At 35.6% G+C, this 72,089-nt stretch overlaps 3 protein-coding genes across 3 annotated transcripts; 1 reads left to right on the forward strand and 2 right to left on the reverse strand.

Annotated features, from left to right (window-relative positions):
- Positions 1-26,595: 26,595 nt before the first annotated feature.
- On the reverse strand, positions 26,596-27,897 carry LOC145116274 (uncharacterized). Its single transcript, XM_079052629.1, has 3 exons — positions 27,717-27,897; positions 27,505-27,623; positions 26,596-26,781 (listed from the first exon to the last, which is right to left on the reverse strand). The coding sequence occupies exons 1-3, from the start codon at positions 27,854-27,856 to the stop codon at positions 26,762-26,764; spliced, it is 279 nt and encodes a 92-aa protein (XP_078908755.1). The 5' UTR covers positions 27,857-27,897; the 3' UTR covers positions 26,596-26,761.
- A 2,887-nt stretch (positions 27,898-30,784) lies between these two features.
- Positions 30,785-33,383, forward strand: LOC145115537 (NADH dehydrogenase [ubiquinone] iron-sulfur protein 8, mitochondrial-like). The gene is made up of 8 exons (XM_079051831.1): positions 30,785-30,941; positions 31,425-31,521; positions 31,955-32,008; positions 32,099-32,190; positions 32,268-32,381; positions 32,719-32,786; positions 32,853-32,964; positions 33,054-33,383. The coding sequence occupies exons 1-8, from the start codon at positions 30,888-30,890 to the stop codon at positions 33,147-33,149; spliced, it is 687 nt and encodes a 228-aa protein (XP_078907957.1). The 5' UTR covers positions 30,785-30,887; the 3' UTR covers positions 33,150-33,383.
- Positions 33,384-34,473: 1,090 nt separating this feature from the next.
- Positions 34,474-37,580, reverse strand: LOC145110942 (putative LRR receptor-like serine/threonine-protein kinase At2g16250). The gene is made up of 3 exons (XM_079047256.1): positions 35,618-37,580; positions 35,374-35,502; positions 34,474-35,275 (listed from the first exon to the last, which is right to left on the reverse strand). The coding sequence occupies exons 1-3, from the start codon at positions 37,309-37,311 to the stop codon at positions 34,657-34,659; spliced, it is 2,442 nt and encodes an 813-aa protein (XP_078903382.1). The 5' UTR covers positions 37,312-37,580; the 3' UTR covers positions 34,474-34,656.
- Positions 37,581-72,089: the final 34,509 nt, after the last annotated feature.

The following is a 72,089-nucleotide window of genomic DNA, read 5'->3' on the forward strand; positions in this document are numbered from 1 at the left end:
GTTCTTTATATATACGAAATCTTTGTCACATATATTATAACTTTGGTTAAGATTATTTATCCTAAATAATAATTTTATCACAAAGTCATTTTTAACGCTTATCATACATTAATTGACTAGCCCAAATATGTGTGTGTTACACCGATACCTTCTAGTTTTCGGCTACTTTAGCGAGGCGCCAGAGTGTTTGAGATATAGAGCTTTCGGGTCAGAGTTCTCTCCGCATAATTCCCAGTTTTCGCTAAAAGCTCTATAAGTTAAGCTACACTTATTTTATTCAAAGTGTAACTTTTAATAATAGTCATAGTCGTTATTATGAACTGTAATTAAGATTTATCAGTGATTCCAAGTCATTATATTGATTGATCTACTTACGGGAGTGATGTCTAGGATGTATTTAGTGAGGTGTTTAAAGTGATATTTCCAAACAATATACTTTGTATACCAAACGGACCCTACCTCTGATATGATATGTGTGACAACCCGTAAATTTCTATATTATAAAGTCAATCCAATCTATCAAAAGTCAGACTTGTTTCTATTACCTTTTAGCCTTGTAAAGGGTCATTTTAATGAGTTCTAAGCCTAGTACACTTAAGGATTGGATGTTGAGAAGTGTCAGCTTAGGATTAGAGGAATGCAATCGAACCAGAAAACCCATCAAAGAGTGTTCACGGCCGTGAACCCAAGTGTGGCCTTGAACCCCTCTTAGGCCGTGAACCCTTAGTATATATATGAGTTTTTGCCATTTTTCCTTCACTTCTTCTTCTCTTGGCCGCAAAGAACCCCTTTCTCATTCAAGTATCATATATCAAGAAAACCATTTTCACTCTTTTCACCCTCGTTCCTTTGTATCTCCTTAGAATACAACTTAGGATCTTCAAGCACTTGCCAAAACACCTAGATCTTCAAGTGTTATTCACATTTGGCCCGTGAATCTTCAAGTTTGGGCCGTGAACCCTTCATGTGTTCATCATTGGGTCGTGAACCACTCAAGTGGGCCGTGAACCACTCAAGTGGGCCGTAAACCACTCAAGTGGGCCGTGAACACCCATCCATTTGGGTCGTGAACTCCATTGGGTCGTGAACTATCCATCCTTTGCGTCGTGAACACCCCTTCAACCTCCTAACTTGCTTCTAGCACTCTTTTGGTGAGTTATTCTTGCATCCTAGGTTGTTTCCCAATCTCCTTTGTAGTTAGATTCACTAATTACATGCCTATATGTATCAATATATGTCATTTAGGACTCGTTTGTGCCTCAGGACTTCATTCGTGGAACTTATCATCCTTATTCGAACCTTCAGTTGAATCACCCACATAAGGTGAGTTCATACCCCTATAATCAATCTTTTAAATGTTTTTAAATGTTTTTAAATGCTTTTAAAGGGGGGGAATACAAGTTAAACACAATGATATTGTGTTAAGATTTACCTGTGATAACCATCACATTTAAGGATTGCTTATGCTTTGTAAATAATCAAATCAATTCAAAAACTCTTTTAAATGATGTTAGATTATTGTTTATAAAACTCCGTTGTTTTAAAGTACATGCATAACTCAGTAGATAATCGAGTCTTTTCTACAAATCAGGGACAGTTCAAAACAAACATACTAGTGAACTATAATAGGTATAGTTTAAGGGTTCAGTTCATACTATAACAAGAACAGAAAGGAACATACTATAACAAGAACAGAAAGGAACATACTATAACAAGAACAGAAAGGAACATACATACTTTTACAAGAACAAGATAACATTAATGTGAAACCACCACTTCACGGCATAGCGATATACTTGTTATGTCGCGTTTTGTAACCAGAGTCTCCTGGAAGGAGAGCGGGCATTGTGTGTATAGATCTATACGGGACTGACAATCCCACATCCCAACTGTTAGCTACAGTCCGACAGACAAGCCAAGGGGTGACAAATGTCACATCAGTTTCGACGCCAGCAGGTCGTCGTGTTAAATACTAGTCAATCAGTATGGTTATAACCACATCACATTTTAACCTTAATTAACAAATTGGTTTTAAGGTAGTTAGTGCTTCAGTAGTTACTTTATACAACATTATTGTACACTTTCATTTTCCCATTACATTCATATAGTGATATTCTCACATAAAAGGTAATGCAAACTATTTTCTAGTAAAGATAGTCATAAACTTGGGAAAACATACATTATTACAAAAGTCAAACAAACAGAACAGTCGGGTCTTGGTACATTCAGTTAGAAGGGGGCCTATAATGCTAACTTTATGATTCCTCGATGGATACATTAAGGATATATATTAATCAGATCCGACAGACAGTAGGATGTGTGCTTTCCGCTTTATTTCCTATTCCTTGTTTGGTTGTGGGCTTAGAGCAGATTCACACAGTCTACTCTCTATTCGATCTTAGCTATATATATATATATATATATATATATATATATATATATATATATCCTGTATACACCTAGAAATCATAGGGAATAACAGGTATGGGTCAGGTCATAGCATACAAATTCATTATACCGCTTTCTAGTACAAAACATACTTTTCAAATAGAACATTAAGCAGGTGAAACTGGAAACTTATCTGTAAAAGGTTTAATTCACATTGATTAAACAAGTATAACTTAAAGGACCTTTAGTGGTTAATTCTATAATACCTTAGTTTATACATAAGGGTTATATATAATTAATATCCGATAGGCAGTTGGATGTGTACTTTCCGCCTTACTTCCTGTTCCTTGTTTGGTTGTGGGCTTAGGGCAGATTCACCCATTTAACTGTCCGTTCAATATTAGATTATATATAGCTAGTATAAACTAAGTGATTATAGAAGGAACTATTGTGGTTACCATTTTTACTAAAGGAAATATATGATTTTCTTAAAGAATGTTTTCATCAAATATAAAGAACTATTACAGTTAACTCCGTAAGTACCAAATGAATACGCCATGGTTATATACAGTGAAGATCTAACAAACAATAGGATGTGTGACTTCCGCCTCATTTTCTGTTCCTTGTTTGGTTATGGGCTTAGGGCAGGTACGCGCACTAGGATTCATAAGACAACAACAAGTTTAAAACATACCAAGTTCATTACATTAAAATACTATAGGAGTATTTTAGGCACTATAAATAACTTATGTGAAAATTTAAAAGACCCTCTCGGTAGGTCTATAATTCTGGAATGTATACTCCCAAGGTTTTATATAATTGAGATTTTATAGACTTAGAATTTGTGATCTATGCTCTACTCCCTGTTCCTTGTTTGGTTGTGGTTTTAGTGTAGGATCACTTATTCGAAGGTCTATTTAATCTTAAATTATATACAACTTGTATACACTGCGAAATTATAGGAGGACCTGGTAAGGATCACCCCATAATGTTTCACTTAATCTCATAGATTCTCTAGACACTTCCATTCTCGCACGACAAACCCAGATAGATGTAACCGCTCCATCATAGCAGTCAGCAGAGGAGCCAAAGAGAAAAAAAAAGAGATTCAAGAGGAGTTTTCCAAGGAGGGATCAGCTGAAGAAACCAAAACGTTCTAAGCGTCACACTAATAAATAATAACCTTAATTAACTTAGTGAGCTAGTGAATACACTACTCACACTATGTGTTAGGATTATTTCTTTTTCGTTCAGCCAGTAACAGATATTCAATTCACAGAAATTCATTCGAGGATAGCCACCTCTGATTCATAAAGTTCATTTTATGTAGACTCCCTTTATGAATTGTTTCCAGAACCCTATGAAAGTCAGAACTAGATACATTCAGAACTAGGATAACTTTTTCATTCAGCTTTCGGCTTATAACCACTGCTATAGACTTATTTTTGTCTCATCTTTGTATTCTTTTTAGCAAAAGATGCCTCGCGGTAGACCTGTAAGGCGCGTGGCCAATAGCACAACAGAGAATCCACCACCACAATTCGATCCTGCTGCTCTCCAAGCAGCGATAACGGCCGCAGTAATAGCTGCTATAACTCACATTCGCGCAAGTAGTACCCGTGGATCTGGTAGCGGTACCCACTTAACTAACCTCGGAAATACCCACGGACACCCACGAGAGTGTTCTTATAAGGACTTCATGAACTGCAAACCCAAATCCTTTAATGGAAATGGGGGAGTCATTGCTCTGATGTGATGGTTCGAGAAAACAGATTCGGTCTTCGAAATCTGTCTGTGCCCAGAAGGGAGCAAAGTGAAGTTTGCTACCTGCACCTTCTCCGACAGAGCCCTAACATGGTGGAATAGTCATGTTAAGTCACTGACCCTATCAGTGGCTAACTCGATAGGTTGGGAGAACCTAAAAGAGATGATGTTGGAAGAATACTGCCCAAGAGGCGAAGTTCAAAAGCTGGAACAAGAGCTATGGGAGCATACCATGGTCGGCTCAGACATAGTGACCTACACTGACAGGTTTAGCGACCTGGCAGTACTATTCCCCGGGATGGTTACCCCAGAGATTAAGAGGATAGAAAAGTACATCTGGGGCTTATCTACCCCGATTCAGGGGAATGTACTGTCTTCTAATCCAACAACCTTCGATAGCGCCAAACGCTTGGCCCAACGACTTATTGACCATGGAGTCCGCCATGGCATGGTGGTCCCCGTACCCCAGTCATCAGAGGGAGGGGATATAAACGAAAGTCGGGGAAAAAGAGGAAGGAGCGAACAACACATGAACCCCCGCAAGAGCAACAAATGGTTACTGTATACGCCGCTACAACACCTGCCACTCCAGCATCTGTCAGTCGATATGCTGGAACTCTCCCTAAGTGTGGTAAGTGTAACTATCACCATACCGGAGCTTGTCGGGAGATGCAGTGCATGAATTGCCGCAGGAAGGGGCACACCACCCGTTTCTGCAGGGCGCCGGCACAACCGATCTCCCAAATCCCCGGAGTTGAAGTAAACCAGGCCTGCTATGGCTATAGTGAGACTGGGCACTACAAGAGGGACTTCCCGATAACGAAGAACTCGGGCGCGGATGGACGAATTCTGATGATCACTGCAGGAGAAACTGCCCCGGAATCACCAGCAAACAGCAGTACGTCTTCAAAATAAAAAATTACTTCAAAAATTTAAGTTTATATTAATATTAATATTAAAACATGTGGAAAATTTAAAAGTAACTATAAATTATTAACTCGTCTGATCAACTCACAACATTCGTTAGAGAACTAAAGATCCGTACAGGTGAGCTATGATGGCTTAGTATGTACATCAGGGTTGTGCATAGCTAAGATTTTGCAGACTAAGAGTGAGTGATTCCGCCTCATTTCCTGTTTATTGTTTGGTTGTGGATTTAGGGCAGAGTCACTCAGTCGACCGTCTTATTCATCTTAATTATACATAACTTGTATATGCCAGGCGATCATAGAGGTACCAAGGAGGATCATAATATAGAGTATCGACACTAGTTATCAAAGCACTTTCACTGCTAGTACTCGCTCATCGCGGTACGATTTATGGCAGTGGTAATTTCAAATCGGCCTAACATTTGTTTCTATAAAGAGTCCGTCGCCATCATTCGTCATGGATTGGCGTGGTCCTCACCATACTAAGTTCATGTGTTTCGAAAACCCAACGCATTAACCGACAAATTAATGAAACCCTCGTCATTCGTAACGACAACCCGACCTAGACCTCATTATTGTCTCTTGTCTTCTAAACCCCGAAGTACTCATGCGAGGAGTACATTGCCCTCCGAAACCTTGTCACCGTATACTCAGCAAACCTTCCCGAATTACCACTCGTCTAACAGATCAAGTTCAAGCACAGAGGCTAAGGACGAATACAACCCACCTATCACTATTAAGTGTATACGCGAGGGTGGTATATAATTATGATTATGCGGATTTAGTATGTGTGTTTCCGCCCTATCTCCTGTTCCTTGTTTGGTTGTGGACCTGGGGCACAGTCGCACATCCGACTGTCTTACTAATCTTAATTATATACAACTTGTATACACGAGGTACTGATGGATGGACCAGGTATGAATCCTATCATGAACTCCAGGGCGACGTTGCCCAAGTCTACGAGGGGGTATTCTACCATTCATAGGAGCACGACCCCAGGAGTACTGCTAAGAAAGTTAATTTCGGGACGAAATTCCATCTAACGGGGAGATGATGTGACAACCCGTAAATTTCTATCTTGTAAAGTCAATCCAATCGATCAAAAGTCAGACTTGTTTCTATTACCTTTTAGCCTTGTAAATGGTCATTTTAATGAGTTCTAAGCCTAGTACACTTAAGGATTAGATTTTGAGAAGTGTTAGCTTAGGATTAGAGGAATGCAATCGAACCAGAAAACCCATCAAAGAGTGTTCACGACCGTGAACCCAAGTGTGGCCGTGAACCCCTCTTAGGTCGTGAACCCTTAGCATATATATATATATATATATATATATATATATATATATATATATATATATATATATATATATGAGTTTTTGCCATTTTCCTTCACTTCTTCTTCTCTTGGCCGCAAACAACCCCTTTCTCTCTCAAGTATCATATATCAAGAACACCATTTTCACTCTTTTCACCCTCTTTCCTTTGTATCTCCTTAGAATACAACTTAGGATCTTCAAGCACTTGCCAAAACACCTAGATCTTCAAGTGTTCTTCACATTTGGGCCATGAATCTTCAAGTTTGGGCTGTGAACCCTTCATGTGTTCATCATTGGGCCGTGAACCACTCAAGTGGGCCGTAAACCACTCAAGTGGGTCGTAAACCACTCAAGTGGGACGTAAACCACTCAAGTGGGCCGTAAACCACTCAAGTGGGTCGTGAACACCCATCCATTTAGGTCGTGAACTATCCTTCCTTTAGGCCGTGAACACCCCTTCAACCTCCTAACTTGCTTCTAGCACTCTTTTGGTGAGTTATTCTTGCATCCTAGGTTGTTTCCCAATCTCCTTTGTAGTTAGATTCACTAATTACATGCCCATATGTATCAATATATGTCATTTAGGACTCGTTTGTGCCTCGGGACTTCATTCGTGGAACTTATCATCCTTATTCGAACCTTCAGTTGAATCACCCACATAAGGTGAGTTCATACCCCTATAATCAATCTTTTAAATGTTTTTAAATGCTTTTAAAGGGGGGGAATACAAGTTAAACACAATGATATTCTGTTAAGATTTACCTGTGATAACCATCACATTTAAGGATTGCTTATGCTTTGTAAGTGATCAAATCAATTCAAAAACTCTTTTAAATGATGTTAGATTATTGTTTATAAAACTCCGTTGTTTTAAAGTACATGCATAACTCAGTAGATAATTGATTCTTTTCTACAAATCAAGGACAGTTCAAAACAAACATACTAGTAAACTATAATAGGTATAGTTTAAGGGTTCAGTTCATACTATAACAAGAACAAAAAGGAACATACTATAACAAGATCAGAAAGGAACATACTATAACAAGAACAGAAAGGAACATACTATAACAAGAACAGAAAGGAACATACATACTTTTACAAGAACAAGATAACATTAATGTGAAACCACCACTTCACGGCATAGCAATATACTTCTTATGTCGCGTTTTGTAACCAGGGTCTCCTGGAAGGAGAGCGGGCATTGTGTGTATAGATCTATACGGGACTGACAATCCCACATCCCAAATGTTAGCTACAGTCCGACAGACAAGCCAAGGGGTGACAAATGTCACATCAGTTTCGACGCCAGCAGGTCGTCGTGTTAAATACTAGTCAATCAGTATGGTTATAACCACATCACATTTTAACCTTAATTAACAAATTAGTTTTAAGGTAGTTAGTGCTTCAGTAGTTACTTTATACAACATTACTGTACACTTCCATTTTCCCATTACATTCATATAGTGATATTCTCACATAAAAGGTAATGCAAACTATTTTCTAGTAAAGATAGTCATAAACTTGGGAAAACATACATTATTACAAAATACAAACAAACAGAACAGTCGGGTCTTGGTACATTCAGTTAGAAGGGCGCATATAATGCTAACTTTATGATTCCTCGGTGGATACATTAGGGATATATATTAATCGGATCCGACAGACAGTAGGATGTGTGCTTTCCGCTTCATTTCCTATTCCTTGTTTTGTTGCGGGCTTAGAGCAGATTCACACAGTCTACTCTCTATTCGATCATATATATATATATATATATATATATATATATATATATATATATATATATATATACTGTATACACCTAGAAATCATAGGGAATAACAGGTATGGGTCAGGTCATAGCATACAAATTCATTATACCGCTTTCTAGTACAAAACATACTTTTCGGATAGAACATTAAGCAGGTGAAACTAGAAACTTATCTGTAAAAGGTTTAATTCGCATAAATTAAACTAGTATAACTTAAAGGACCTTTAGTGGTTAATTATATAATACCTTAGTTTATACATAAGGGTTATATATAATTAATATCCGATAGGCAGTTGGATGTGTGCTTTCCGCCTTACTTCATGTTCCTTGTTTGGTTGTGGGCTTAGGGCAGATTCACCCATTTAACTGTCCGTTCGATATTAAATTATATATAGCTAGTATAAACTAAGTGATTATAAAAGGAACTATTGTGGTTACCATTTTTACTAAAGGAAATATATGATTTTCTCAAAGAATGTTTTCATCAAATATAAAGAACTATTACAGTTAACTCCGTAAGTACCAAATGAATACGCCAGGGTTATATACAGTGAAGATCTAACAAACAATGGGATGTGTGACTTCCGCCTCATTTCTTGTTCCTTGTTTAGTTGTGGGCTTAGGGCAGATCCACACAATCGATTGCCTGTTTACTCTGGATTGTATATAACTTGTATCCATTTAGTACTAATAGAAGGAATTGTAGAGTCATTTTTACTTATCATTCATCACATTAGAAAATATAGGATTTTCTGGAGGAACATGCGAACTTTTCTAAAGAACTTACAGTTTACTTTTCATAACTAAAATACTTATGAACTCACTAGCTTAAATGCTGATCTACTCTTTCAAAATAACTTGTATTCTCAGGAAACTAGTAGGCAGGTACGCGCACTGGGATTCAGAAGATGGAGTATAGTAGCTCCATGTCTTGTTTTGTTATTTACTTTTGGAGTCAATCTTTTGTGAATCATTTACATTGTAAACACTTTAATATTAATGCAATGGTTGTTTGCTACTTTGATTACTTTGATGCATGTGTTGTGATACTACATATGACGTCCTCCACCCTTGAACGTTTCCGCCGTTCCGGTTTGGGGGTGTGACAATATGTTCTGGTTGTTCCTTACTTGATAGATTTTAATGTAGACATTGGGATTATTGAGGAATCTAGACTATCATTAGTCGCCAAAAATATAAAACTACGACTTAGTAATGTGAACCTAGGTCACGTCAGAGGAAAAAAATAAAGTACCAAAGTGAAGTTCTGCCCAAATTTTGAGGCGTCCACTTTTATCAGGTGAGTACATAGTTACTTTCAACTTACACATATATATCAAATATTTAATTTGCTTAGATCCCCTATGTGCTTATTATCTATGTTTCTTATATTCATGCTAAATGAGATCATGATTTTACTCGCAATAAATTATATATGTATTTTATTATACTTATATTGTGTCAGGTAAAAATGATAAAGAGAGATAAAGAGATGAGATAATAGTGAGAGACCATACCAGAGATAAAATAATGGTGAGTGTAACGTCCATAGATCCGGGCTAGTCAATTTAGAGATAATAGAGGTCGAAAATGACTTTTCGACAAAAGATTATTTAGAATAAATAATCTTAACCAAGTTGTAGAATATGTCTCAAGGGTTCCGTACATATAAAGAACGCCGAAATCCGAGTTATAACGAAGAAGTTATGGCTCGTCGAAGTTTTTCGGCAAAACCGACACGGCACCGGGAGACGTAAATAGTGAATTTACAATAGAGGACTTTTTAGCCTTAGTGATCTAAACAAAAGTTGTAGTATATGTTAAACCGATAACATCCATAAAAAGAACGCCCAAATCTGACTTCGTATGAGGAAGTTGTGAATTTTCTAAGATTTGGCATAGCAGTGCACGGCCCGAAACTCGAATTTTAGTTCGAGCGGTTTTTGGCTTACGCAACCTAAATGAGAGTTGAAGATCTCATTAACAGGAACTCAACGGTAAAAAGACAGACGAAAACGGAGTCCGTATGAAGGAGTTACGAATTCTTCGCGGTCATTTAACAGTCTAAACTCCTCTTACTGTTAAATTTAAGATCGGTCGAGAATTAGCCGACGGAGTCTAAATGAAAGTTGTAGATCTTGATTTTACCTACGCGTGGAAAAAAATAACGTCGAAAACGGAGCTCGTATGCGAGAGTTATGAGTTTTCTAAGTCAGGAGGCTGATACGCGAGTTTGGGTGACGTGGCACCACCAGAAAGAGGACACGTGGCACCACCAGAAGGCTGCCACATGCATCAACTCGGCGAGTTTGTGTCAATACTCGGCGAGTCCATCAGATATTTTCACTATAAATAGAGGTGTCGGGTCTTGCCATTTCTTCACACCTCCCAAACTCACTTTCTCTCTCTAGCCTCCCAAACCCCCCTCCCCCCCTAAAGCCTAGGTAAACCCCCTAGCACCCGAAGGAAGCCCCGAGGCTCCCGGAGTCCTGAGAAAAGAGCCTTTCGGCTTGGGAACGCTGCTCCAGCGAAGCCCAGTTTTTGCGAAAAACCCGCTATAAGTGAGCTATGCCTACCGTATCTTTAGTATAGCTTATGTTTTAATATAGTAACATTATTAGGACCTTAAAATAATTATTTGGGCTATTATTATGAGTTATATAGTGTTGTTTAACACTTATATAATAATACTAATAGCTAGACTATTAATTAGTCTCGGTGAATATTGAGCTAAACCCTAGTGGTAATGATACTAGGTTTTGTCGAGAGAAATTGTTTTAAGAAGTAACGAAGCGCTGTCCGAATTCAGAATCACCACCTTATCAGGTGAGTGCATAGTTACTTTCATCTTACACATAGATATGAAGTATTTTATATAAACTACGTGCTATGTGTGCATATTATCTGTATATTTGCTATCTATGCTGGATGAACGATTTTATACAAGTTTTATAGGATTTAAACTGTATATGTATTTATATCTACATAATATGTTGGGTAAAACATAGGTAGATGAAATATGAGTTGGATGATGAGTTGAGAGGTGATATAGACCATAAGATGAGGGTGAGAGGTGGACGATGTGAGAAGCCTTTTTCCCAAACGATGGCCCCGTCATTCAGCAGAGTATGGATGACAACCACAGACTATTCTAGACAGTCCAGTGGAACACTAGCAGGCTCGCAACCTGTAGGTGTTGTGAACGATGTATTCACCCGGTGTACTCTAAACCCTGGCGATCATGCAGACTTGGTGCCTAAACCTTGGCGATCATGCAGACTTGGTGCCAAAACCCTGGCGACTATGCGGACTTAGTGCCTGTTGTATAAACCCTGGCGACTATGCAGACTTAGTGCCTAACCCGTGGTGACGATGGACTTCGTGCCGATTCCTTAGGATGATCCTTAGGAATGAATGAACGAGGAGTAATTGATTCTTAAGGTAGATTCTTAAGAGTAAAGAAGATAATGGGGATGAGTAATTGGGTTGATTGTTTGATGTTTAACATAATAATTATATTATTGTGGGTTGAAAACCCTATGTACTCACCAGGTTTCCCAACCTGACCCACTCAAGCTTATTTGTATCACAGGTGTCGATATGAAGTTACTTTACACTGAGGGATTTAAAAGAGATGTAGATCACTAGTGTAAATGAATGTAAGTTTTGTTTATGCTTATGTTTCTGTATTAACGATGACATCCCAAATGTTTTAAAATGGAGAAAAATACATTTCTTCGGAAATGCTTTGATAACGTATTTATCATGTTTTTTCTGAGAACAAATTCCGCAACATTTTTATTAAAAGTGGTACTCTGATTTTTATAAAGCATAAACAAAATCGGTCTTTTCTGGCCGTGAAAATGGGGATGTCACAGTGAGAGACCATGTCAGAGATAAAATAATGGTGAGAGACCATACCAGAGATAATATAATGGTGAGAGACGATAACCAACTGAGAACTGTCATCTAGGAGAATATTGATGGCGACCATAGACTATTCTAGACAATCCAGCGGAACACTAACAGACTCGCAATCTGTAGTTGTTAATGAATCATACTATCCGTGAGTATGGGTTGTGTGTTCATTCGAGTACTTTATCCCCCTCATGGTTGCCTTACAAACATGCATTGCTAAGGAATCCCCAAAGCAATGTCTTCGTCTTCTCGTTGTTACAGAGATCTTTTAGGATAGGACCCTTGAGATTATTAGTTTAGGATCAAAGAGTGAGAATAACATGAATGTTTAATTGGGATTAAATATGTTTGGTGTGTTAAAATATACTTAAAACAATATAATAATAATATTGTGGAGTGAAAACCCTATGACTCGGTTTCTTTGTATTACATGTAGCGGTACGAATGTACAATCCACTGAGAGATTCTCATATATTAATCCTCAAAGCATGTAATCCCTAATTCGGTTCCCCTAATGGCCCACTCCTTCTCGACACCACCACCACCATCGGTAACAACAACGATGGTGAAGATGAAAAATCAACAAAACTACTGTTGGAAAAGGTCTCATCATCATTATGTATAAATGCTGAGGTTTTTAATTTTTTTGGTAAATCGTAGAGTTAATTGATATATAGGTGAGATTATATATACAAAAGTATAACTTTTGCATAAATAAGAATGAAATTGTACGAGATTACCAAAATGCTAGTATGCTACAAGCCTACAATAGCCGTTGAAAGTCAAAGAACACATATGCGAACAATTAGAAGAGGACATAGCATAATCGGACCTTATGTGGCATAGAAACCGGATAAAAATTAGCAAGTAATATTCAAGTTGATGCCCTTATAATACCAAAAGATTAGATGATGAACCTGTTAAACCAATTCATGTTAATTTATAGGGTTACAGTGATATTAATCATTTTCTTTATTGTCTTATTTTTTACTTTATAGTCGCTGTAATTAAAAATCTCATCACTTTCAACACATTTGTGAATCTTAGTATTATATAAAATATTGGCAAATTGCAAGTAGTAATTTCTAATTGTCAATCAATATATAAACTGGATACGTACTTCAAAATTAACGTCTGATGACCCAGTGTATAAGTACAGTGTCAAATATGCAATTAGTTACAAGGAATCGATCTTTTTTATTTTAAGTAACTATATCATTTATTTGATTATAGATTTAAAACTTATATTTTTATATATTTCTTTCAAAAGAAGATATTTTTGCAAATTAAAAGAAAAAATCTGAAATAACATGTAACTTATGTAATTACTGTCGCTATTCATAAAACATGAATCAGCAAGAAGGGTCCACCGTTAACACTACGTGGTAACATGTGGGTGGCACACAATGAAATTTTTGGTTTTGCCATTAACAGCTGGTTCCAAAGTAGACAACTGGATATATATAAAACATAAAGTATGAAATTATTTTGATTTTGATGGATGTATATGATACACTTGTAGGATTGTTATGCATCTCAATAACATGTGATTGTAATTTCTTACATGATTATTTCAAATTTCTAATTGTTGCAATGCAAGTTTATTTTATTTTATTTATGTATAATCATGTATACCAGTATACGTATACCATAGTCTTAGGTCCCGTTTGATAGTTTCTGTCTGTGAAAGTGCTGTCTGGTAAAGTGCTGTCTGGGAAAGTTTTCTGACTGGGAAAGAAATCATGCTGTTTGATTGTACATCTGATTGACTGTTCTGAATGATGAAAAAACGTAATAATTCAATAAAAAATAAATTTTAAAAAAGTTATTTTAAAAAATTAATAATCCAATAAAGAAAGAAAGAGGCGGGGTTTGGTGTATAATTGTCTTTCCAGCCCATTCAGCCAGAAAGATATGATTTTGGGGCTTTCTGGGAAAGACATATCTTACCGGGAAAGACCCATTCTTTTGTGCAAATCAAACAGTCTTTCCGGTCCATTCAGCCAAAAAGATCTGTTTGGACCTGGAAAGATGCGTATCAAACGGGACCTTAGTTTAGTCACGTTGTTAACAGAAATTTGAATTAACTGAGTTATCTACATAGACACAACGGTAAATGGTAAAATGGACATCAAATTACGCTGCAATCCTATTTTAGATAGCAAAACTAAAAGTGTGTTTGGTTAAAATTTTCTATTTTTTCATGAAAAATTTCAAATATATATATATATATATATATATATATATATATATATATATATATATATATATATATATATAAAGGAAGGATCATTTGAAAACCTATAGTTTCCCGAGAACCCGAGAACTAAAAGTGGAGCGTTAGATCAAATTTTTTAATGGCCAGATCAAAGATGGCAATTTTGTAATTATCATTAATTTCAATGGTATCTTAGGCTTTTTAAAAATAATCTCAGGGGCATATTAGGCAATAACAATTATTATTCCTAATTACTAAATTAACTGATTTAAAAACTATCTCAATATATCTCATTATTCCCCACGTCTCTCTCTCTCTCTCTCTCTCTCTCTCTCTCTCACACACACACACACAAACACACACAGACACCTGCACAACCATCGCAATTTCCTCCATCGTCGACATCCATAGCCGATTATGAAGTTTTCGATCTTTTTTCCCGAAGATTCGATGATATATGACGATTAACAGAACTTGATTTTTGTAAATCGAAGATTGCTTTGCTAGATCTGGTTTATCTGATCCCGAACTTTCATTCCCGAAGAGTCAATGATATATGATGATATATACGGTTTTTTCATTATTATAATTTTATCAAAGCTGTAGAAAGATAAGATCGTGATTTTGCTCTGAAGATCACCCACTGTAGATAGACAAAGAGAAAGATCGAGAGAGATACAAGTTTTCATGTGTTAACAGGAGCAATTTGTGTGAACTCTAATCTCCTCTCAAAAAACCTAAAACATGTATGCATCTTTCTTCCTTTTTGTCGCCATTTTCCTATTTATTTTGGTACTTCCTTTCATTTTTTGCATCGATCGAGCTTCGATCTGATTGCTTTTTTGTTCTATATTGAACCGTTGTTGATCTTTTAAATTTGATTTGATGTATAGTTGCTTCCCACTTGTCAAACTATGAGATTAGGTTAGTTTTTTTCATGTTTGTGCTTGTTTCGTGTTAAAATGAGCTGTGTATTTAGAGATTTTTTTCTGTAACTTGGTTTGGTGGAACTGAAACAATCGTGATTAGAAAGATTAGTTTTTTTGTGTTTCAATTGAAGGGGGGTTTGGATGCAGTTATGGTGGAATTGGATGGTAAAGATGAGGAGTTGCTTCGATCCAGGCAAAAAGTCTTGAAGTTAGACACTAAATTAAGGGATTTGGAGAAGACTGTGAAGGAGAATCATGAAACTATAATTGTTCTCAAAGAGGAGAAAAGGGAAGCAATCAGGCGCTGATTTTCTCACAAAATCGCTTTCCGATCTCCTCGCTAGAAACCACAGACCGGTTTAGTTTGATGTTAACCTTGATTGGACCAGGTTAGTCCTTGGAATTTGAATCCCAACCAGTTTCTTCATCGAAACTAGACACCGGTTTTTTCTGGTAACAGAATAACCGGACCGGATTTAGTTCATGTATACATACATATATGATGTTTATAAACATGTTACTATGATCGATTTCCTGTTGATTTGTGCATATCCAATTGATTGTTGATTTATTGATTTACAAATATGTTACTATGATCGATTATATGAATTGTGAATTTTTGTAGTTGTAGATTAAAATAATCCTTAATTGTTGCACTGTTCATTGCTTACCTGTTCGGTAGGGACAAACAAACTCTATCGCGAAATTACTGCCAACAATTTTTCTCAATGTTTAGATTTCTAGGTACTGGACTTTTCTCTAACTTTTAATTCCGAGAATTCATTAGTTTTGTGGATTTCATCACCAATGCGGCAATGCCTTGATTTAATTTTCTAAAATTTTCATTGAAATAAGTCATCTTAAGACAATTGACATATTATGCATATGATATATTTGTTAATTTTTGAGTTTTTATGAACAGGTAACTGAAAATGATGTTGTTGATGTGTTTGATTGTTATAACTGTTAGTTTTCTTTCTGTCATTCTTATGACAATTGACATATTATGCATATGATATATTTGTTAATTTTTGAGTTTTTTGCAGAACATTTTTGCAGATAATCTTGTTGAGACAAAAGATGACTTCCTCAAAACATTTTCCACTGAGAGTAATTATATCAAGTATGACCCAAAACATTTTCCTCAAAAAATTGCATCTTGTTACATGTTTTTCTCTGTTGATTCTTGATGGTTTTTCATTTACAGATCGATCTCAGAGGGAAAAACAATTCAGCAAATTGTCCCATCTTCATATAACAATGAATCAAATGGGACTTTGAATGCAGATTGTTCTGAGCTTGAGGTGAATTTTACTCTTTATCTTTTTTTTTTCCATTCTGGAAGTTTTGTTGGTTTAAATGGTTTATTCTTTTTTATCAGGTTGTTCGTGTTGAGGGCACATCTATGGTCCTTCTGTATTGTAGATTGGTACCACTTGTTCTTCTTGTTGATGGTAATATTTTTACCAGTAAGCAATAATTCACAATCTACATATACATTTTCTTAACAACTTGAAAATGACTATAAGTGTGTAGTGATTGACATGTAAATCACATATGAATTACATGTGATTCACATGTAAATCACATGTAATTCACATATAAATCATATGTGATTCACATGTAAATCACAATTACACGTGATTCACATGTAATTCACATATGAATCACATGTGATTCACATGTAATTCACATTAAAATCACATGTGATTCACATGTAAATCGCAATTATACGTGATTCGCATGTAAATCACATGTAATTCACATGAAAATCACAAGTTGGTCACATATGAATTACATATGATTCACATGTCAATCACAATTACACGTGATTCACATGTAAATCACATGTAATTCACATATGATTCACATTTGAATCACATGTGATTCACATATGATTCACATGTGATTTATATGTGAATCGCATGTGATTTAGATATGATGTCATATATAAATGTGATTCATATGTGAATCGCATGTGATTCATATGTTAATCACATGAAAATCACATATGTATTTTTGTGAGTGTTTTTGCATCAATCATTTTTTTTATTTTTTTTTGTAGATTTGGAAGAAATTTTGGTGAATATTGAAGAGGTGAAAAATGATAAATTAAAGAAAATAAGGAAATACTGACACGAAGTCATGAAAACACTTTGAAATTTGTAGCATTTTTTATTTTTTATATATTTTTTTTGTATCGAATGAAATACTTGTACTATTATGTTTATAGATTAATTAATAAAAATGAGATTTTTATGATTTAATTACGAATATTATAGTATAAGAAATATGCATATATGCATTTGAAAAAATATGTATATATGCACCTAAGACTTTGATTTTTATTGTTAAAAAACAAGAGTATTTTTCTTTAAATATTCTAGTACCTTTTTTTTAAGTTTATTGATTTTTAAAAATTTACTTTTTTAAAAAAATACAATTTTTTTTAAACGTAGTTTTTTTAAAAAAATTTGCAGTTTTTTTAAAAAAAATTGCAGTTCTTTTAAAAAAGTTGCAGTTTTCTTTTAAAAAGATTGCAGTTTTTTTGAAAAAATTATAGTTTTTTTTGAAAAAATTGCAGTTTTTTTGAAAAAAAAAAATGCAGTTTTTGTGAAAAATAATGCATTTTTTTTAAGAAAATTGCTGTTTTTTTATTTAAAAATGCAGTTTTTTAAAAAAAATTACAATTTTTTTTTGAAAAAAATGTAGTTTTCTTTAAAAAAAATTACATTTTTTTGAAAAAAAATGCAATTTTTTTTTTAAAATTGTAGTTTTTTTTCAAAAATTCATGTTTTTTATAAAAAACTAAAAAATCTGCACTTTAAAAAAAACGAAAAATAATATTTTTAAAAAAAATCTGAAAATTTGATTTATTATGTAAATTTTTAGACATTTATATTAATACATTCAATAACATAAAAAATTAAACATTAAATGAGACTGGTAAGATGACGATCATGTCCTTAATGAATTAATTTTGATCAACGCTCCACTTTTAGTTCTCGGGTTATCGGGAAACTTTGAGTTCTCAACCGATCTCAACCCTATATATATATATATATATATATATATATATATATATATATATATATATATATATATATATATATATATATATAGGGTTGAAATCGGTTGACAACTCAAAGTTTCCCGATAACCGGAGAACTAAAAGTGGAGCGTTGATCAAAATTAATCTATATATATATATATATATATATATATATATATATATATATATATATATAGTTAGGTTCATGTGTAGTTTATATCTATTGTGTGAATGTATTACTGATTCTCAGCCAATCAATATATAGGGGTTTTATAGCAAATTTGTAATTAATGAATTGATTACCAAAACTATAAACCTATAATTATGTAAAGAAACCCAAAAAAACTCAAACCCTTATTTATTTTTTAGTGTGTGTACCAAATTCAGTTATTGTCTCTTTTGCTGGTTGCTCGAAACCGCTACTTCAAGTGTCGCCCTCTTCCATCGCTTGCCCGCCCTCCTACGTGAGTGCCTCCCATTGGAAATCTGATGATGCCGATATTCTCCTCTGTTTTTTGATTTTTTGTTCAACAGAGCAATCTCTAATGGTTATCTCGAGATCAATCCTGAGCCCCTACGATACCTCCACCTCTATCGATCGTAGTTGTCTCTTCCACCACCACCGACTACCATAAACAATTATTCTTATTTCCTCACATCGCCACCGCTAGTAAAAATGGGATCGACACCTTCTAAGCGTTGCCTCCTATAGAATTTAAGCGATTGTCGCCAGATTTATAATTTTTTTTACATTCCAATCTTTTATCTAGAAGCGATGATCGGATTTCTGCATTTCGTTTATCTTCATCTCCAATCGCTCCGGTTAATCTGATTTCAACAATTTGCACCGGTAACCTACATGAAACGCATAGACCAGACCATACCTAGAGGGTTGTTCTTCTCATTTTTTCTGCAAAAATAGCACAACACAATGTATTTGCTTCTCTTGTGGTTACCTTGACGAGATTTTTTTGAAACATTTCATGTAGGTTTCGTTTATCTTACAACATATTATGCCCTAAATTTCTTTGAAGAACATCGACTTGCCATTGGATGATATAAAAATTATAAAGATGCTAAATTATGTTTGGTGGTTTTTGATGGTTTTCCCCTAGATGGATTTGATTGGTTGCTTTGCCATTGGTAGGTTTTGGATTTGGTGGTGCTTTTGCTCTTGTTTGATTGGATCGACTTTGTGTTGGACTTTCTTACCCCTATTCTGTGTCGGTTGGTCTAACGGTGCCATTAGGAGTTTACTGCCACTGATGTTCCATTCTTAGTCCATTGATATCTTTGGTTCAAATGCACCCTACTTGTTTTTCTAATTGTTGTTCCACACTTCTTACTGTTTTGCTTTTGTTTGTTGTGGCACTTCTAGTTTTTCAATCTTTCTAGTTTTGTGTTGTTGGTTAGGTTAGTTGTTATTTTGTTGTTTCTTTCTAGTTTGTGATTGTATTGTTCTTTGTTCCTCTCTTGGATGGCTCTTTTTTTTATTACTATATAATGCTTTGTTGTTAAAAAAATATGATTTGTTTTAACTATTCACTTTCTTTTTCTCCTAATACTTGTGCAATTTTGATTCTTCTGTTGACATTTTTGATATTTTACAGGTAGCCTTCCAAGGACCAAAGAAGTTATTGGTTTGGTTGCAACAAACGGATACTCGAAGTCAACAACCCTCAAAGTTTTGGCTAGAGAATTGAAACCAATAAATGACTTTGGGTAGTTATTGCAATTTTTGTTTGCTTTCTCTAATATATGGCTGATAAATGTTCTTGTTTATGATAGTTTATAATATTTTCAAATATTTTTTTCTTATTTTACTTTATTTTCACAAATAATGTTCCTGTTTTTTTTTTGCCAATCTTAGCTGCAGACATGCTGTATCTTTTGTATTAATTTCTACACCATCGAAAGGAGAGAACAAGCTATTCATGTTAAAATGCATCAAAGACCAAATGTTATTGTTTATGATAGTTATTGCATCAATAAATGACTTTGGGTAGTTATTGCAATTTTTGTTTGCTTTCTCTAATATATGGCTGATAAATGTTCTTATTTATGATAGTTTATAATATTTTCAAATATTTTTTTTCTTATTTTACTTTATTTTCACAAATAATGTTTCTTTGTTTTTTTCTTTTTTGCCAATCTTAGCTGCAGGCATGCTGTATCTTTTGAATTAATTTCTACACCATCAAAAGGAAAACAAGCTATTCCTCTTAAAATGCAACGACCAAAGAATAATGTGGGTTGGACTTTTGTGAATTGTTGGATTTCAACAAAAAAAAAATTGTTTATCATTCTTATAGAATGTAGTATCAGGAACACGTGTCCCTATGTAATACTATTACCCTTACGGAATGAACAATGCATCAAAGACCAAAGAATAATGCAGGTTGGATTTTGTGAATTGTTGGATTTCAACAAAAAGTTGTTTATCATTCTTATAGAATTTAATATCAAGAACACATGTCCCTATGCAATACTATTATTCTTATAGAATCAACAATGTTATTCTTTAAGAACACATGTCTGTATGTAACTCATATGTATTATTCTTTAAGAGTGTATACTACTTTTTAAAAAATGTTATATTATTTTCAAGAATGTCAGTTATTTTCATCATTTTGTTTATAGACAAATATTTGTTTTTGTAGTACCTATTAATAGTATAATTTTTTTTTTTGCTAAATGAGATATTAAAATACACATTCCTAAAGAATGAGTATTTCAAAAGAATTCTATTCGAAATGAATTCTATTGTATTGTTTCTTTTGCTAAATATGATATTTCTTTTGTTATATTAACGTATTTTTAAAGAATTTTATATGTAAAAATTTTCCAACATGAAGAATTTTATACCATATTCTTAAAGAATTTAAGAACACCAATAAAAAAATTAAAAATCAAGACGGATGGAAATATTCAGGTTAATTAAAGTATTAATTAAAATATGCATCTTTCATATTTTGTTGTTAAACCAATTTAACTATTCTACCGTTACAAGTTGTTTCAAAGTTAAAAACAATCAATTTTTTATATTAATTATCATCATGTCATCATCATCTCAATCACTAGTTCTTTTAATCTAATGGACACAAATTGGTCATACATTCACATTATATTTGTGATTCATATTTAATCCTAACCCTCTCTCTCTCTCTCTCTATATATATATATATATATATATATATATATATATAATCCTAACCCTCTCTCTCTCTCTCTCTCTCTCTATATATATATATATATATATATATATATATATATATATATAGTTTCAATTAATAAAACTTAGTTATCAACCTACAACGAATGAAAAGGCAAACGGGCAACACTTTGTGCAACTAAGCTTTTTGTATGGTAAACCAAATGGAAATGAAAATTTTAAAAACGCGTTTGATTTATTCAGTTTTCAAAAAAATTTCAAGAAAATGAAAGTTTTTTGTTTTCTAAATTGTATGTAAATTAAAAAATGGATTATACAGTTTTCAAAAGTTTTCGTAAATTACAAAGATGAAAAATGAAAACTACATCAGTTCCAACCAAACGCGTTTTCCAAACATTTCATTGAAAACCGAAAATGAAAATGAAAACTCTGATTTTTGAAAATATTTTCTTGGAATGAAAATAATTTTCCACTACCAAATGTACCCTATTTAAGAGTTTCACAACATTACTATGCATGATCCGTTAGACTCTATTTAGGAGCTTCACAACATTTGGCGCAAGAAAATCAAATGTGAAAGGTATAAATATGTATTGATTTTTCATTCATGTTTTGTCATTATGCATGAGACGGTTTTTAAAGCAGTCTACCGCACAGTGAAAACTCAACTCCCTAAGTCCACGAGAGGGGAAACCCTGTAAGATTCACACATGCGTGTTTCCCTTCTACTTGTCCAAAAACCAAAACAACAGTTGATCTACCTTCCAACGAGTCAATCAAAAAGTTCATATGTGCTCTTTCTTGATAGAAACTCTAACACACGGAAACATATCAAATAGAACATCCTTAACTAGATTGTGTCTGTATTTGAAACCCGAAAGCTCTCTATAATGTACTGCATGTTCCCCAAAAAATTTCAAGCATGTCTTGCGACAAACATGACATATCTCGTCAACTAAAAATAATGGGATCATAAGGATACAGATACTTAAGGATAACACGGTACTCCACTAGTAACATATATTAGCCAAGACCATCAATAGAAATAGTGTGTGAACTTCTTGACACTTTGATTTAATATTACAATACCGTACAATTAGTGATTAACAACCAACAAAAATACAGCAGGCATCCTTACACATTTGTAGACATACTCCGTTGCATTTTGGTTGCTGTATTTTAAAAATGGTTTAATACGTTTGTATTATGATGATTTTTAACCAATTTATTTTAGAAATACTCTAGTATTAATTTATTATATCTAAATAGTGACGGGAAGATTGAAGAAATTAAAAATTTTTGTTACTTAAATTGACGTAAAACAAAGACGAGAACAGTAGATGTTTAAGAAAAAATTCAAGGGAAGAATGTTATTAAAATTCAAGGTGTCCATAAACATTAGATTCATCATTTCTTTAATTCTTTTATAGGAGGGATCTAAAATTGACAAGTTTTTGTCAAATCTTACAAAATTAGAATTGATGGAAAAATACCAATATTAATATTAACATGCTAATAAATCACGGGAATTTTGGAAATCACGAGATATTACAGTGGAAAACGATAATATTAATAAGAAGGTGCGAAAATTGGGGCAAATTAAGATCTAAAGTTCTAAACAATGGAATTTTTTATTTATTATTTTTATTTATTTATTTTTTTTATTTTTTTTTAAAGAAGATAGTTTAATACATATCGAAGGAAGGCAAACGGGCAAAGAGTCGTTGGAATTGTATCATTAATCAATAAATTGAATGTTTAAGTCCATTTTAAGAATATGACCAACAATTCATGGTACTGCTATACGGTTGATGCTTTGCTTTTAATAAAGGAAAAATGAAAAAGTTATTACTAAATCACCAATATTTGCCTTATAATAGAGAAAAAACAATATACAAAAAGCAGTTCACTCTCCATATTACAAATAATATAAAACAGAAACAAAAAAATATAATTACAACGGAGCAATTACATAAATTTATGGTTTGTTAGACACTAGTACACTACTCGGTGAGGCCGTGAGGGTTAATAATGTTTTGAGAGTTGAGAACATGATCCCCATCCACCATTCGGTTTATGGAGAGAATTTTCATTTTCAAGAATTTCTTTTTCTTTTTACAAGCTTAAACAAATATAAACTAAAATTATTTTCCCTATTTTCCAACCACATATATGGTGCATTGTAATCATTTTCCTTACAAATGTAAATTTTTCTAACTTATTTAAGAATTAGATTTTAAATAATATATTACAGATATGCTTGAAAAAAAAAACGTAACGGGTAGATAATCGGTCAAAATGGTAGTCTTGGTGACAGTGGGAACAATTAAAAAAACACTAAAAATTATATGTATATTTTTATTTAAGTTTATTCTAAAGGTATATAGTATGTACCATTATTAAACGTCTAAATATCATATTTATCCGGCTTAAACTCTAAATATTATATATGCCCTTCTTAATGTTTTAAAATATCGGATTTGCCCGAATCTATTTTTTTAAAAGTTTTTATTATTTAAAAATCTTTTTTTATATTTTATAATCAATAAAAAAAAAAAAAAAACCAATTAGACCAAAATACCTTTACTTCCTTACAGACAATTATACACTTACCTTTTCAAAATCACAGGAATTGTTTAAGCCGACGAGGTTTTCTGGGCCATTTTCCTCACTATCGACGGTTTCTCCTCACGATTGTTGGTCTATCCTCAGGATCGCCGGTGTGTCCCCACGATCGTCGACGTGTGGCTTCGTTTCTGCAATTGAGATCAAGCACCAGGTATTTATCCCTTTCTCTACGTCTTTTTTTTTTTTGCCATATTTCTTGTGCAATTGGCTACAAACATCAATTTTATGGTTTTCTTTGTGAACTAGTATGCAATACGCATACACCAGAGCTTACACCAACATTGTGTTCATCTATTTAGTTTAACATTGTGCTCATTTAATTAGTTTAATATGTTAATTTTCATTGTTATTTCTTACATTTAATCCATAAAAATTGTGAATTATAAGTTGGTGTACAATGTTGCAGGTAGTTTGTGGTGGTTGATGATAGTGGGAAAGAAGAGGTTGTTGAGTCTGGAAGAAAAGTGGCTTGTGTTGTTCTTCAAGTTCTTTTCCAAGAACAAGTTAGAGCATTACAAAAGTTTCCATTATGGTTACTTTTTTTATTAATGATATCAAATTCCTCAATAGAAAAACTATTTAACCACACAAGAAAAGGGTCGTGAATAGCTAGAGTCTAGTAAAGTAGATGGGCTACCTCCATTGGAAGCCATCACAAACAGAAGACCTGCAGAATTTTAGAGGAAAGACTTTTGATTTCTTTTATATGCTCTTATTTGGTGCCGCTGTTTTGACCAATGTTGTACTTATTGGAGGGATGATACCATATGTGTCATAATCTTTTGCCAAGATATTTTTCTTGAGCAATTCACTGACTTGTTTATGAAATGTATTTTTATTGTTTAAGTAACTTTTGTATTATGATGAATAAAAACAATTCATGATGTTTACTGTGAATTACGCAATTTCTCCTTTTTATGCAATCAATTGTGTGTTTATATTTAAATTAATGCACATTGGCTCATTAGTTGTAATCACACTTTCAATGTTTAATTGACAAAGAAAGCCAACAAATTATTTGTGGGTTGTAGCCGATTCCACATTCAATCTGATAACCCATTCTGAAAAAAATTGAAGCGATCAATACTTCTAATCACAAATTGAATATTCCATTAACTAATAAAAACATAAATCTACAGGTTGATGTCGTTGATGATGTTCATCGATTGCAACAGACTTGGTGGGAATAAGGAAGCAAAAAAACGCAGTTATGTTCATGTGTGTTAATCCTATAGCCGAAGTCGCAATTAGCATGTCCCTGGAATACATAATACTTATGATTTAGAAGAAAGGGCATTTTGGTCTAATTGGTTGTTCTTTATTTTTAATGATTATAAAATATAAAAAAGGATTTTTAAATAATAAAAATTACTTAAAAAATAGATTTGGGCAAATCCGATATTTTAAAACATTAAGAAGTGCATATATGATATTTAGAGTTTAAGCTGGACAAATATGATATTTAGAGGTTTAAGCCGGACAAATATGATATTTAGAGGTTTAAGAAGGGTATATACGATATTCTCCCTACAATTTATTATAGATAAATTACAAAAACAGCCATATCTCATGGCTATTTAACTTTAAAACCAATATTTTTCCACGGCTAACAAAATAACTAGAGATGTAGTACAACAAAAACCATGGATCCGGGTAAAAACCATGGATCCGGATCAGTTCTAAAAATCGGATTTATTAAAATGGATTCAGTTTGATCCTTATCCGTTCGGATTTAGATCACATTAAAAAAAAAAAAAAAAAAGTGTGGCAGTGTTCTAATCTGGTTTCCTACGTTTTTTTTCTGGGGGAAAAAACAAGCTTTGAACATTAATCCTGAAAAAAAGGAACTTGTTTAAAACAGGTCTGGATGTTTGAACTTATATGAGCGACCCATTTACAAATCCGAATCAGTTCTAAAAATCTCTTGCTATTTGTATTTTATGTTTTAACCAAAGATCTATATATCTACAATGACCGAATCCGAATGGTACAGATGTTTGCCTGGATAAAATGATGCATTCATATACTATGTTTCTTTTATTAAAAATGGACAAACCGTATGAATAAGACTAAATGACCATTTTAATGTACATTTAGTAAAACAACTTCACAATATTCATTAATTTTAACATGGGAAGAGAAAAACATGGCAAATAGAGAAAAGCCCCTCAGTGTCTCAATACATAAAAACCAAATTTTTTGGCTTAACTGATTAAGTCATTTTGTCTGGTGTAAGTAAAAAAGAAACAACTATGTATAGTCGTCAAGATTTAGTGCTTAACCATATAAACTCATTAAGTAAAAAAAAAATGCTCCAAAGAAAGCTTTAGGTTACGTTTGTTACACAAGAGGGCATTCACGTCTTTTGCATAAATAAAATATGGATCGTGCCAGGTCCCACCTTTTTAGTTGGGACTAAAAATTTACAGTTTTTGTCTTATTAACATCGGTGAGTCTCAGTCCAACACACAAAACATAGTACAACTTGTTATGTGCTGTGTAACAAATGGGCCTTCAAAAACATCAAGGTGATTCATAAACATTTGTTCATTTTAGTTGTTTTAGCCTTTAGGAAACACATGATGAGATTATGCAATGAATGTTTTGTGATGCCACCAAAATTCTTAAATCAATAACAAGCAGTAGAAAAATCGTGATCCAATGTGGTTGAAGCTGTTGTCACCGAGGGAGTCCAAAGTCTAGAGAAAAGCCAGAAAAAAAAAGATGGAATTAATTGCTACTCTTTAGTATAAGTTCAAGAAATCAAAGAGATCAACCACAAAACAAGCAATACGTTTAATAGATTTTTGGATCTCGTTACATTTTTTTTACCCATAATAGCAATGTGCTTTGCATTTCTTTTACCCATAAATTGACAATAACAATATGTGATGTGAAACTTGAAAATTGTACTTTATTGTTAACCTATTTACATTTCTTTACACATAACAGTTGCATACTTACCATTCCTTACCCATAATAGCATTGTACTTACATTTCTTTACCAATAATAGTAAATTGCATCATGATACTTGTAATTATTTTACAAATTTCAGGTTAATCCGTTAATTATTGCTTTTATTGGTAAAAATATAAGTATGTTGTTATTATGTGTAAAAAATATATATGTTGTTATGGGTAAAAAGTAAAATAGATGGTCGAGTAAAGTATGTTGCTATGGCTGCTAAATTTACTTATCTTAGACCCCTAGATCTAATATGGAATTTCCAAACCCACAAGAAGCAATAGTCATCAAGCAGGAAGCTCATAGATAATGCATTCAATTTCTAGCTGCTCTTATGATTTTTTGCCTGAATATTGGATAGTTCATTGTTCATAGCAAACAAGCGATTGTTGATCCGCAATAACACGAGTTTAAATTATAATGCAAAACGTAAAGAATTCAATTAAAGATGACATACCTTGAGAAAGCCAGCTCCAGCAGGTGGAATCAACAGCAATATTTGACCTAAGACGAGCAGATGCAATTGCACTGTGAAGAGGCAGCATCGACTCAACAGTTCCCAATGCCGCAACAATCCTGAAGAAGACGGAAAATCAAAACGATTATAGTCAAATTCAAATCGCTATCAATGGAAGTTCAACTGGTTGTATGTGTTATTGAAGTATTAACCTTGAAGCTGCGCGAGGGACGGTTCTTGTTGATGAATGGAATGGAGAAACGGGTACGGATTTGGGGGTTAGGGTTCTCGAAATCAGATTTGATCTAGCTGCAATTGTTCTCGCACCAGAGACGATCGCTGATGAAGCCATCTTTTCACTTAATCCACTGTTGTATAAACCCTAACTCTGGACCCTTGTAGGTATGGGTGAGCATTTGGACCAGATCGGACCGGACCAGACCGGACCGGCTTTTGGACCGGACCGGCTCTTGGACCGGACCGGTTATGGAGAATTTTGTGGACCATGGACCGGACCGGATGAGTCGTGTCCGGGTCCGGGTTTTCCGGTTTTTGGACCCGTTTAAACCGGTACAACTTTAATGACATAGAGTATAAGTAATCTACATTGATGTATAATATTATAACTTGCAAAATTAATACGATTCCGTTTCATGCATAACTAATCTAGATTGATGTATAATATTATAACTTGCAATTTGCAAAAATTAATTTTCCAAACAAAAGCAACTAAATATTGGAAAAAACCGAAGGTCAATCTGATTTAAAACGAATGAGTTATGGGTGTTTAAAAAATGTCACAGATTACAAAATCTTACTGAAAAGCTGAATTTTTTCAGCTTTGATAGCTCTATTTTGAAGGATTGTAACTCAGTGAATATAATACCAAAATAAACAAAATTATAGTCTAAATTCATCTACAAACTGTAAACTAAATGTTGGAAAAAACCGCAGGTCAATCCGACTTAAAACGAATTAGTTATGGGTGTTTAAAAAACGTCACAGATTACAAAATCTTGCTGAAAAGCTGAATTTTTTCAGCTTTGATAGCTCTAATTTGAAGGATTATAACTCAGTGAATACAATACCAAAATAAACAAAATTATAGTCTAAATTCATCTACAAACTGTAAACTAAATGTTGGAAAAAAACGCAGGTCAATCCAACTTAAAACGAATCAGTTATGGGTGTTTAAAAAACGTTACAGATTACAAAATCTTGCTGAAAAGCTGAATTTTTTCAGCTTTGATAGCTCTACTTTGAAGGATTGTAACTCAGTGAATATATAATACCAAAATAAACAAAATTATAGTCTAAATTCATCTACAAATTGTAAACTAAATGTTGGAAAAAACCGCATGTCAATCCGACTTAAAACGAATGAGTTATGGGTGTTTAAAAAACGTCACAGAAATCTTAAACATGTCCAACCTGTTCTAAACCCGGTAAAAACCGGACCGAACCGGGAAAAAAACCAGACCGGACCGGATAGAAATCTTAGAACCGAGAACCGGCCTGGGGGTCCAAAAAAACGGTCCGGTCCGGTCCACCGGTCCAAATGCTCACCCCTACTTGTAACCCCTACTTGTAGGAGTGGTGGAGGCATACCGCTTGTATTGGAAGCAATTTTTGTTGTACTTTCTTGTTTGGGATATGATCGGATTACATTAATTAGAGGATGCGGTATGTGTACAAGAAACGACATTATGGTTGACGTGTAGGGGCTCAACGGCGTCTTAACAAAATGAGCACCGCCCCTCTTTTTCGTTGTATCTCGTTGTGTTGCTTCTTGTTGTCATCGTGACTGGATGAAACGAGAAAAAAGACGCCTCCGTTTGGTTTGAAACATTAGACCGTTTGATAACGGTCAAAATAAAATAATTTTTTTTTCTATAAATACAACATATTAACCCATTTTTTACACCTTTCTCTTCATCTCTTTATATTTTATACAATCTTATACTTTCTACAACAAAAAAAAAGGATCAAAACCCAAACACCCCTCAATCAAATTAAGAAGACGTATTTTGGTTAATTAGGATTAGCAATAAAATGTTATGGTTTTAGGTTTAATTTAAATGTTATTTTGGTCAACTACGACTAAAAAAAATGTTATCTTTTAAAATTAATGTTTTTTATCGTAATCTTAATTTTAGTTTTTAAAAATTATGTCTTTTTTTTAGTTTTTTATAATATTATGTTTTATAAAAATATATTTGTTTTATTAATTAAAAAAGCATGAAAAAGAAAAAAATCAAAAAGAAATATATGACATGGAAAATATTGGTGTTAAATTTAAAGAATTTAACACAAATCTTGTAGATTTTTTTTTTTAATATTCAAAGAATTTTTTTTATTCCAAATGTTACACTTCAAAATGTTTAGTTTCATCGTTTTTCAATAGAATATCTATTTTTATAAACTAATATCGTATATAGTTTAAATTACTATGTTTGTTTAACTTTTTGTTAAATTTAAGTAAAAAAAACGATTTTTTTCATCGAAATTCCGGAATTGTTCATATTGTAGAGTTTTTTTTTTTTAATATTCAAAGAATTTTTTTTATTCCAAATGTTACACTTCAAAATGTTTAGTGTCATCGTTTTTCAATAGAATATCTATTTTTATAAACTAATATCGTATATAGTTTAAATTATTATGTTTGTTTAACTTTTTGTTAAATTTAAGTAAAAAAAACGATTTTTTTCATCGAAATTTCGGAATTGTTCTTGAAATTCTGGAGTTTTTTTTTCTTTTTTTTTTTTCCTGAAATCCAAAATTTTAGTTTAGAATCTGAAATGTTGGTCCAGAATCCGGAATGTTGGTTTGGAGTCAGTCAAAAAAATGCATTTTTTTTTTCTTTTGTCTGCAATGTTTATTCCAAACCAAATTGTTATTTTTGCTAAAAAAAAATTGTTAGTTTCTTAAAAACACATTAAACAATGGTTAGATTACTTATTTTCCTTTGTTTAAAAGCTTATATCAGGATGTAACAATTAATCCTTGATAGAAGACAAGATGTCTAACTATTTCAATCCAATATCACACAATCTTCTAGATTACTAGATATTCACAAGTTTTTTAATCATTAAACATCTCATTCAAAATAGCAAGATTTTTTTTAAGCAATGTTTAACCTACACTCAAATTACTCTTAATTCCAAATATCTACTAACCGTAAACCAAATATTAAAGTATTAATAGTTAATTCATCATTCATGTGTCCAAAAAACTGTGAGAATTATAATACTGTTTTTGTTTAGACCGTTTTTCCGGTAGTCATATTAAAACCGGTATTTAGCGTTGTTATTGGGGAGAGAAAAAGACCGGCCTTTTGGCAAGCAAGAAACGCGAAGCTCGTCTTCCTGAATAAGCTCAGAGAAATGGCAGCCATTTTAGCTCGCAAGTCTATGTCCGCTATTCGCTATCGCCATCTCGTAAGCTCACCTGCTCTCTTCCCCTCGAGTGTAATTAAGCAATCTGTCAGAACATCACTTGAGATCAAGTAATCTGAATATGTTAGGGTTTCATGGTCATTGTACATAATGGAGAATGTATCATTAAATCGATGCCATTCAGAATGATCCGAAAATGTTGGATCATGGATGGTTTTAGTGTGATATGAAATTGATTAGAAGGTCAAATACTTATATCCAAAGGAATGCATATGGTTTTTCTATAAATCGAATCCATATGCTACATATATTTCCTTCTGTGACCTAATTGGATGTTGTAGACATGTGCGTATTGGTAGTATGGGCTTATGGCTGAGGTATTTGTGAAAAAAAGAAGAAGGAATTTTTGACTTTAGAAGTCAATTCTGCAAATTTTTAACTTTAAGATTCATATAGATTCTAAAACCTGACAAGAACAATTCGATAACTTTCTAAACAATCTCATGATGATTCCATTTATGCCAGGCTGCAGTGGGACAAACCTTGCAGGTTCCTAATATCCATGGGACAATTTTTGGTGCACGTTCCTTTGCAACCAAACATTCATTTTCCACTAAGAAAGGCAAGCTTTCAAGTTTCTCTCTTATATGGTCATGTTCACATTGTATAAATCATGTGTTCAAGCATTATGTCATGTTCATGAGCACAAAACATAACTCCTCAAATATTTTTAAATATCAGTTATCCACACAACACTTAAATGTGAAAAAAAGAAACAGGGCCTTATTGATCATTTCTTTTTCGTGTATATAGTTCATTCCATGTTTAAATATCTTTATAAGCCTCCATTGATGTAAGAAAAACTCATCTCAAAAAGAACTAAAAGTCCTCCTTACAATCACTGATCATGACATTGATTATGCATCAACTATAGATCCCTCATGTATATGATTGACTTCTAATATCTAATCCTTTTCATCCTTTAAATATATTTCAATTTTTTTTTCACATATCCAAATTAGACTTCACTTGACTTTCTTCATGCCCGATCACAGATGATGAAGAAAGAGAGAAGCTTGCAAGAGAGATCTCAAAAGACTGGAGTTCTGGTGAAACTTTTGTCATTTTATGATCTTTTAATCCATATTATATTACAATCAAATAATTAATACACAAATCTTCTTATTTATCACATACAGTTTTTGAGCGAAGCATTAATATATTATTTCTAACTGAACTGGTTCGAGGGCTGTCTCTGACACTCAAATACTTCTTCGAACCAAAAGTGACTGTAAGTATTTCATATCATTTATCCAAAAAAAGATATACAAATTCCTTAAATATAATACAATTTCAAATTTCATACAGATCAATTATCCATTTGAAAAGGGTCCTTTAAGTCCTCGTTTTCGAGGAGAGCATGCCCTTAGACGCTATCCAACTGGAGAGGAACGTTGTATTGCCTGTAAACTTTGTGAAGCTGTAAGGTTCACTTTCATTACCATAGGAGTCTATTGTATTTATATTGAGTAAGTTACATTTCTGATCCCTGAATATAGCTGATTTTTTTTAGTTTTGGTCTTAAAAAAGTTTTCTCTTGTGATTTTGGTCCTTATTGAGGTTTTTGTAACGTTTTTGGCTCCTATTCCAAGGAACAGGGACCAAAAATGTTACAAGAACCTCAAATAAGGACCAAAATTGCATGAGAACTTTTTGGGACCAAAGTTGCAAAAATCAGCTATATTTAGGGACCAAAAATGTAATATCTTCATTTATATATGTTTGTTTCTGCATCTGATGATTGCACAATGTGTATCAGATATGTCCAGCTCAAGCTATCACTATTGAAGCTGAGGAACGAGAGGATGGCAGCCGTAGAACAACTAGGTGTGTGTGTGTGTGTGTGTGTAAATATGTATGTATATGTATGTATGTAATGGTTTGGGGTGACAGGTATGACATTGACATGACAAAGTGCATATATTGTGGATTTTGCCAAGAAGCATGCCCTGTTGATGCAATTGTAGAAGGGCCCAACTTTGAGTTTGCTACTGAGACTCATGAGGTTAGTGGAAACCGAGTAGACTACTACTCTATTTATATTAATATTTGTTTTGACAAAATGAGATTCACGTGTTTTTTTTGTTTTTGTAGGAACTGCTTTATGACAAGGAGAAGTTGCTTGAAAATGGCGACAGGTGGGAAACTGAGATTGCTGAGAATCTTAGATCTGAGAGCCTCTATCGCTAAATCAGTTTCCTGTTGTCATATTTTCTCCCTCAACGCATACAGTGAGCATGTGATGAATAAAGTTAGATGCTCTTCTGGCCATTCTCGGGTTTTCTTGATTTATTGTGTCGCGACCCTTTTGCCCCTAAGTATAAATAGGTGTTGGTTGTATTGGTTTTACCACACCCTTGAAAACGCTTTTGTAATCTCTCAATATCGGTTATTTTTTGCAATCCCGTTAATTTGTATTGTTTAGTTCTCTTCTCAAATCTCTGGATACATTCACAGTCTATTCTCAAATTTGTCCGGTATACTTGTGATATTTCATATTTCCATACTCTTGATTATTCAATTTTTTTCGTATTTAAAAGAGTGACATCTATTGTAAATGTATCACACTCTTCCGCAACCAATGTAACCAAGAAATTTGGTAATTTCTTAAAAGAACAAAGAATACTGCATTGGTATTGACCCGAGTCAGAGCAACAATGGTCTTGCAATGGGTTGTTTGGACATATAGGGCCGAATTGGTATGTAAATGGATGACAAAGTGTATCTAAGAAAGCTTGTTATTCGACCACTTTGACAAGTCATGTTTAACGAAGCTAATCCAAACAACCCTTGAGCTGTGTTGTTGTCATATAAGTCGTTCTACCCTTAAAATAAATGCAATTAAAATGTAGAACATTTTGTGGAGTTGTCTCCCGTTATGAACTCAACTGTAAATGCTAGCAGCGTAGAAGTTTTAGTTGAAAACATAGCCTAAATAAAATAAATAAATAAATCTACCTATAATTTTATAAGATTAGTCGACTGTTATTCAACCAAATATGGTTCAAACAATATTACAATATATGACCTTACAAGGGCTTGAACATGATCTACCGACGACTGTAATGACGATAGAATTAAACTTTATACTAATACTTTACATGTAAATGAAGCTAGTAAACAGCTAAAACCTAATAGCAAATTAAGAAATTATATTGGAACTATTTTTTAGCACATTTGCCCGGACAAATTTAGAAATTTATGTATTTTGCATTGACGAAATCAAAAAATGAACTATAATTTCTTATTGTAGCTGTCATAAATGGATATTCTAATAATATTTTGTTGCATTTTATTGTTTGAATTTTTTGTTCAATTTACTCTTCAAGCGAAACTATATCTTGTGCAAATGCTTACAAATTTCTAAATTATTTTATTAAAATATAGATTGTCTAATAATATTATTTTCATATGTTCATCCTACTTTTCAGTTTTCATATATTTCATTATGCGGGTCACTAATAAAAAGATCGTGTGGTTAGAAGTTATGTAATTCAGCTTCTAATTTGACATCATTTACCATATTCATTTCACAATTCACAATTCACAGTTACAACTTACAAACCAAAACTTTCAAACTTTTTGCTCAAAAACCCATCATCTACGTTCTACAACTACAATTATCTCTATTATCTCTATACATCATCAGACCCACCATATGTAAAAGTAAAACATCATCCCTTTAATCCATCAAATCCTACGAATTTTCATTATCAAAAAATGAAGATAAATTCATTCCATTTCCATTCCAGTCCTCATTCACTATCTCTTCATCTTCCACATCCAACGGTTCTGGGAACACATCCTTTGAGTTTGAGTGCCTTCTAATCGACAAACACCGACCCCGCCGGGACCCACTTCCCCTGCCTCCTTCACCACCTCCCGCCACATCACCCGATCTAAACCGCCAGCTGGCATTCCCATTCACAGAACGCCTACACGAATCCACTCTAACTCTACCTAACCTCTTCTGTTCTTCCACTACAATTTTCAAAGGATTTTCCAAAGCTTTCAGTACAAATCTCATAACAGGTCTTCTAGAAGGTTTCGGATGAAGACAAGATTTAGCAATAACAGCCATAACCCATACTTCTTTTAGCAAATCCTCATCTACTATCAATGTTGGATCCATTATGTTTGTCACAAGTTCTTTATTGTATACACTGATATATGGAATCATATGTTTCAATAAGTTTTTTGTGATTGAATCACTTGATGCACTAATTCCGATTTTGCCCGTTACAAGCTCCATCAATACCTTTCCAAAACAGTAAACATCGTATGCACATGTCGCCCTTACACCTTCTTCAGATGTCCTAAACAAATGCAAGAAAAAAAATTTCTGTTAAAAGTTAAAACCCTCCATTTTTTTTATCATTAAAATCAAAGTATGTTTAATTAGAAATTTACTTACTTATGTAATGGTAGAAATCTTGTGATCCTGTTTGAATGGCTATTGTCTTCTTGGATACAAGCCTTGCTTAAGCTTCCTAATCGCACTTCATATTTATCATCAAGGAGTATACTGCTAGCTTGAATGTCTCTTCAAGTAACAAAAATAAATAAAGTTAGGAATTAATGTTAAAAAAGGTATGGAATGCAAATAAAGATAAGATTCACAATTTAGAAAATTACTAAAGGAAGGATCTTTAGAATACCTGTGAACAAGGGGTGGAACACATTCATGATGCAGATAAGAAAGAATTTCAGCAGCTCCAATTGCAATTTTTAACCTTGTAATCCAATCCAATGACTTTAATCTATCATTATCCAGACTATTTTTCATGTACAAAGAACTTGACAAATCCCCTTTTGGCATATATTTGTAAACTATAAACTTTTCCTTATCTTTCTCCAAACAATGTCCCAATAGAGGAACTAATCGTGGATGAGAAACCTTACTAAAGAAATCCAACTCCACCATACAACTCTTCTTTCCAGAATGCACATCAAATCTTTTAACAATTATATTCACCCCATTCTCCAAAATACCCTTGAAAATGTCACAACAATGCCCAGTTTTTATAAGATTTGCATCATTAAACTCACTAGTGGCCAAAAGAATCTTCTCATAAGCAATCACTTCTCCAACTCCCGACAGATTCAAACCACAAGAATTTACCGAAACGCCCCCCGAACCATTTCCTATTTGATTCATTTTCCTTTTCTTCCAGCATAGAATCATGGGAATCATGAAAATCACAAAGGGTATAATGAGACCAATACAACCCAATATAATTGCTGATATAAGCTTTTTGTGGTTGGGTTTATGGTCATGTATGGGATTATGGGGTAATGTGCCATTTGGAAGTCCAAAGTTATGGAAGGGTAATCCCGTCATAGAATAAAAAGCTGCACATTCTTTCAGAGTCCTTTGACTTGACCAATTACGAAAGCAGTTTTTATCTAAAGAAGCAATATCACGTGCATAATATGGTATTCTTCCTTGCAAGTAATTGTAACATAGATCGATGTAACTAACCCTACTAAGTATAGATGTCAATATCCCATAAAACATATTATGAGAGAGATTGAAAACTGCCACGGTGACATTAGGGTTCAAGCTACCATTTGGTAGAGATCCCATAAATTTATTATCAGATGCATCAAGAAAAGTCAAACCAGGTAGTGAACATAATGCATCTGGAAGATCACCTGTGAAGTTGTTGTTGCGAATCATCATTCTCTTTAAATTCTTCAAATTTCCAAATTCTGAGGGAACAGTCCCAGAAAGCGAATTTGAACTCAGATCAATGACAATCAAACTAGCAAGATTACTGAGTTGAGTGGGGATTGAACCAGTAAGTGAGTTTCTGGATAGATCAAGAACTGAAAGCTGTGATAACAGACTCAAAGTAGATGGAATTGTACCATTAAGAGTGTTACTAGATAAATACAATTCACTAAGATTAGACAAATTGCCGATACTGGAAGGAATAGCACCAGAGATTTCACAAGAACTAAGATCAAGAAACTTAAGGGTTTGAAGATGAAGCCCTAACCAATTCGGTATTGAACCTGGAAGTGAGAATCCTGAGGCATTAAACGAAATCAATTTGGTGAAATTGGCAAGAGCATCAACTGAAAATTTAGGGTTTCGACTTCCAAGTGGGGTTCTCTTAAACCCTGAAATGTTGATCCCAACAACATGACCACCTTGACATAGAAGACCGATCCAAGTTAAGCATGGGTCGGGTTTTATAGGCCATTCTATGGCTCTTAAACCTAATGATGCTCTGAGTTGGAGCAGAGCAGCCCGTTCTGCGGTTGAATTCAGCGGGAGAGACTGGTGTTGCTGTTGAAATGTACTTCGAAAGAACAAGAAGAACAGTAGAAGCAAATTACACTTCATGATTATGATCTCAACTGAACAAGCAATTGTTTGTTCATGCACATTAACCTTTTTCTTGAATGCAATACACGCATAAACGGTAAAATTGAGTAGCGAAATTAGCGATTCTCCATGATTATACTCCCAAACACATTGCTGTTACCTTGAATTATTCCCAAACACATTGCTCTTACCTTGAATTATTCGAAATACGATTTGAATCTTCGATTCTGCTGGGAAGATTGGAAGAACCAACAATCGCTGTTTCTATGGTCGACAAAAATGAAAGTTTCACACTCGGAGTTTTAGCGAAGAGAGAAAAGAAAAATGAAAGTTTTACGCTTCCGAGTTTGGGTTATTTCCATGATCCTATATTTTGACTTTTTTTTTTTTTTAGACCTAAAACTTTTTTCTTTTCCGAAAAAGATCCAACTTTTACTTGTTACTTGTTATTTTAGACACCAAAAAGGAAATTAAGTATTTTTATTTCATAAAAGACCCTACATTTTATACTTTTTTCCAGTTTAGACCTAAAATGTTTTTTTATTTCAAGACTAGTTGTATAAAAAACATGATTATATCCTTTTAGTTTAAATATAAACATCGATTTAAACAATGTAATTATTATGCATACATTTATTTATGATTGGACAATTCTTTGTCCACGTATATTTATAAAACAAAAAAAAATGTAGTTGTAAAAGTTATTTCTTCACTACACCAAGTTCATGTAGCTTAATTTCGTCAAGCATAAAAAACATAATTATATTTTTTTAGTTTAAATAATAGACAACGATTTAACTTTTGCATCTTTTGGAATCATATTGATTTACGCATGAAACATTTTTTTAAACCATTACACATACAATAAAATTGTATAGTATAATTTTTTTTCACGAGTGTAATATAAATAATAACAAAGTGTTTTGTCTACATTTGATAAAATTTACAGTTTCTAGCTCCAAAACCTTTTTTTATATTATTGGTTTAATTAGTTTTTCGATTTCAGTTACATAAAACAATTACCAAAAGCTAGGAGTTGAATACATAGACATGTGAAGTCAAATTTCCTAACAGCACAAAAGAGATTTTGTATAATTTTAAGATCATAAATTCAATAGCCAATTGAATACCAAACACCTTCAAGTTTTTTTAAATTAAAATGAAATCCTAAATTTTATTTTGGTAATTATTATGATTATACTTAAGAATCAATAACCGCGATATACAAACACTATGTATTGATCTAAACACCATGTATACATAAGATAGATTAATAAAATGAGGTAGTAGCATAGTAGGCCAACTATTCAATTTTCTTTTTTCTACAAAAATTTCATAGTTTTCTCATTTTTGCTCATTCGCCACATTCCAACCATTAATAATAATGTCAACCATCGTATTTGGATATTTAAGTGTACGATATCATTTTTGTTATTTGTATTTTCAACTTATGCTCAAATGGTTTCATTCCCATAATATAGTTTTATGTATTTATATGTGATGTTAACATTTTTTAAAAATGTATTAACTTGAATCTGATATATCTAAACAAAACTATTACGAATGTTTAGGATTAATATTTTTATGTATGTATTTGATATAATTATAACATATTATTCAATAATGGGCTAATGCTACAAAATATTCTATGGCTTTGGTTTAGGAGTATGTTAGTGAGTGTGTTTATTAACTGTTCTAAAAAAATTCGACCAAAAAAAATAATATAGAAAAGTGAGTGAGGGAAATATGTCCAAACTCACGAAATAAGTATAATAGACAAACTAAAAAATTTATTTTGTATACAGTTTAATAAATTACATGGTATTTTTTTCTACAAATAAAAAAAGTTATTATTATGCTAAAAGATTCTTCCTATCCATGTATTATCCATGTTACCAAAAAATATTAAATTAACATCAAACTGTTAATTAGCGGTAATAATAACATTTTTTATAAACAATATATCAAGTTTAATGATATAATATATATCCAAGATAAAGTTTAATTATATCTTTTAGAAAAAAAATAAAATTTTGCAATTTTTCTAGGTTATATTCGCTCAAAAGATAATAGATTAGATAACATTTTTTAGTTTATACATGTATATTTTCATTTTCGGTGTAGTCAAGAAGTACCTTATATATTTGATTTTGAAGATTATAACCAATTTTAAAGTTGAATTCATTTTGGAAAAAAAAAACATTTTAGGTCTAAAATGGAAAAAACTACAAAATATAGGGTCTTTTATGAAACAAAAATACCTAATTTACCTATTGGTGACCTGCTAGGGTCTGAAATAACAAGTAACAAGTAAAAGTTGGGTCTTTTTCGGAAAAGAAAAAAATTCTAGGTCTAAAAAAAAAAAAACCAAAATATAAGGTCTTTTATGGAAATAACCCCCGAGTTTTACAAAAGAGAGAAAACAAAGAAAAAGAAATTCACTAGAAAACAAAATTCTTTTCTCAAATTTGTCTTCAACTCCTTCCAAAATTCAAAGGAAAGTTAATTTTTCTTTGGGAATACATTTTTTTTTCTTTAAATTCTTCCAAATTTGAAAGAAAGTTAGGAATGAAAACGATTATTATATTTTCTTCCATTTTATTTCTTTAATGAAACTTGGGAACATTAATTTTTTTTTACTTTCTTCTCACTTCCACTAATTTCCTTTTCTTTCCTTTTTTAAGTTGAACTCGAGAATAGGATGCCAAGTGAAGAAAAAACAAAATGAGAGAGAGAGAGAGAGAGAGAGAGATTTTGCTGAGAAAAAACAATTTTAAAAAACTTGGCTAACAAAAAAAAATTATACAAACTATTTAGATGACATTCAGGTCGATGAGCGTCTGAATTATGTTGAGAGGCCCGTGGCCATTCTGGAGAGGAAAATAAAGGTTCTACGGAACAAGGAGATACCTTTGATAAAGGTATATTGGGAGCACTGAAGAGGGTCCGAGTGGACGTGGGAGCCGGAGGCAGAAATGTGGGAGCACTATCTGGAGTTGTTCACCGCGGCAGACTTCGAGGACGAAGTCTACTTCGAGTGGGGGAGAATCGTAACGCCCCGATTCTCAGGTATTGATTTTGTTATAAGATTTTATTGATTTCAAGGTCTACTCGACGAGTTGGTTGCCTTGACTCGTCGAGTAGAAGCGGGTTGGTCCACGTGTTTAAGTGACCCACTCACCGAGTCCAAGAAGGGACTCGACGAGTAGGAGTTGGAGGATGAAACCCTAATTTCCGGGGTTTTGCACCCTATTTAAAGGATCGTTGGCCTCCTCAGCCTCCCCTTACAGCCTCTTGATATTCCATAAACCCTAATTCGTGTGAGTGTGCTCCATTTGTGTTTTAAGCTTTGGAAGAGGGTTTTGGTGAGAAAAGCTTGGAGAACAAGTGAATATAAGCAAGGAATGTGTGGGAATCAGAGATCTACCTCAGTTGGCATCCCTTGGAAGGTATTAAGCCATTATCTTAACCTCATTTCATTCTAGATCTCTTTTGGGTGGATTTTAGGGCTTTTCTAGCATATTAAGAAGCCTTTATTGTGTTTGAGCTAAGATCTGAAGTTGCAACTTCAGATCTGGACTCTCTTGGGTCTCTAAGTCCATAAAGCTTCCAGCTTTTGCAATAATGAGACTCTCCTAAGGTGTAAAACTCCATTGCAAGCTTGGATTTGTCATTTAGAGTCTCTAGAGCCTTGCATGCACGTAAAGTTTGCAACTTTACGTGATAAACATGCCTTGGGGATTTGGATCTGCAATATGGAACCTTAGCATGGCTTAAAAAGCATTTGTTTGGATGAAGGACTGAAGGGACTCGACGAGTTGCATGGTCCACTCGGCGAGTTCGATGAGGACTGTCGTAGACTCGGCGAGTCAGTAGAGTGACTCGGCGAGTCAGCTAGGGTTTTCCCAACCATTGGACACGTGTGAACTTGGCGAGTTGCAAGGGTAACTCGACGAGTTGGCCAAGGAGTTCACGGCCACCAACATTAGGAACTCGACGAGTCACTCAAGTGACTCGGCGAGTCGACGAGTCACTCAAGTGACTCGGCGAGTCGACGAGTTATACAAGGAACTCGGCGAGTGGGTGGTTGTACTCGACGAGTTCATGTCAACATGGACTGTTGACTTTGATAGTTGACTTTGACTTTGACCAAGGGTTGACTATTGGACTTCTGGGGCATTTTAGGAATTTATGAACATGGTTGGGTGGCAAATATAGGTGGTGGAGTTTGAGGCGGTGATCAGAGATTTGAGCTTATCCTTCGAGTCGACAGTTGCGAGTTGAGTTACCTCACTATACTAAGGGGTCTAAGGCACCAATGCCAGCCCATTGGATATGATTTCCTAGTAGTTGGTAGTATGTTGAGTATGAGTTAGTGTTGCATGATAGTTGTTACGCCAGTTAGGTAGATCTGTAGGACTACATGTAGTATCATGTGATTATCTGTATGTGCATTGGTTGTGTTATATGTCGACATATTGTGTGAGATGGGTTGAGGTGATACTGCTCCGTGCGGTAACCAACAAACCCGAGAGCATTCCAGATACGAGCTGAGGGAGACTCGTACTGTGGGCTCGGTGGCAATCCAGATGTGAGCTATAGGCCTGAAAGGCAATCCAGAATCACATTGTGGGCCCAAGGGGGGAAATCCAGCCTGTAAAGTTGTGGACCCAGTATATGTTGTTATTCGTATATATGTTATGTGCAGTGTATCGGTATTTTGGGGGAACTCACTAAGATTTCGGGCTTACAGTGTTAGTTTATTGTTTCATGTACATCAGGGGATCGCGACAAGGCGAAGGCATGATCGTACAGCTCCTCATGTTTTGTTTATGTTTCTGGGAAAACTCTGATATAGACTATTTGAAAACGAATCTGTAATAACTGTTGGTTTTAAATGTTTTGAAAAGTTTTAAATTGGCTTGAATTTTATGGGTGTTACACATGAATATAGTGAGAAGACTCACCTCGGACAGCTGAAACCCACGGATACTCTCTGACTGCAGATCTGCTAAAAATCCCCGTGCTATCAAACGAATAACACCCAATTAGCCATTGGGTTCCAAACCTAATCCAATAATCAATATATGGGTTAAAAAGACTATTTTACTCCTCACCTCTTCTGGTCCAAGACTAAGTCCCAAAATAACAGTCTTATAGGCCCACAAACTAATAATCATCCAAAGCCCACTTATGGCCCAATTTTCCAAATTGGGCCCAAACCCTTACTTGGGCCTTACCCTAAAGCCCACTACTTATCCCTAATCCAAAAAACACATTCTCAGATGGCCGAACAAATCCCCAAGCAACCAAGCCCAAACCGAAGCCCAAATACACAAAACCCACTCAGACCGAGTACGCGGGGCGTACAGGCACGTACGCATAACGTACTCACTTGGAGGCTTGTACGCTGCACGTACCTGCTTGTACGCCCAACGTACTCACCTTATTAAGCCCAAATCCGATTTTCACTTATTCCATTAAGACAAAGCTTTCCAGACCACAGATCTGACCTCCTTAGGGGAAAAGTTGAGGTTCATTCTTCGTTAAGGCTTGTGATATCTGTTATTTTGGGTTTGACATCAGTAAGGGTGGGCGGTCATCAAAGCGAGGTGACTTCCCCAGACATTTTGGGATTCTAGGAGTTCATTCAGTATCGTTTAGTTCGGTAAAGGAGATAGTAAGGAATGATTTTGAGGACGATATCTAATTTAAGTGGGGGAGAGTTGTAAAACCCTGTTCGGGATTATTTTGTGATTCAGGGTCGTGGGCCGGAAGTCGATTTTTTAAAGGCTTCGGGCCTTAAGTAGACGATGTTTAAACCTTTTGGAAGGAGGTAATGATGGTTATGAGATCTAAACCTTTGAATTGTGTTTTGGAGTCAAATGCTAGAATGGGAAAAGTCATAGGCCGAGTTCTTGCATGAAATATGGATTTTTCTTTGAGATTTTTTTAGTCCAAGATATTTAGATAATATTGTAGAGCTCTTCAACACATTTATGTGGATATAAAGATCATCGAAAACGGAGTTGGAACGAAGAAGTTATGACCGTTTGAAGTTAGGGTGGTTTTGGGGTTGAGTCGCGTATGTTGGGTGTACTCAAAGTGTACACTGGTCGTACTAGGGAATCCCTAGTACATTGGGCGTAATTTGAGTACGTTGGGCGTACGCGATCAGTGCCCAAACCTTATTTTTGTGGTTTGAGCCTTATTTAAGCTCTTTAACTCCCCCAAACCCATTTCATTCTCAGCCTCCACCTCTCCAACACCCTCTCTTGTAACCCTAACCCTATATTGAGCCTTGTGAGCAAAAAAAAAAGTGTTTTTAAGTGCTTTGGAGTGTTCTTGGTGCACCTTGGAGAAGAAGGAACTCATTGAAGAAGTGTTAATTGCATTGGATCTTGTAGATCCAGACTTTGTTCGCCTTGATCTTTCTTCTAGAGGTATAAAGTTTAAATCTTGATGATGAAATTGTTAGACCTACCTAGTTTTGGGTGTTATGAGCTTTTGGTCACTCTAAGTGTGTAAAGTTTAGATCTTGAAAGTTTGTCACCTTTTTATGGATAAAGTTGGAAATTTTATCCATCTAAACATCATTTTGATTCAGATTTGAAGGGTGGAGACTTGTACTTAATGGATTAAGTTGAAAAAGATACACTTTTGGGTCCCTTTGAGACTTAAAGACTGGATCTTGTTTGTTGGGAATGGATAAAGTTGGAAACTTTATCCATTATGGAGCTATTATGAACCATAAAAATGTGATCTAGGCCGTTCTATTCCTTCCATACAAGAGTTGTGGTGTCTTATTGGGTTAAAAACGTAGGGTTTTGGACATTAAGCACTTTATAGCCATACAAAGTCATAAAGTTGGAAACTTTATGACTTAGGACATCATTTTGGGCTTGGATATGAGTTTTGGACGTAAGGTCTTAATGGAATAAGCTCTTAATGGAGTTTTGGGACAGGATTGTTACGTTGGGCGTACCTGGTGGTACGGTACGCATACGCGGTCTGTGCCCCATTTTTGGTCAACATCAGAGTATGATGGGCGTACTCTCTTGGTACGCAGGACATACTCTGCTGGGAAGAAATATTGAATTTTGGACCTTTACCGTTGACTTTGACTTTGACCAGGGTAATTTGATTTATAATTGAGATTTGGGTTCCTGTTAATTGTATAGGTGACCGGTAGAGATAGTTTTTAGAGCAGTGATCGGTGCAGCTATTCTTTCATACTGTGAGGTGAGTCTCCTCACTAGATCCATGGGTCGAAGGCACCAATGTCAACCTGTTACTTTGTTATGTAGAATGCTAGTTGTCTTTGTGATACTTGCATGGAAGACCAGGATCTGGCTCCTGGGAACTATATGAAAGACCAGGATCTGGCCCCTGGCACTTGTATGAAAGACCAGGATCTGGCCCCTGGCACATTTATGTAAGACCGGGATTTGGCCCTCGGCATTGCAAGGAAAGACCATGATTTGACCCATGGCAGGAAATGATTGTAAGACTATGATTTGGCCCATAGCAATCAATTTCTAATGTATGATATGTGGTATTTTGGGGAACTCACTAAGCTTTGTGCTTACGGTTTGATATTTACGGTTTCAGGTACATCTAGTACTAAGAACAAGGGTTTGACGTGATGGCACAACATCCCCTAAAGTTTTCCGCATTGGCAATTAGTGATATTACTCTGATGTTTAAATAATATATTCCATTTGATCGGTTTTGGAACAACTCGTTTGTATGACTTATTGTTTTAAAAATGAAAATCTTACCTTGGATTTTCGGGACGTTACAAGTTGGTATCAGAGCCTTGGTTTGAAGGATTCAGGCACACTCATTTGTATGTCTGAACTCAAACTGAGGAATTGATAATTTTTTTGAAAGAAAATAAGTTTCTAAAAAGATTTTTGTAAAGAAAATAATTTTCTGAAAAGATTGTTTCTAAAAGAAAAGGAGGTATGATGCGTGCAATCAGTCGAGCTCAAGTAAGTGATTCCAAGAATATCCATACAGGTTGATATGATATATGAAATGAATATTCACATGCTAGGATAAGGCTTGGGGTACTTTCAGGAATTGCATGATAGATCGGCTTGATATGTGATGCCTTGTAGCCTAGGAAACATTGGATTCTGTGATTGGGAATATGTATTGGTAACAATAATTGCTAAGTGTATGCTTTAAAAATTGTATACGGTTAGGATCGTATATCCCTAGAATGATTGATTTGGCTTTATTTCCTGTTCCTTGTCTGGTTGTGTTCCTAGGGTAGAATCTTTTATTCGATAGTCTATTTGATCCTGGATTGTGTATAATTTGCATGCATAAGGCAACCATAAGTAAGAGTAGAAGTTCCTAGCATGGTAGTAGAAAGTGAGTGTGGGATGCCCTTTGATTGTTTTATGGCTTGGAGTGTCACTGCACGAATGCTGCTTGCTTTGTGCTTTGTGGAACTCTTAGTGATGTGAGTTAACTATTAAGTGAATATGTTAAGCCACATGTTGCAAAGGTTAAATAATCTCAGGTGATGGATTTGACTCTATTGCGCAGCTCTTGTCTGAGTCCAACCGTTGTAGGGTTGAGTCATTTATTCGAAGGATTATCTAAGCTTTGTTGCATGTGATTGTATTCATGAAGTGATTAGCTGATATTATTGGGAGTTTTTCAGCAACTGATAGCAGGGTGAGGTCGGGAACCTATGAGAGCCTATGAAGTGCTTTAGCGGGTTGGGTTGCGCTGTTTAGCAGGTACTTGGAGTACCTATTTGAGAAGGTGACTTGGAGGATTCAGGATAACTCTTTAGGAAAGTATGGGTAGGTATGGAAGGTAGTATTGGGCCCGTACTACTAAAGCACATGATCCATACTCGAATCGAGGGGAGTCACGGAGAATCTAGGAAACCTGTGGGAAGAGGATTCTTCGAGTATGTTCCTATTATTGTATGGTTGCTTTTTAGTATGGTGATGATCACTCGTGGAGGAGGTTCAGGCTTTGGTTCAGGCTCAGGTGTTGGCATTGAACCGATGGATGAGCAAACGCGGGACTTCATCTCGTCGAAGATCACCCGCAACATTTTGGAGCAGACTCTTGTGATCTTTGGTTCGGTCAAGGAAGAGATTATGGAGATTTTGGATGAGCGTCTGGGCATGTTAAGTAAAAAGATTTTAGCTATTGTGAGGGCTCACACTCTTTCCTTCCGCTAGTTTCGTGCTTGTGGAGCTCCCGAGTTCTTTGGGGAGAAGGACCCCATTGCTAGTAGGAGGTGGTTAGCGGACATGGTGAACGCTTTTCGGTCGAGCTTCTACCCCGAGGGGTCGAAGGTCAGATTGCTTCTTGTCTTCTGAAAAACAGATCCCGAGATTGGTGGGAAGAGGTGTACTTCACTTTGGGAGGCGATGTCATTGATACGATGACTTAGGAGGAGTTTGTGACCCGGTTTAGGGAAGAATTTGCACCAGCTATCGAGGTGCAGCAGTTGGCAAGGGAGTTTTAGGACCTTCGCCAAACGACTAAGACTGTGGCATAAATCACTACCAAGTTTAGGGAGAGGGCTCTTTTGGTTTCACAGTATGCCACAGACGAGGAGATGAAGAAGACAAGGTACCATGATTGATGGGTTTTTGAGCATTCTAGCACTCCTATGGTGTACATGCAACCCTAGAAACCTTGGATCTATGTTTGACTAAGATACATGCAAATAATTATTTTTCCAAGGTTCTTATCCTAACTAGCATGGCATGGGGTACTTGAATCAAATAAAACTAGTAGAATTACTTACCTTGTAGTAGTAGTTGATTGCTTGGAGTTTGAGAGCCTAGCACCAATAATGTGGATGCCTCAAATGGAAGTCACAAATCACCACAAACTTGGAAACTTGAGAGAATAGTCACAAACTTCTTGAAATCGGCCCTCTTAGTTTACACACATCCACTAGTGCAATTTCAAGAACCAAAGCCTCCTTTATATAGTGTGGTGGATTAGGGTTACATCCATGTAAACCCTAATACCCATGTCTTTTCATTTCCATGAGATCCATGGGTTAAAGCTCCATGGAGTATCCATGGACTTTCCATGCAAGCCTAGCCCATTCCAAATAAGCATTAGCCCACACTATATAAATACAATAGCCCATATTTAATTAGTCATACTTTTGATCTCTAAATTAATTCTAAATTAATTATAGATCAATACTAATTAAATAATATGATTTTATATTAATATATTAGGACTTATAATATATTAATAAATTATAACTTATACTATTCTCAAACGATTATCCATAAATTGTTCGGGTGAAGTGCAACCCAAATGGACCATGCCGGGTCGGGTCAAGTACATACCAAATAAAGTTATGGACTTAGACACTATATCCAACAGTCTCCCACTTGGATAAGTCTAATAACTATAGTTGCAAGTATGACTTCAGGAACCGATCAGCAATCGTAGCTCTTTAAACTCTGTTGAACTATGAAGCGGCATTTTAGATAAGTGATCATATAATCCTCTGTTCTAGATATCAGCCGGACAAATACATGGAACATGGTCTTGCTTATTGTCCAACATTTGTTTCCCGATTTCCGATTTGTTTGACATAGAACTTAACTGGACACATCAATTTAGTTCTGACCAGGTCTGGTACATAGGTCAAAACAAAATCATCGAGGGGCCCAGATATCGCTTCTAATCCTAGAAGGAACAGATAAACTTCGACTCATATGTTTGCTCTACTACTTGTTGAATTACACACAAAAGCACGGTTTATAACATCGAGTTACCAATGCGTTTTCGTGCAATCAATGCATAACCAACTCATAGGCAACAAATCATATCTCTAGGTTTGAAGACTTATATGATATTACCGTCTCACGATCACTCGAGATAAATTCCATGAAGTGATACAAGTGAGCGTGGGTTGAATCCAATACTCAGAACTTATGAGCACTCATGAGTGTTGTAGCCCCACTTTGTCTAACATCTTAGACCTCTACAAGCCAACCCATGACAGTCTTGATTCATATCTACTTCCAACATATGACCGACTGTGGAGAGTTTGAATAATATGATATAAACCATAACATAATTATTCTGGAAGTCAAAACATGCAAAAAGAAATAATAGTAAACGATTGACAAGAGATAGCAACACTTTACTCATAAATAACAGCTTTTATTTATCATCAAATGTCAATTACATTTTACAAATTTCAAGATTATCTAACTACTAAAACTAATATCATCCTTCAGCCCTATGCTTCGAGCATGCTGGAGATGCTTAGCCCGAGTCAGTCCCTTCGTGAGGGGATCTGCTGGGTTCTCATCCGATGATACCCTCTTTGCCACGAGGATTCCTTCTTCTATTCGATGTCTAATGAAGTGATATTTTCTGTCAATGTGTATGGATCTCCCATGATCTCTTGGTTCCTTAGCTAAGGCAACCGCACTATTGCTGTCACAGAAAATCTCCATTGGCTCCTTTATAGCAGGTACAACTCCAAGGTCTCCGATGAAGTTCTTTAGCCATATAGCCTCCTTTGCTGCCTCGCTTGCTGCTATATACTCTGATTCACAAGTGGAATCAGCCACTGTCTCCTGCTTGGAACTTTTCCAAGTAATTGCCCCTCCGTTTAGAGTAAAGACCCATCCCGACTGAGAGCGGAAATTATCCCTGTCAGTCTGAAAGCTAGCATCACTGTACCCTACAACTCTCAAGTCCTCACTGCCACCGAGGGTAAGGACCCAATCCTTAGTCCTCCGTAGGTACTTGAGGATATTCTTTACCGCAATCCAGTGTGCCTTGCCAGGGTTCCCCTGATACCTGCTAACCATGCTCAAAGCAAAGGCTACATCAGGTCGAGTACACGTCATAGCATACATGATCGATCCTACAGCTGAAGCATAAGGTATTCGACTCATTTCTGCTATCTCAGCCTCAGTACTAGGGCCTTGTGTCTTACTCAATCTGGCGTTACTCTGGATGGGTAACTCTCCTTTCTTGGAGTTATGCATGTTGAACCTTTTCAACACTTTGTCCACATAGGTGCTTTGACTAAGTCCAATTAGTCTTTTACTCCTGTTTCTCAAAATCCTTATCCCTAGGATATAGGCAGCTTCTCCAAGGTCCTTCATAGCGAAACACTTCCCAAGCCAGGACTTTACTTCCTGCAGGGTTGGGATGTCATTTCCTATGAGTAGTATGTCATCCACATACAGTACCAAAAAGCTGACTATACTTCCACTAGCCTTGATATAGACACAAGATTCATCTTCACTCCTTGAAAAGCCAAATACTTTGATTTTCTCATCAAAGCAAAGATTCCATCTGCAAGGTGTCTGTTTTAATCCATAAATGGATTTCTCGAGCTTACACACTCTACTGGGGTACTCTGTACTGAAAAAACCCTCTGGCTGAACCATGTAAACATCTTCAGCCAACTTTCCATTAAGGAAAGCGGTTTTGACATCCATTTGCCATATTTCATAATCATGAAATGCAGCAATGGCTAACAGAACCCTAATAGACTTAATCTTGGCCACTGGTGAAAAGGTCTCATCATAATCAACTCCTGGAGTTTGAGAATAACCCTTTGCAACCAGTCGTGCCTTATAAGTGTGTACATTACCATCCATGTCGGTCTTCTTCTTGAAGATCCATTTGCACCCAACTATCTTACGATCAGGTACATTGTCAACCAAGTTCCAAACTTGATTGTCATACATGGACTGTATCTCGCTATCCATAGCCTCTTTCCATTTAGCAGCCTCAGGGCCTGCCATGGCTTCCGTGTAGCTATTAGGCTCATCCAGATTTACCAGTGTGTTATCACTGATAAGTGTCTCACCTTCTGCAGTAATATGAAAACCATAATAATGCTCAGGTGCATTCCTAACTCTGGTGGAACGCCTCAGAGGTATAGATTCTTCAGTCGGCTCAATAGGAGTTTCCTCCTCAGGTTGAGGGCTAGTGTTTGAGGTTCCTTCACCACTTGACTCTTGAATTTCCTCAAGGTCAATTTGCCTCCCACTGTCTCCTTGGCTCATGAATTCTCTATCTCGAAAGAATCCTCTTCTTGCTACAAAGACCACATTATCACTGGGTCTGTAGAAGATGTAACCAAAGGATTTCTGTGGGTAGCCGATGAAAATACACCTTTCGCTTTGGGGTTCGAGCTTATCGTGAGTCTCGCGTCTCACGAAAGCCTCGCAACCCCAAATCTTGATGTGGTCTAGATTGGGAACTTTTCCAGTCCACACCTCGTGAGGTGTTTTGGCAACCTTCTTTGTATGGACTAGATTAAGGATATGGGCGGCAGTCTCTAAGGCATACCCCCAAAATGAGATTGGTAGCGAAGCTTGACTCATCATGGAACGAACCATGTCCAACAAGGTCCGATTGCGCCTCTAAGCTACACCATTCAATTGTGGTGTCCTAGGAGGTGTCAATTGTGAGACAATCCCACATTCCTTAAGATAGTCAAGGAACTCAGTACTAAGATACTCACCACCACGATCGGATCGAAGCATCTTAATGTTCCTGCCCAACTGATTCTCCACTTCTTGCTTAAACTCTTTGAATTTCTCAAAGGTTTCTGACTTATGCTTGATTAGGTAGACATATCCATATCTACTAAAATCATCAGTAAAATTCACATAGAACCGATTAGCATCTCTTGTGGCGGTTCTGAAGGGTCCACACACATCCGTGTGTATGAGGTCCAACAAACCTTCACCCCTAGCACAAGTGCCAGTAAAAGGTGACTTTGTCATTTTACCAAGCAAACAAGATTCACAACTATCATCTGACTTTAGGTCAAATGACTCCAAGACTCCATCCTTTTGGAGTTGGCCTATGCGTTTCTTGCTTACATGTCCAAGACGACAATGCCATAAGGATGCTTTATCTAAGCTAGTGGAAGAGTTAATACACAATACATTATTTCCTAGATTATCTACAACAGATACAGTTTCATACACGCCATCACAAGGTAATGCTTTAAAATAAAGAACATTATTAAAGAAAGCATCAATACTACCATTATTATTATCAAAATAAAAGGTAAAACCTTGTTTATACAATGCATGAAAGGAAATAACATTTCCTGCCATTTCTGGCGAATAATAACATTTATTCAAATCTAATGTAAACCCACTATTTAGCATTAAGGAATAAACTCCTATCTTGGTGACAGGTGAAGCTTTCCTGTTTCCCATGATCAAGTTTATCTTTCCCTGCTCCACATTCTCACTTCTTTTTAGTCCCTGCAAATCACAACATATGTGAATACCACAACCTGTATCAAGGACCCAAGACTTAGAATGAGGTGAGTTATTAGACAATATAGTGTATATACCTGCATGGTTGGGTTTTACTTTCCCATCCTTCAAATCTTGCTGGTACTTTGGGCAGTTTCGCTTCCAGTGCGACTTTTCATGGCAATAGAAGCATTCAGCCTCATTAGGGTTAGCAGAAGGAGTGACAAAACCTTTCTTGGTTTTGCTTGAAGAGGAGCCTTCAAGGGTCTTACCCTTGGTACCCTTAGAAGGGTTCTTTCTCTTCTTCCCTTTGCCATGCCCGATTGCCAAGACATTGGCCGCAGTTGAAGTAGGAGTAGGAATAATAACAACCGACTTACCCTTTAGACCACTTTCGGCGGTCTTCAAGAGTCCTTGAAGTTTGATGAGGGTGACTTCTTCCTTGTTCATGTGATATGTCATGTGGAACTGATCATAACACAATGGCAAGGAGTGCAAAATGATGTCTATTGCTAACTCCTCAGGGAAGTTCACATTCAGCTTCAGCAAACGGTCCACATACCTTTGCATTTTCTGCATGTGGCCCGTGATGGGTTCACCATCCTTCATTCAGGTTGTTATCATGGAGGAGATTATTTTTGACGAGCACTTTGATGGTAGCGGTCCATCAAGTCCTAGTGCATCTCAAAAGGATAATAGTCCTCATAGGACTTTTGGAGCTCGGCTGTCATGGTGGCCATCATGATGCATGCCATTTTTGTAGCATCTCTTTCATGTACCTCATATTCAGCAAGCTCTTCAGGAGTAGCAGTTGGCTCGGGTACCTTCAGCTCCTTGTCGAGAACATATTCTTTGTTCTCATACCGAGTGACCATCCTGATGTTTCTGATCCAATCTTTAAAGTTGGACCCATCAAAGATGACTCTCCCATAAAGATTCATGAGAGAGAAGGAGCTAGTAGGGTTTGAGCCAGAAGCATTGTTATTGGAAGACATCTGAAAAGAAGAGGGAATAGATTAGATTAGATATAGAGATAGTCCTTAACAAAACACCCAAATGTAATATTAAGGCTAGGACCCAACACAATATTTTATAACTTAGAAGAGGGATGCCGTAATCTAAGCTATAAGATATTTGAAGGTAAGTGAATGACGATTCACCAATTTCCACCATGAAAAACGAAATATTTAATTAGGTTTTAATTGGTTTAGAAACTCCTAGATTCTTTGAGATTCATTGAACTTTCTTCAATGGCATGTTTCAATCTCGAGTGTGCCCTTCAAGTTTTGTGACTGGGATGCCGAGGATCACAAAACAAGGTGTGAAGTAACCATGCAAATTACTTGGTACCCTTAATGTATTACCCCTCAATCGATGTGCCGGTTAACCACACACGCTCCATCGATACTATGATAAACATTAAGTCACCCTTTACCTACCTTGTTAAGTTCAAGTTAGTGTGCCGGTTAACCACACACGCTCCACTAACGACTTAAACAAAGTGTAAAGTGTAATTTCATGGATTAGCACCTTATTCACATTTTCTTAAAATAACTAAGATTGGGAATTCAATAAAGTTTAGTTACTTTAGTATTATCATTATACTTTTAATGAGAATTTATAAGTCCTTTTCCTACCCGTTCGGCTAACGACCCTCCACCGATCAAGGAAGCGGTGGGTGAGAGTGGACACCCATTAAGTTGCCATTTTATAGGCAACAACCTTATACCCCCCTTATAGACCGGCTTCGTGAATGAGGTGTACTAGCGGTAAGACGACTTGATCTTATACATATATAAATATTATTAAACTTATAATAGTATAAGGGTTGAATTTTAACTTTTAAAATTCTAGGGGTTGGAACTAAAGTTTTTAATATGACTTTACATGTTCCAAAACTTGAGGGCAAGTTTTGTAAACTTTCAAAACTTTTCATTTCTCATAACTTATGAGTTAATGGTTATTAAAAATGAAGACTCTTCATTTTTTTTTGTAACCTATGTGTTCTTTTAATGGTTATTTATAAATGTGACTTTTGGTTATCCATAACTTAAGAACTAGTTATGGACTCCATTAAAACACATAAAGATCAAGAATTAATCTAATCAATTATTAGCACATAATTTCTATGATCTTCTAAACTCATATGTTTATGAATGTTCATATAAAAAATTTCAAGAATCGTAAGTACATATACAAAACTTGAAATTTTGATACGAGCTTCTGAACAAAACTTCGATTTTCAAGTTTTTTTTTTTTTTTTTTTGCATCAAGTATCAAATAAACAAACCTGGCTCTGATACCACTGATGGGTTTTTGAGCATTCTAACACTCCTATGGTGTACATGCAACCCTAGAAACCTTGGATCTATGTTTGACTAAGATACATGCAAATAATTATTTTTCCAAGGTTCTTATCCTAACTAGCATGGCATGGGGTACTTGAATCAAATAAAACTAGTAGAATTACTTACCTTGTAGTAGTAGTTGATTGCTTGGAGTTTGAGATCCTAGCACCAATAATGTGGATGCCTCAAACGGAAGTCACAAATCACCACAAACTTGGAAACTTGAGAGAATAGTCACAAACTTCTTGAAATCGGCCCTCTTAGTTTACACACATCCACTAGTGCAATTTCAAGAACCAAGGCCTCCTTTATATAGTGTGGTGGATTAGGGTTACATCCATGTAAACCCTAATACCCATGTCTTTTCATTTCCATGAGATCCATGGGTTAAAGCTCCATGGAGTATCCATGGACTTTCCATGCAAGCCTATCCCATTTCAAATAAGCATTAGCCCACACTATATAAATACAAGAGCCCATATTTAATTAGTCATACTTTTGATCTCTAAATTAATTCTAAATTAATTATAGATCAATACTAATTAAATAATATGATTTTATATTAATATATTAGGACTTGTAATATATTAATAAATCATAACTTATACTATTCTCAAACGATTATCCATAAATTGTTCGGGTGAAGTGCAACCCAAATGGACCATGCCGGGTCGGGTCAAGTACATACCAAATAAAGTTATGGACTTAGACACTATATCCAACAATGATATGTTGCGAGATGGTATAAAGGAGTTTGTCATCTTTTCAGCTTGTCAGACTTTGGAGAACATGATAGCTAGAGCCCAAGAGCGGGAGATTGATTTGGAGCACCTTGGGAAGAGGAAACCAAAGCAGGTGCAGACAGTTGGGGGTCCTGCGAAGAGACCCAAGACTTTTGATCAGTGAGTGAGAGGCTAGCTGGGCCGAGGTCAGTGCAGCATGTGCGGGAAGCAGCACGATGAAGTTTGTCGATTTAGGGGTTCAGGTTGCTATAAGTGTGGCAGGCTTGGTCAGGTCAACAGAGATTGTCCCCGGGGGACGAGTCCATTATGTTTCCACTACAACCAGGTGGGCCACAAGAAGTCCAACTGTCCGATGTTATGGGGTGGAAAAGTGTGTGTACCTGCTCCAGTTACTTTGAGGATCACTGATGGTTGTGAGGGCATAGTGGATGTTTGCATGGTGAGGAGCCAAACATTGCAGTCACGGGCTGAGGAGATCCGAATTTCACCAGTTGATGTAGCATTTATTTTATATTGAGATTCTTCATATGCCATTTTGCATACCGTGAGCCGTGCTTAGAAGATATTCGGGTGAGCCGGTTTTGGATATCGATGTGGGAGGCGTTGACCACTGTCAGATCAAGCTTTAAGTGAGATAAGACCAACAACCGATTCGATCTTTGGTGGTATCAGTAAAGAACTCAAGGAATCTGCAAGGTGGGCATGTTGGGTTTGAATGCATGAATTGTAGGGGTCATTCAGGAATACGAGTCAATGTGGAATTGGTTTGATCGTGGGTGTAAGATCGGTAATTTTCAAGTTCATACCTTCGAAGTGTGGGCAGTTGCAGGTTCGCATGGGAATTACTCTAGTACAAGTAGGTCGTTGAACTGGTTGGGTACCCGTTTCGATAGTTGAGATTTTGTTCTTTGTCATCTGATAAAGTCGCCAAAGACTTATAGTGGATTCAGTGGAAAGTGCTCGGGAATACTGAGCTCGTTGAGATTTCAGGGAGTATTCATTTAATTTTGGCAGGTGTGTGTTCACTAGGAGTGGCTAGTAATTGAACACTAGTACTTGTGGGCTCAGGTTGTTGGCAGCTTCGAGTAGTCATGTTGCGACATAGATTGGAAATCTATCAATTTTTGTGGCTGGAAGAGCGTAGTTGAATCCAAGTGAGGGAGAACCGCTTGGACTAAGGGATTGCACAAGGAAAGAGATTTCAGGTTACCTTGCGCATTAGTGGTGGCGCCTGGAGGGTATGTGATTAGTTTCAGGTTGAGGGATTGTGTTAAAGCATCTTTGCATGTTCTTGTCTGATGAAGGTTTTGGGGTTCGAAGCATAACCTATACACCTGATTGGGGTATAGTCGAATGAGGTTTGGACTCATGATGATTATGGTTGGTATGGTAGATGCACGGTAAGACCGTGGGTTGGGTCCATGGCAGTGTGGAATTGTTGTAAGACTATCGGGGGGGGGGGGGGGTAGCATTCACTAGGTTAACAGGTAGTGTGGAACTGTTATAAGACTGTAGGGTGGCCGTATTATTCACTAGGTTAGCAGGTAGTGTTCCAGTGTTGTAAGACTGCGGGGTGGCCGTAGCATTCACTAGGTTAGCAGGTAGTGATGGAAGTGTTGTAAGACTATGGGGTGGTCGTAACATTCACTAGGTTGGCAGGTAGTGATAGAAGTGTTGTAAGACTGCGGAGTGGTCGTAGCATTCACTAGTTTGGCAGGTAGTAATAGAGGTGCTGTGAGACTGTGGGACGACCATAACATTCGTGGAATCAAGGAAGGATGTGGGCCGTATGGGGTCGGTCGTGATGTAAGACTACATCTGGACGTGTAGCATTCATTTATAGCAAAGTAAGTTACATTACATCAGTGTGATGGTTTGTTATGATATCCCTGGTTGGAACATGAGGGCTTTTGAAGCCTTATATACAAGTAGGTTAGAGTAGCTTGGCCAAACAGACTCTTGAATAAAGTCTCGTGGTACAGTCATTTGAAAGGATGTCGGTTTCAGCGACTGGTCGGGAATCCAACACTTCAGATAATTGGTGGATCAGCTCGGAGCTCAAAAGATCTTGGATAGATCGAAATTTAGAATGTGATTCAACAGGATAATTTAGGGTCGTAAGAAGTTTTTCGGATTAGATTGCGAAGTGGAGCCATATTGGTTGTGTTTTCGAATGGTTGTGTATGTCGGGAAGTCAGATAAGGTATTGGATTCCTGGTTTTGAGCTGAGTAATGATGCTTGTCCTTTATTGGTTAAGGTCAGCGAGAGCAAGGATTCGTCTGTCGTCAGTATGTGAGTTCTGCTAAGGATGGGTTCGATTATTGGAAGGCCATCGTATGTTAGGGTCGACTTTTATTAGGGATCTGGTAGGTGGTCGGGTGTATATGTTTTCGGGTATCTATAAATTTGTTTAGGACGAATAGGTTTGTTAGGTTCGGTTTGTGAAGTTGAGTCTTTGTGGGAATAGTTTTGATTGGTTCCGTCTTTCTGGGAGGCTGACATTATTCAAGGTTTTCAATTTCAGGTATAGCGGTTGGATACTCGTTGGCTTAGGGGAAAAGTTGAAGTTCATTCTTCGTTAGGGCTTGTGATATCTGTTATTTTGGGTTCGACATCAGTAAGGGTGGGCGGTCATCAGAGCGAGGTGACTTCCCCAGGGTGGGATTTAGGGAGTTCATCCAGGATCGTTTAGTTCGGTAAAGGAGATAGTAACCCTAACCCTAGATTGAGCCTTGTGAGCAAAAAGAAGGTGTTTTGGAGTGTTCTTGGTGCACCTTGGAGAATAAGGAACTCATTGAAGAAGTGTTGGTTGCATTGGAGCTTGTAGATCCAAACTTTGTTCACCTTGATCTTTCTTCTAGAGGTATAAAGTTTGAATCTTGATGATGAAATTGTTAAATCTAGCTAGTTTTGGGTGTTATGAGCTTTTGGTCACTTTAAATGCATAAAGTTTAGATCTTGAAAGTTTGTGACCTTGTTTGTTGGGACCATTCTAATTGATAAAGTTGGAAACTTTATCCATTATGGAGCTATTATGAACCATAAAAATGTGATCTTGGCCCTTCTATCCCTTCCATACAAGAGTTGTGGTGTCTTATTGGGTTAAGAACTTAGGGTTTTGGACATTAAGCACTTTATAGCCATGCAAAGTCATAAAGTTGGAAACTTTATGACTTAGGACATCATTTTGGGATTGGATATGAGTTTTGGACGTAAGGTTGTAATGGAATAAGTTCTTAATGGAGTTTTGGGACTGGGATGTGTACGCTAGGCGTACCTGGTGGTACGCTGCACGTACGCTGTCAGCGTCCCGCTTTTGGTCAACATCAAAGTACGTTGGGTGTACTCTCTTGGTACGCAGGGCGTACTCCGCTGGGAAGAAATATTTACTTTTGGACCTTGACCCAGATTGACCAAGTTTGACCTAAGGGCATTTTGGGTAATTTGATTTATAGTTGAGATTTGGGTTCCTGTTAATTGTATAGGTGACCGGTAGAGATAGTTTTTAGAGCAGTGATCGGTGCAACTATTCGTTCAGACTGTGAGGTGAGTCTCTTCACTAGATCCATGGATCGAAGGCACCAATGCCGGCCCATTACTTTGTTATGCAGAATGTTAGTTGTCTCTTTGATACTTGAATGGAAGACCAGGATCTGACCCTTGACAACCATATGAAAGACTAGGATCTGGCCCTTGGCACTTGTATGAAAGACCAGGATCTGGCCCCTGACACATTTATGTAAGACCGAGATTTGGCCCTTGGCATTGCAAGGAAAGACCATGATGTGGCCCATGGCAGGAAATGATTATAAAACCATGATTTGGCCCATATCATTCATTTTCTTATGTATGGTATGTGATATTTTGGGGAACTCAGTAAGCTTTGTGTTTATAGTTTCATATTTACGGTTTCAAGTACATCCGGTACTAAGGACAAGAGCTCGGCGTGATGGCACAACATCCCCCAAAGTTTTCCGCATTGGTAATTAATGATATTACTCTGATGTTTAAATAATATATTTCATTTGATCGGTTTAGGAACAACTCGTTTGTATGCCTTATTGTTTTAAAAATGAAAATTTTACCTTGGATTTTCGGGACGTTACAAAGAGAGAGTATCTATGAATGACTTACCTTATCGAATGAAAGAAATACAAACTATATAGCGTTTACTCCACATATTTAAAGTAATACAATATACAGTGTGGGACAAACAAAATAATGTATATCATACGTGTTTGGCTTCTTAAGTTCTCATCCGACTGTCATCGACTGCACACGTACACCTTCTAAGCCTCTTTGTACAACCTTTTAAGCACATCACCATCCATACCAAGCCATAAACTCTTCAAACTTAATAACAACAAACCTCTAACAATGTTTCTTATCCAATGTTGTAAAAATTGATTCAAAGCATAATCCGAGTAAATGAGCGATTCAACTATCACTGATTTTATGTCAATATCTAGATTAGATTAAACCTGACGATTTCTTAAAAAAAAACAGGTTGAATCGGTGTGATAAAACCAGTAAAAAAATCATTTGAACCAGTTTATTAGACTTGGATAATTAGATTGCACTTAGCTCCTTAAAAAAACTCATTTCCAAAGAAAACTGAGTAGCTTGATCGACGTAAAACTTATGAAATATGTTTTTTAATATATTTGGATTGATCTATCACTTCTTTATATGTGTTTTTAATGTTTGAACTTAGAATGTCAAATTTCTAATTTTTTTTATATACATGTATGCAGAAAAATAAAAAATACATAAAAATTATAGAAATTGAATTGAATTGATCGAACCAGTCACCACATTAATCCAACTAAAAATATCAAGAGTAAATTACACGGATGGTCCCTGTGGTTTGGGGTAATTTGCACGTTTGGTCACTGTGACATCCCCATTTTCACGGTCAGAAAAGACCGATTTTTGTTTATGCTTTATAAAAATCAGAGTACTTCTTTTAACAAAAATGTTGCGGAATTTGTTCCTAGAAAACATGATAAATGTCACACCCCCAAACCAAGGATGGCGGAAACGTCCGGGGGTGGAGGACTTCATGTATAATATCACAACAATGAGTATGATAGTGCCCAAAGTAAATACAACCATCATAAATATAATTGAAAAAGTTATACAATAGGATGTGTTTACATGTTTCCAAACAATTACACTTATGATGACAAAAATGAAATGTTTGACGATTTAACGTCCCATCCTCAAAAGCGGTTGATTTCCTGTTTCACTGAATTCCTGAGAATACAAGTAGTTTGAAAAAGCGTCAACAATTAAGTTGGTGAGTTCATAAGAGTTTTATTTGAGAAAGAAGTTGTTTTCCTTGTAAAAAGCGATAGAGTATGATTTCAGAAAATTCAATATTTTCTTTAGTAAACGCGAAATGAATTCTCCTATGTTATGCAATAATGTACCCTAGAAAGACCGGTAGATTCCTTCTATAATCACCCAGTGTATATAAGTTATATAAAATTTAAGTTAAATAAACTGTCGAATACAATGGGTCTGCCCTAGATCCACAACCAAACAAGAAACAGGAAGTAATGCGAACCCACCAATTCTAAGTTGATTGCGACTAGATTCTTATATAACTCTAGCATATACACTTAACAATTATAGCCGAAGTCTAACAATTCTAGATGAAATGTAGTTTTGATAGAAATATGTTTCCAAAGAAAATCCCATATTTTCCTTATAAAAGTCATGTAGTCTTAAATGTCAAGACAGAGAATATGTGTGCGTTTTGTACTTATAATGTTCATAATGGTAATGTGTTTCCAAAGAAAATCCAATATTTTCCTTATAAAAAGTCATGTAGTCTTAAATGTCAAGACCGAGAATATACAAGTATTTTTCCATACTTAAAGTAATTCATGCAAGTTTAAATCGGCATAAACTCGTTTAATTTAGAAGTAAAATCCCTTTTCATTTTAGAATTTTTCCTGTAAACTTGAAAGATTGTTAACTCCCTATGTGAGTCGCTATAACCATACTACGACAGAATAACCTGCTGCAACGTTCTTCAGACGTCGGAAACGAAATGACATTTGTCACCCCCGATCGGCCGATCGGACTTATGCAAGCAGCATGGGTGTGGGCTGTCAATCCCAATATAGATCTATACACAATTATCACGCTCTCCCTACAAGAGACTCTGGTTATAACTAATTCAGGATTTTCTGTGGTACTTAAGAGTACCCCGAAGGAAAATGTCTCACAACTGACGTTAACTAGTTTACATATAGTTTTGAGTATAAAACCTCTTCCGTGGAGGAAGTGAAATCACCTTTTATGAAAATCCATTTGTGATATAAATCCATAAACTATTACTATTATAGTTTATCAAGTAGTATATGAAAAACCCATTTGTTTTGAGAGTAAAACCTTTTCCATGTAGTATGCTTTTATCGAAAATTCATAAACTATACTTAATGTAGTTTATTATATGTGTTCGAAGTGAATGGAGGAAAAACCTTAACATGAATGACTAATTTCTGTTTATGATGATAAACTAACAAGAATGCATCCAAACATTGAGAAACTTATCGTTATGCACTTTGCTCAACATACTACAAAGTGTTGTTAATATGGTAAACTATGTAACTAGATTTTATCCTTTCTGCACTGCTTTGAAATCATCATATAAAAATCATACGAAGTCGAAAACTAACTCCGTAAACTCTGAGAGTTTAGAAAATGTGTCTAGTTTATTCATAATTTTTATTATGATTTTTAGAAGTCTCTAACTTATGTGAAAGTGTTCATAATCACAGACTGGTCCGAATTCGTTTCTGAAATGATAGGCAGTTTTGTAAAAATCACCATAAATCGTAGAAAAATCATATGGAGATGTGAAAGTAGTCATTTAAAGGTATAAACCTGAACTAGTTGCATATAAAACAGTTTTGAAAGATATTAAGTTTAAGTTGGGTAAAACAGTTCGTGAACAGGTCACAACTTTTCTGTTGTAATCTGTCAAGTTAAGTTTTGAATATGTTTTGGTGTTTTAACTTGTATTCCCCCCCTGAAAACTGAAGAAAACTAGAAAATGTAGGGGTATGAACTCACCTTGAGTGATGACTTGAAGAGTGGAAGGTTGAAGTTAAGGAATATCAAGCCAAGAGTACTTGATGAACACGGGAAGACTTGGATGATCCTAAGAACGATTTTTGGTGTTAATATATGAGTCAATGATCCAAGAGTGTTATGAAAACATGTAATAGCACTTGAGTTAGGAGGAAATACTTACCAATAAGTGAATAAATGACTCAAGAACATATCAAAAGTGTGGCTGAAAGTTGAGAGAAAAGAGGCCCTCTTGATGGTTTAAGAAGTGTATAATGTTTGATGGTGAAGCAAATGATCAAGGAAATCCCATGCATTTCCTTATATGAAGGGTTGCTGGAGCAAGTGGCTAGGATGAAGGGATGTTTGCCATGGTTTGTGTGATGTGGATAAGGTTGGACCAATGAGAAAGTGACACATAGGAGGCAAGTGGGCACACTTGACCCACTTGTGGGGTAGAATACTCTTCTTATTATAAAATAATGATTTATAATTAATAAATCCTTGAAAAATAATTAAAATAATAGTTTGGGGGTTAAAAATGATAAAAATATGAATTTGGTGAAAAAATCCCGTCAAAAACGTCAAAAACGGGCTTAGGAGGCGAAAGTAGTCAAAAACCGACATTAGGGACCGAACCTGCGAGGTTCGGCTCTAAGAAGCTAAGAACCGAGAGTGGGGAAAGAAGGAACCGAGAGTAGATCGAAGGTCCGAAGGGGGAAGCCGAAGGTCCGAAGTCTCGCATGAGGGCCGAAGTTCGGTTCTGTCCTGCTGGCTTCGGTCCGAGAAGGCCTCTGACAAGTTCGCTTCTGACACTTTCGGCTCTGACACTTTTGGCTCCTAAGAGGTTCGGCTCGTGAGAGGTTCGGTTCCTAAGAGGGGTTTCGGTTCCTAAGAGGGGTTTCGGTTCTATATGGCTGTTTTTCGAGAAATCTTACCGTTTTGCGTGATTTTTGACCAAGTTAAGGGTCGGGATGACCCGGATGACTATAAAAAGTTCGAGAGAGATTTTGGGAGAGATTTCACATACTTGGAGAGATTTGGGAGAGGTTTCACATACTTGGAGAGATTTGGGAGAGATTTCACATTCTTGGAGAGATTTGGGAGAGATTTCACATGCTTGGAGAGATTTGGGAGAGATTTCACATACTTGGAGAGATTTGGGAGAGATTTCACATACTTGGAGATATTTCACATACTTAGAGAGATTTGGGAGAGATTTCACATGCTTGGAGAGATTTGGGAGAGATTTCACATACTTGGAGAGATTTCACATACTTAGAGAGATTTGGGAGAGATTTCACATGCTTGGAGAGATTTCACATACTTAGAGAGATTTGGGAGAGATTTCACATGCTTGGAGAGATTTGGGAGAAATTTCACATACTTGGAGAGATTTGGGAGAGATTTCACATACTTGGAGAGATTTCACATACTTAGAGAGATTTGGGAGAGATTTCACATACTTAGAGAGATTTGGGAGAGATTTAACCTTAGCCATTATTATCGCATAATCTCGCAAATGCAAGGTTCGTGAACCCCGTTATGCTTCGCTAATGATCGTTTTAAGTTCCCGAAAGGGTCCTTGGTCGTGTTTTGATGCGTTTAACTCCCTTTTTAGGGTTTTTACATTGTTAACACTTAGAATTCTTCAAGACACTTGAATTTTTGACATACAAATACACATTTTTATACATAGAGTAACTTTTAAACATACAAGTACTAGTAAAGTTTGACCGGTTTGACTTGTTGACTTTGACTTTGACTTTGACTTGAATTTGACGGTTGTCACAATAAATACGTTATCAAAGCATTTACGAGGAAATGTATTTTTATTCATTTTTAAAACATTGGGATGTCATTGTCAATACAGAAACATAAGCATAAACAGAACTTACATTATTTACACTAGTGATCTACATCTCTTTTAAATCTCTCAGTGTAAAGTAGCTTCGTATCGACACCTGTGATACAAATAAGCTTGAGTGGGTCAGGTTGGGAAACCTGGTGAGTACATAGGGTTTTCAACCCACAATAATATAATTATTATGTTTAAACATCAAACAATCAACCCAATTACCCATCCCCATTATCTTCTTTACTCTTAAAGATCTACCCTAAAAATCAACTATTCCTCGTTTATTCATTCCTAAGGATCATCCTAAGGAATCGGCACGAAGTCCATCGTCACCGGGGTTTAGTCACTAAGTCTGCATAGTCGTCGGAGTTTATACAACAGACACTAAGTCCGCATAGTCGCCAGGGTTTTGGCACCAAGTCTGCATGATCGCCAAGGTTTATACAACAGGCACTAAGTCCGCATAGTCGCCAGGGGTTTGGCACCAATTATGCATGATCGCCAAGGTTTAGGCACCAAGTCTGCATGATCGCCAGAGTTTAGAGTACACCGGGTGAACACATCGTTCACAACACCTACAGGTTGCGAGCCTGCTAGTGTTCCACTGGACTGTCTAGAATAGTCCGTGGTTGTCATCCACACTCTGCTAGACGACGGGGCATCATTTAGGAACAAGGTTTTGTTGGATTAATGTCTAAGTCCATAACTATAATTGGTAAGACTTGACCGACCCGGCATGGTCCATTTGGGTTGCATGGCATCATGCATTTGGATAGACTATAATGAGAGAAATAACACTTAAGGTTGGTTAATATATTATAAGTTCTAATATATTAATAAGGTTATTTAATTAGTATTGATCAAGAATTAATTTGGAATTAATTAAGTGATCAAAAGGAGACTAATTAAATATATGGGTTGATTGTGTAAATCATTCATTCTCATATATGTGGGCTTGTGATCCAAGATTCCTTATGTTGGACTAAGTCCATGGGGTGACCCATGGATACTCCATGGAGGTTAAAATCCGTGGAGCATAAGGAATGGGTAAAGTTATGAGTTACATGGTGTAACCCTAATAGCCACCATATAAAAGAATCCCATGGCTCAAGAAATCGGGCACTAATGTGTGAATATGAGGGCTAGACGATTTCAAGGAGTGTTCCATTTCTCTCAAGTCATTCCATGTGCATTTGGTGTTGTGTGAACCATTTGAGGTGTCACACTTGGGGCACTAGGCACTCAAGCTTCATGGAGACAAGCTACATCAAACAAAGGTATGTATTCTATCCATTTGATTACCCAAGTATCAAGTATTGTATGCTAGATAGGGTAATACCTTGGAAAGTTCATAATTGCATGTATAATAGAGAAAACATAGATCCAAGGTATTTAGGGTTGCATGTACACTTAGGAGTGTTAGAATACTCAAAACCCTTCAGTGGTATCAGAGCCAGGTTTGTTTTCTTGTTATACTTGCAAAATTAGCTGAAAAATCGAATTTTGGAACCCCTGACAGCATATATTCGACTGTTTTGGCTAGAAATGGACTAGGAACATTACCCTTAGATGTTTTTGGGCTTATAAACTTGTTTTTGATGTGGTAATGTTCATGCTAATCCAATTTCAAAGATAATTGTCAATAGATTCATGTTTTGTATTAGTTTAAAAGTTATGCTAATTACTTTAAAAAAATTTGATGTGAATTATCTTTGTTCATATGAGTTAATTAGATTAATAGAAAAGTTAATTGATTATGTGTTTTCAATCCATTTTAATCTAAGAGTTGATTCTAAAATGTGTTTTTGTAACTTGTCCTCAAGTTATATGAAAAGTCACATTTAAGTTTCATAAAACTCATAAAAAGTTGGCAATGGTTACAAAAATGAAGAGTCTTGTCCTCATTAAATGGTTTTATGACTCCATAACTTGTCCTCAAGTTATGGAGGTTCAAGAGTCACTTCATTAAATGATAAAATGTGTAACCTTAATTAGTTCCATAAGTTACAAAAATAAAGAAAAGTTACATTCTTTTATTAGTTTAAAGTCTTCCATAACTTGTCCTCAAGTTATGGAACTTGAAGAGTTTTTTTTTAATTAAAACTACTTTAAACACATAAGTTATGGAATTAATTAGTTTTGAATATTTTCAAAACTTGCCCTCAAGTTTTGGAATTTGTAAAGTTTTCCCCATGAATACTTTAATTCCAAGTTAGCCCTTAGAATTTTAAAAGTTAAAATTCAACCCTTATACTTTATAGTATTATAAGTTAATAATAAATATATGTATAAGAGCAAGTCAGTCTTACCGTTAGTAGGCCTCATTCACGAAGCCGGTCTATAAGGGGGGTATAAGGTTACTGCCTATAAAATGGCAGTTTAATGGGTGTCCACTCTCACCCACCGCTTCCTTGACTGGTGGAGGGTCGTTAGCCGAACGGGTAGGACAAGGACTATAATTCTCCCTTCATTAAAAGTATTAATGATAAATACTAAGTAACTAAACACTTATAAATTCCCAATCTTAGTTACTTAGGAAAATGTGAATAAGGTGCTAATCCATGAAATTACACTTTGCACTTTGTTTAAACCGTTAGTGGAGCGTGTGTGGTTAACCGGCACACTAACCTGGATTTAACAAAGTAGGCAAAGAGTAACTTAATATTTATCATAGTATCGGTGGAGCTCGTGTGGTTAACCGACACATCGATTGAGGGGTAAATATTAAGGGTACCAAGTATATTTGCATGGTTACTTCACACCTTGTTTTGTGATCCTCGGCATCCCAGTCACAAAACCTGAAGGGCACACTCGAGATTGAAACATGCCATTGAAAAGTTCAATGAATCTCAAAAGATCTAGGAGTTTCAAATCCAATTAAAAACCTAATTACATTATTTCGTTTTTCATGGTGGAAATTGGTAAATCGATACCTACCTTCAACTATTTTATAACTCGGATTACGGCATCCCTCTTCTAGTTATAAATAGGTTGTTGGATCCTAGCCTTAATATTTCATATTGGGTGTTATATTAAGGACTTTAGATCAACTATCTTGAATATCTCCCAAAAGATGTCTAGTTCAGACATATATGATCTTCCCAAATCTCTTGGAACTTTACTTCCTCCACCTCCTCCAATTATTCTCCCTAACCCACAAGTTCAAGGTCACTCAAGCCCTAATGGCAAGCAAGGTCTATGTGTGATCACATCTTAGAGATGAAGTCACATATTGACAAGCTGGGAGAGTTGGGTGTCAAAGTCTTGAGAAAGTTGGATGTTCAATCACTTTCTAAGTCACATAGTGAGTTCCTTTGGGACTACTATGAAACAGACTATGACATGAACCTTAATGATCATATCTATTTGCTTGGTGCTACTGAATCAGCAATGATTTGGAACGATAGTAAAGCAAATTTGATTAGAAGATCAACTTCCCAAAAACTTTATGGACAGTGACAATGGTGACACTGGAAATCCAGAAAAAGCATTCTCTTCCCAATGGAAAGGGATTGGCCATAGTCAACCCGGTTGACCAAATGGTAAAGAGAAAGGCTAAGTCTGAGATAGTCCCATTACCAAAGGGTCCATATGTTTATTTTGCCAAAGGAAGGGGCGTTGATTGCAAAGCTGCCAAATTTACCTAAGGATGTTAAAGTCAATAAGCTTGACTCTACATCAGGTAGAGCCCATTATCTAACTCTGTTAAGTTCTATTCTGAGATCCTCATTACATGATGTCACTGGGTCACATGTTGATGTTTTAAGAATCAAAGAATAGAGAGAAATCTTAAAGGAAGTATATGTTGATTCTGATCGCGAAGGTGGATTTCGATCGCATCAGAATTTTGAGCAGTTGCTTAAGAAGTTATGATATATTGCTAAGGAATAGATAACAACAATTTTCCATGTGGATTGTAAGGATAAGTTTTTCCGCAAAGTTTTAAAATAAAAGAAAATTGTTTAATTTTATTTATTTGAAGTATCCTTACAATGGCATTTGTGGAAAATTGTTGCTTATATGATTCCACTGACAACAATATTGGAAAATGGATTTGATTCTTTCATTTGTGGTAGTGTCCAAATTTACCAAATCAGGAAAGTTCCTCATCGCCCGAGTTTCAATTGGACCGAAACTTGGAATCATGCAAGTTGAATAGTATGATGAATGAGAACTTTCAAGCATTGGAAAATCAAGACTAATTACTTGTTCACATGGATGTGTGAGTCAAGTGAAGGACTAAAGGGATCGAGTACACATTCTTGTGCACTGGTCATGTCCACCACAAAGCTCGTTAAGACTATTTGATTTACTAAAGTTTAGTAAATATGGTTATACTTACAAGTTTAAGTATAATTCTGAAAGATTGGAAAAGTCTCAATGTATGGCAGAACGAATGGGAAGAATCAAATTAGGCAGAAAGATAAAAGTTTCTCAAATCTGAAAAGATGGGAAGAGTACTTTAGTATCATGTTTGTGATCATCTTAATGATTTAGAAATCATATCACAATTAGTCCTCTAAAGGTCATCTTAGTGCATTCTTATGACTAAGAAGAGGAGTCATGAATTGTTGAAATGGTTAGATCAGGAAGATGAGTCATACTTCGTTCCAAAACAATTCTTAGAGTCATACTCCAAGATTGTAACTTGAGTGACATATCTTAAAGAAAGGTTTAAAACACTTGTCAAATGTAAGAGTAAAAGTGACCTACTCTTGTACATTTGAAATTGGTAAGTTGTGATGTTTTGGATAAAACAAAGACCAACTAAGGCCAATTGTGTGAAGTGTTTGTCTTGATAAAGAATCCGCACTATCTCTTGAATATTTGGCAAGATAGTCTTATATGTCAAGAGGATATTGGGAGTCTTAAAGATCCTAAAAAGAATTTCAAGAACTAATCAAGAATAAAACTTGAGGTTCTTCACTAGCACACGACTTGAGGTTTATAACCTATCGTGTTGACATATTCTGTGCCCATTCCAGTTAAAGTTGGCTTTTCATAGGAGTTCTGAAAGTTCTCAATTGGTTGCATAACAACTTGGAAGCAATGGCAGACCCTGTACTGCCAGGTGGCAAGAAGTTAAGATTGCATAAGTTCAGTCCATATGAGTTTGGATTTGTCATTATCCTTGTCTTGTGACTATGGTTTTGACGATTCACATGGATAAGAACACATACACCATAAAATCTAAGGGTCATAAGGTTTCTCTCCGATTCATGAAAATGATGGTGAGGAAACACTTCCACCAAGTAGATTTGAAGCAGATGGCAAAAGGTCTAAACAATTGAGACTATGATTACGGCATCCCTTTTCATAGTTCTGAAATTGTTTAGACACACATGCATGCTATCTAAGGAAAGGTGTATGATTTTGATAAAGTTTTATCAAAGCATCTCGTATCAGAAATCTGAACTTTGGTAAGAAAGTCAATAAAGTATTGATTTCTAGAAGTCCAGCTGATTTCTGAGTACATGTCAAAGCTAGTGGGAGCATAAGTGTTATGCTAATAATCATCATGTTAGTGGAGCATGATAATTATTGTTAGTGTTGCAAGTTAGCAATGTTAATTATAGAAAACAAAAGTTTCAATTCGTGAGGCTGCAGGGATTGAAAAAGTTGTTTTGCTATAATTAAGGGAGAGGATATACTTCATTTCAGTTCTAAAGGCTTAGATTGAGACCTTAATCATCTTTAGTCAAGAATATATATATGAATTTCATGTTGGATTGGTTCAACTTAAGGAAATTCTATATATTGCGTTCTCAAAATTCGATTATGATTACGGGATCTCTCTTCATAGTCAAATTTTGAGAACATGGCAAATAAAAATATTGTAGCAAAAGACTGGTCTAGAATCATGTCTTTATGTGAGACATCATGAATCGTGTACCATTTGCTTTGGGTACAGGATCGATTGCATGTGCTATAATATTTGTCATTTCTAAATTTTTCCAAATGCCCAGAGGCATTAAGAAGGGAAAAGGTCTAGAATTGGATATGACTAAAATGATTAAGCAATTGTCGAGGACAATCTGAGGTTTACCTAAGATTGGTTGCTCAGGGACAGTTGGAAGTATAGTGCTAATTTTGGAAGGACCATATTGACATATTCTGAAAAGAGGCATCTCTTATTCAGAAGTGATAGTCAAAATGAGAATATGGAGTTGTCTCCATAGGTGGAAGTTATCTGTGTAAGATTAGAAAACTTAATGCAAGAAGCATGTCCAAAGCAATGTACTTTGAATATGAGACTTAGTTTCCATGGAGTTGATCTCCATTGGAATACCTTATAATGACTGTTGACAAGTCTTTGTGACTTTGTACATATTCATTACAGGAGGGTCAGTGCATATAAGTTTAAAATCTAAACAGATTTCGATAAATGATAGGAATTTGAAATTCTCACATTTTTCGATAAGGATTTGGCCGTGTGAAATTAGAATCATTGAAATTATGTTCAATTGGTTTATTTCACAAAGTAAGGATCATAGACAAACATAGAGTGCATACTTGGTGTATGGCAAAGCTATTGTTTAAGAAAAACATAGTGTACATGCTTGGAGCATGGGACAACTAGTGTTTTTAATTCAAGTATAAAGTTGATAAAACCGAAACAATGAATAATGAGTAATCAGTATGGTGATAAATAAAATTGTTTATTTATATTCATAGGGTTTGATACCATATTTGATTCATTTATTCTTGTGTTTCACTTTGCATGTTTTGACTTCCAGAATAACTAAGTCGCTCTTCCTGAATGATTAAGTTATTCAAACCATCCACAGTCGGTCATATGTTGGAAGTAGATATGAATCAAGACTGTCATGGGTTGGTTTGTAGAGGTCCAAGTTGGTGGACAAAGTGGTGCTATAACACTCATGAGTGCTCATAAGTTCTGAGTATTGGATTCAACCCGCGCTCATTTGAATCACTTCATGGATTTTATCACGAGTGATCATGAGACGATAATATCTTATATTCTTCAAACCTAGAGATATGAGTTGTTACTATGAGTTGGTTATACATTGATTGCACGAAAACGCATTGGTAACTCGATGTTATAAAACGTGCCTTTGTGTATGATTCAACAAGTAGTAGAACAAGCCATATGAGTCGAAGTTTATCCATTCCTTTTACCTTCGGGATAAAAGCGATATCTGTGGGCCCCTCGATGATTTAAAGATGATACATATGAGTGCTTGGCCAAGCCAGGACTGATTTGATTTGTTCAATCAGTCAGTCATCATGAATCGGAAATCGGGAAACAATAAATGGACAGAGAGAATGATTGATAATCCATGTCTCAGTCCATATGATATCTAGAATGGAGGAATATATGATCCCTTATCTAATGGACAAGTCATTGACAAAGGTCAGAGTTCTTCGACAAGGTCAGAGTTCGACAGAAGCTTTTGAGAGCTACGATTGCTGATCGGTTCCTCAAGTCATACACAATAATAGTTTTAGACTTATCCAAGTGGGAGACTGTTGGATTAATGTCTAAGTCCATAACTATAATTGGTAAGACTTGACCCGACCCGGCATGGTCCATTTGGGTTGCATGGCATCATGCATTTGGATAGACTATAATGAGAGAAATAACACTTAAGGTTGGTTAATATATTATAAGTTCTAATATATTAATAAGGTTATTTAATTAGTATTGATCAAGAATTAATTTGGAATTAATTAAGTGATCAAAAGGAGACTAATTAAATATATGGGTTGATTGTGTAAATCATTCATTCTCATATATGTGGGCTTGTGATCCAAGATTCCTTATGTTGGACTAAGTCCATGGGGTGACCCATGGATACTCCATGGAGGTTAAAATCCATGGAGCATAAGGAATGGGTAAAGTTATGAGTTACATGGTGTAACCCTAATAGCCACCATATAAAAGAATCCCATGGCTCAAGAAATCGGGCACTAATGTGTGAATATGAGGGCTAGACGATTTCAAGGAGTGTTCCATTTCTCTCAAGTCATTCCATGTGCATTTGGTGTTGTGTGAACCATTTGAGGTGTCACACTTGGGGCACTAAGCACTCAAGCTTCATGGAGACAAGCTACATCAAACAAAGGTATGTATTCTATCCATTTGATTACCCAAGTATCAAGTATTGTATGCTAGATAGGGTAATACCTTGGAAAGTTCATAATTGCATGTATAATAGAGAAAACATAGATCCAAGGTATTTAGGGTTGCATGTACACTTAGGAGTGTTAGAATGCTCAAAACCCTTCAGGTTTCTCACATCGTCCACCTCTCACCCTTACCTCATGGTCTATATCACCTCTCAACTCATCATCCAACTCTTATTTCATCTACCCATGTTTTACCCAACATATTATGTAGATATAAATACATATACATTTTAAATCATATAAAAATTGTATAAAATCGTTCATTCAGCAGAGATAGCAAGTATACAGATAATATGCACACATAGCACGTAATTTATATAAAATACTTCATATCTATGTGTAAGATGAAAGTAA

Source organism: Lactuca virosa, chromosome 5 (assembly GCF_052849685.1).
Source record: "Lactuca virosa cultivar CGN04683 chromosome 5, Lactuca_virosa_CGN04683_v6, whole genome shotgun sequence".
In the NCBI taxonomy this organism is placed as follows: domain Eukaryota; kingdom Viridiplantae; phylum Streptophyta; class Magnoliopsida; order Asterales; family Asteraceae; genus Lactuca; species Lactuca virosa.

What these genes read in the sequence shown, in the direction of transcription:
- LOC145115537 (XM_079051831.1), top strand. Translation starts at nt 30,888, where the DNA reads ATGGCAGCCATTTTAGCTCGCAAGTCTATGTCCGCTATTCGCTATCGC. An exon ending in CCTGTAAACTTTGTGAAGCT is followed by an intron (nt 32,382 to 32,718) that starts GTAAGGTTCACT and finishes AATGTGTATCAG; the next exon opens with ATATGTCCAGCTCAAGCTAT. An exon ending in TTGCTACTGAGACTCATGAG is followed by an intron (nt 32,965 to 33,053) that starts GTTAGTGGAAAC and finishes TTGTTTTTGTAG; the next exon opens with GAACTGCTTTATGACAAGGA.
- LOC145110942 (XM_079047256.1), bottom strand. Translation starts at nt 37,311, where the DNA reads ATGAAGTGTAATTTGCTTCTACTGTTCTTCTTGTTCTTTCGAAGTACA. An exon ending in GTTCCACCCCTTGTTCACAG is followed by an intron (nt 35,503 to 35,617) that starts GTATTCTAAAGA and finishes TGTTACTTGAAG; the next exon opens with AGACATTCAAGCTAGCAGTA. An exon ending in AGATTTCTACCATTACATAA is followed by an intron (nt 35,276 to 35,373) that starts GTAAGTAAATTT and finishes GCATTTGTTTAG; the next exon opens with GACATCTGAAGAAGGTGTAA.
- LOC145116274 (XM_079052629.1), bottom strand. Translation starts at nt 27,856, where the DNA reads ATGGCTTCATCAGCGATCGTCTCTGGTGCGAGAACAATTGCAGCTAGA. An exon ending in GTCCCTCGCGCAGCTTCAAG is followed by an intron (nt 27,624 to 27,716) that starts GTTAATACTTCA and finishes CGTCTTCTTCAG; the next exon opens with GATTGTTGCGGCATTGGGAA. An exon ending in CTGGAGCTGGCTTTCTCAAG is followed by an intron (nt 26,782 to 27,504) that starts GTATGTCATCTT and finishes GCTTTTCTCTAG; the next exon opens with ACTTTGGACTCCCTCGGTGA.